We start from the raw sequence: 72,089 nt of genomic DNA on the forward strand, positions 1-72,089 counted from the left end.
ACCCTAATTTGAACCCTATTTCTAACCCTAACGGAAAAATAAAAATATTTTCTTTTTTTATTATTTGTCCCTACCTATGGGGGTGATTTACTATTTTTTTTATTCTGATCACAGTGAATGGAATCTGCAGCTGTACAGATTCGACAGGCGCACTGTGCATGCGCCCGCCATTTTGGAAGATGGCGGCGCCCATGCAGGAGGGAGGAGGGACACTAGAAATGACACAGGGACATAGGAGGTACTGGGGGTAAAGTGGGGATTGGAAGTCGGGGGGAGCGGAGGGAAGCAGGGGAGAGCAGATGATGACAGCAGCATCAGATCGCCGCCGTCAATCGGTGGCAGGGGGAGATCGCCCCATCAACCAGTGGGGGGTCTGATCACGGTCTCCAGCTATGTCTGATGCTACTGATGCTATTTCATTGATGAAATATTACTATCGCTCTGATTGGCTGTTTCACTATTAACAGCCAATCAGAGTGATCATAGCCACGGGGGGGGCGAAGCCTCCCCCCGGGGTGAAGTACAAAGCCCCCTGTACCTGCGAGTCTGGTGACCTTTCATTGACCCCGGTAGATTGTAGAGTTCTGGATGACATTTTCACAGTGTGAAACATTAATTAGGCATAAAAACTTTATTGGCCTAGAACACAGTCGGTGGACACTTAGTAATTCCCCCCCCATTTACTGGAATATGCAAGTCTTCATATCCGTTTGTAGAAATCCAGATATTAAAACTACCAAACATCTAAGATTATCTTTTAAGTAGAAATAGATTATTGAAGAAATTTAAACAAGATATTCAACATTTAGCCTCCCTTGACATAACAGTTGAACCATAATTGTGCTGTATCATAATACTAGAGCAAGGTGAAAATGGAAATTCTTGATGCAATAACGCAACTTCCCTACAACAAAGGTGAACTGTACTACAATGCTAGGAACAGGATTAATTGTTCAAGGTCTGATGCCAGACTCCTTCAAACATCAACTACCTGGTGGTGATCAGCGCTAAACAAAACCCAAGAAGCAAAATGAAGGATTTTTTTTTTTTTAAAGGAGTACTTGGGCCCTTATGTTAATTGGGAATCCCTCTTGTTACAGTCTCCAATTTGTGGTGGTCTCATCAGAGCTTAATCTTAATTGCAGTTGGTTGGATGACTGCTGATGACCCTGAGGATTTAAGGTACTGTCACACTTAGCGATGTACCATGATGGAAATCAGGGGTTACTGACTGGAGTATTTAAGTGAGCAGACTTCCTTCAGTGGCTGCTGGTGATTAGTTTCTTCCTGTGCATTCTAAGGTCTGCTGTCTCCTGCCTGATCCTGCATTTTTCAGTTAAAGTTGTTCATTTGCTAATCCTTTGCATCTGATCTGGTTTTGCCTTTTTCTGCTTTGCTGTGAGGGTTCAGCATGCTCCCTGCTGGGGCAGTGCTGGACCCCGCTCCATATTTTACAGCTTGAGTCAGTTGGATCAGTCCCCTGTTATACTAGTCTCTTTTGCTTTGCTGCCAGTTCATACCAGAATGCTGATATAGTGGGGGAGAGGTCGTGAGACCTCAGTGTTTTTTTGTACATCAGACGTGATGGATTTTTTAGGTTTTTTGCGTGATTGCAGACAGTGTCTTTCCTTTCCTATCCTATCTAGTCAGTTTGGGCCCCATCATTTGCTCAGTCTATTTTCTGCCTGCATTTGTGTCTCATCTTGTCTCGCCAACAATATATGTTTGGGGGCTATCTATTCTTTTGGGGTTCTACTCCGGGGCAGTATAGATTTCATCTTTCTTGCTTTAGGCTTAGTTAGCTATCCGGCTGTGCCGAGGCGTCTAGGGCATCGTAGGTACGCCCCACAGCTACTGCTAGTTGTGTTGTTAGGACTAGGGGTCTGCAATCCGCTAAGTTACCAACCTTTCTGGTTTCCTGGTGGCCTAGCCTATTCCTGCCATCCTCCTCGGTGACCAGTTCATAACACGTCCCTACTGAACTGTCCTCCTTTGTGACAATTGTCTGTTACGCATTTGTTAAAGCATTTGTGTGCAATAAAAGTGGCAAAGTCTCCTGCTGAGTAGACATGGGAGCTGTGTATGCATCATTCTGTACCACTTTAGTAAAATGAAAAAGTTTGCTCAAGAGAAAATGAATTTCAAGACATTTCCGGAATTTTTTGCACAGTTTGGGCAGCTGTGATCTTCATCTTCTTGGTGATGTGGAAAAGTTCAAAGTCGTCATCAATATCATCACCATCCATGTCTTGTAAAGAGGAAATCTGTGGTTTCCCAGGTTCGTGGTTAACTACGTTTATTCACATTCCTTTAACAGTGTTCGTTACACTGGAAGAAATAATTTTCAGCTGTGAAATTTTTATGGTCTTGGTAATATTTATAGGTGGCGATGAACAACCTAGTGCCATGGGTGAGTTGATAGTTACACAGGTGCACTCCTCTTTAAATTTTGTTTTTCACGAGCATCCATCAGTTTGGTTGGTTTTCTTCTGACACTGATCTGATGCTTTCTAGAATTGAGCATCTCACGAGCATCTTGCACTTTACTCTTTATACGGAAATGTGTGTCTTTGGCAAACAATTTCTCATGGGCATCTTTTATGCCTAGCTTCCGAAGCACATCTGTTACACCTATCTTCTGACTGGCATCAAATGCATTCTGGTCATTGGTAGTGGATAAATGACTAATCACTGTAGGCTGGATCCTGGATCTCATACCTCCCATAGCCCCCCTGTAATTAATCCTGTACATTACCATTCCCACCATCACCATGCACCTTTTCCTGATCACTTCATCCAACAACACGTCTTCCATATTTCTGCTAAAAAACTCCACCTTCCAAGCAGCAACTGTGTAGGAAACCACATCATTTTTTTCAAGGGTGTTTATGAAGCCTGTAAAAAAATTTTTTTTCACACAATGTATTGATGTGTACACCACCAGGGGAAGTGTTTGTCATCCCATACACTTACTGCATGAGCACTACAAGTATAGGAGACCCGCTCCTTTAAATTGGGAAAAGAGTTTTAGGAGGCCATCCTCCACGTCTCTTCCAAGGGATATTGCATCCAAATTTGGAGCAGTCCTTGCATTCACTTCATAGGCAAATTAATAAAAATGGCAACTTTGGTTTCATGTGGCCATCCAGTATGTTGGTTCAAAGAGTTATTGTGGTGCGTGTAACTTTGGCGCAGGGCAGGCCTTGCATTCCATGCATAGGCAAACAGTATGGCTGTACCAAATGAAAAATAATGGGAACTTTGGTTTCATGTAGCCATCTAGTGTGTTGGTTCAAAGGGTTATTGTGGTAAGTTTGTGGCAGGGCAGGCTTTCCATACAGTTTACCCAGGAAGGGAATGCGAGTAAAAAAAAAAAATAAGCATAATGGGAACCTTGGTTTCATGTGGCGATCCAGTACATTGGTTCAAAGAGTTATTGGGGTGCATGTAACTTTGGGGCAAGGCAGGCCTTGCATTCAATGCATAGGCAAACACTATGGGAGATCCACATTGTTATAATGGAAACCAGTAAGATGCAGTCCTACCAGTAGCACAGACACTAGTGAGTTCACAACATCAACAAACACACCAGACCAAGCTAGGTCATTAGCGATACCTGTACTGCGTAGATCCACCTGTAGTACCAGAGGTCAGGTCCCAGCCTGGTATAGGGACTAAAATGTAAGTGTGTTGATAATGTAAATAAGTTAATAATGTTTATAATTGCAACCATTAAGCATGAGAGCCTACAGAGACTTACTTATGAGCTTTTAAATATTCTTAATAACCTGTTGAAGGACAATTGGGTCACGAGACTATGTGTGGCCAGGACCTTACTTGTAAATAGTTACGCTGACTTGGCCTTGAAAATAAGCCACCAGCATGGCCAAAAACCAGGGTTGAAACACACAAAGTTGGCTAAGGCGATTCCCACCAACCAAACTCCAGGTACATGGCCAAAGAAAATTCCTGGACGGCAGTGCAAGGGATAGGCGCTGCAGTAACTGTTATTGCTTTTCTTTTTGGGTTTTGGCCATTTTTAAGGCTTTGTAGATTTTTATTTATTGTTGTTATTGACTGTTCTTGTTATGTTTTCTCAGTTCGGGAAGTACTGAAGTTAACTAGGGGGAAATGTGGCACACCAGAGTCCGGTTGCCACGGTGACATTGCCTCCCTCTGCAGGGTGATGTCATGCCTGTAAGCAGGAAGAGGTCCCCAGGCCAGGTAATACACAGCATGCAGCACAATTCCTGCTCCAGGCCAGATGGGGGAGCTCTGAACCCGACTTCAGGGGAGCTGCTCTCTCTGGTCAGGTGGAGGAGTTAAGTCAGTTAGTCTGAGGAGAGGGAAGAGAGAGGAGCGGAGACAAGGGCTTTGCGGAATTGCAGCTGCGTCAGAGCTGATCCCAGAGCAGAGCTCTGATAAAAAGGACGCCAGAGTCCTGGGCTGTGCGGGTGCTGTAGGCCCCAACAGCCGAATCTGGAGGGCAAGGGACCTTAAGCTCCCTGGCCACAATAAACACCTGGAAGCAATGCAGCAGATCAAGAGTCCAGGGCTGCCAGTGAACAGACAATGCCTGTCATAGGCTCACGTTGTTTGCCATACACGTAACAGCCAACACTCAGGAGAGGGTTGCAGCTTAGCTACAGGCAGAAAAGAACTCGAACAGAGCGCAGCAGGAAGGCCTCCATCCCCACCTGGCAGGGTGGACCACCCTGAATGCTTCCAGGCTTTCCAGACTCCTATCATCTGTGCTAGTACCTCATACTACATTTTCATCTACCAAGAATTAAAAGGTAAAGAAAACTGCACTTTCCTGTGTTCCTTGCTTATTCTTTGCACCTCAACGTTCACGATCACCTGCACAGACTGTTATATCTGCCCTGGGGGCCCCCCTCTTCCTGTGGGGAGCTGTACCATCTTTGCTGCGTCACCATCAGCCCCAGTGGATCTGAATCGCAGCTTCGGCCATCTTATTGCCAAACACCATGGGTGGCGTCACAAACTATTCCCTATAAACATTATTTCCCTTACATCACATTTTTTATTGGATGCTCAGGGTCACGGACTGGGTCACTGCTGCTGTGACAACCCCCCGAAGCTCCTTTGGCTCCGGCCCAGGTACTCCACGTCCTAGCGGGCGCTCCACACTACTTCTGTGTGCATGTTACACAGCCACTGCATTGTGATCAACATTGCCAAAACTATTTACATCATCTGCAATCAGCAATGGACTATTAATATTTACATGTTTGTCTTGTGACCACTGTTCAGCTTATGTCCAATTACTTCTGTAATACATTGTAAAAATGAAAATAAAATTGTATACAAAAGAGTCAGAATTTTCTGTATAGGCAAGGATCTGATTGTTCATTATTGGTCATTGTTTTTTATTCTGGAAAACAGGACACTAAGTAAAACACAAGTGTTTAATTTTTACTGGTTCTAAGTGTAAGCAATTTGTGACATGTTAACACCTCATACAACTTAAATTGGAACCACAGAAGAGCAACAGCTCCAGCAGGAACCAATATTGCCTTACAGGAAATGCAGCTGGCATATCGTGTGACTGCCCAGCAGTTTTTCCACACACTCTGTCTCTTCACAGGAAGGGCCAGCTCTGGGTGGGTCTGGTTGCTCTGTAAATAGGGGCAGTTTGGGAAACTGTAAGCTACCTCCAAGTATCATTGGGTCCCATACAGCCACTCAAATCACTTCTACTAAAATGCAATATTCAGTCGTGAGGGGACTGGCCCAACCTGCCTCAATTGTGATTCCCAGCAGGACAACTGTGCTATTCAGCCAGGACATGTTGAAGCACTGCCACCCCTTGCCCCCTCAGACAACTTTTCTAAGGTGGTGGTCTGACGTTTGCTCATCAAGCCTCATGGCAGAGGTAGGCCAGCTGATGTAAGCATACCAAGTTACATAAGCCATCACATTATAAATTAAAACCCAGCAAAATATCAACATTAACTTATTATGCCTCTACATCAATTCAAAGACAGGAGTAGTTTCCAAAATAGGGTCACTTGTGAAGGGGTTAGGATTCTTCTACACTGGCACATCTGCTGGGTCTGTCACATTCACTAATCCCCAAAGAATTCCAGCAAAAACTGCATTCTATGATGGAACTTCTTCTGTTATGAATGAGTCACTGGAGGAGGAAAAAACAAAAGCACAAGCTAAGTCCAGAAAACCAGAAAGGATGGTAGCTAGCGGATTGCAGACCCCTGATCCTATTCACCACAACTAACAGTAGCAGTGGGGGGTTTCTACGGTGCCCTAGACTCCTCGTCACAGCCGGAGAGCTAAATAAGCCTAAAGAAAGAAAGGGGAAATCTAAACTGCCCCAGAGCAGACCCCAAAGCAATAGACAGCCCCCAACATGTATTGTCGGTGAAAAACAGATGAAAACACAAACACAGACAGAAAGACAGGCTGAGCAAATGATGGGGCCCAACTAGCTAGATAGGAAAGGACAGAAAAGATGCTGGCTGCAATCACACAAAAAACCCTGCCAAAAATAATGTCCAACACGTCTGATAGAAAAGGCCCTGAAGTCACTAGACTTCAAAATCACTATATCAGCACTCAGGTATATTCTGAAGACAGAGCAAAGAGATCAACTGATCAGAGACAAAAATGGAGTTCAGCCCGTCCCAACCAGGGAAGGCTGAACACAAACACTAAGTAAACAGACAAAATCTCATGGAAAAATAGCAGAGCAAAAACTTAACTTTTAGTAGACAGGAACTAAGCTGGATGCAAGAGCTCAGAGCAGATAGGATCACCAGCAGCCCTGCAGGGCGTCGGCTGCCTTATATCCACTCAGAAATTCCGGATGTCCAATCACACTCCACCTGTTCAGATGACAGGTTCTTGCCATCCAGATCAATTTCACTACCTCCTTTCACCAGCAGAGGGAGTTCATCAGACATCAGAGGTGAAGGAGAAAATGAACTCATAACATTCTTCCCTTCTGAGCTTTGCAGTGAACCTAATCAGTTTCCAAACACAAATGGGTTATTTGCATAGTCAGAAAGGTTCCATTTTCTCCTACTACTCTTTGTAAAAATGAACAATTTAGGAAAAAAATATACAGCTCTGGCAAAAATTAAGAGACCACTGCAAAATGTTCAGTTTGTCTGATTTATCTCTTTGTAGGTATATTTGCGTAAAATGTAAATTGCTCTATTATTCTACAAACTTCTGACATCATGTCTCTGAATTTCCAAGCAATAAATTTAGTTTTTTTCTGAAAAGGAGAAATGGTCAAAATTAAAAAAAAAAAAAAAATTGCTTTCAGACCTCAAATAATGCAAACAAAACAAGTTCTTAATCATTTAGAAACAACAATGTGGTGCCCCAGAGGGTTCAGTCGCCACAGAGGTACTGCACCTCCTCCTGAGGTGTAGTATCCCACTCTCCAGGTAAGATGGTAACATTTGACCAGCCTCCAACACCTGCATCCCACACAAACACAGTAGTGTAGCAGAACACCCTTGGTGGCTCCCTGCTTGGAACACGAAGAGTGCTGGGAGGTGGGTGGAGCTTAGACTGCACAAGAGAGCAGGAGAATATTAGGAAAAGGTCAGTCTGTGAGAGAAGATCCCCTGAGAGGGATGGAATGAAGGAGGTGCTGCAGCAGACTTCCGTGACCTGGAGTTGCTGGCACAGGAAAGAGCCATAGAAAGCCTGATTCTTCAGAAGAAAGAAAGTTTAGTACGGAATGTAAGGAGAAGAGAACTAGGGATTAGGGTCAGAGCAGAGCCCTTCCTCAAGCTTGGAGCGCATGGCCGGGGTCCGGTCCCCGAGGCTGTTTGTGAAACTAATGTTCCAGCAGCAGACACAGGAGAAATAGGAGCTGTGACCACTCTATTCCCACAAAAGACTCGAAGACACAGTGGCAACCTATGTGTGAGCCGGGACATGACGGATGGAGTCCCCGAACAGGCTACAGTCACTTGTCATATGAGTAGAGTTCCAAGGAACATCTGAGAGGAGGAACTTGGGTTTAACACACAACTACAAGTACTTCAGTTTAAGCGCTAGTGAGGAGATGTTCAGAACAGGCACACGAAAGTGAGAGCTCGAAAGTTTAATTCCATCTGCCTGGGAGTTGGCTGAGCCCCTGATCTGGAGACCGCAGCATTGAAGCGGGCACCTGTCTGTGCCAAAACCGTAAGTAAAAGAACTGGAACTGTACTCAGCTGTCTCATTGCCTTTTTTCCTGCGCCAACCCACTCAGCACTGCTACATCTCTGTGCCTAACACTGCACCATCTACTTCTTCTCACCATCTCATTTGCCAACCTCATCTACTCTGCCCTGGGACTACAGCCCTACCTGTGGAGGGCTACATCATCATTGCTGCACCACAACATCTGTCCCAGAGAAGCAACCCTGCAGCGCTGGTCAAACTGACCAGAAAGCACAGGTTGCGTCACGAATCATCTCAATGACTTTATCCCCATTACCCTACCCCTTTTACATTGACCGCCTGAGGCCACCGACCAGGTCACTGCCACTGTGACATCTCCCATTGTAATCAATGGGCCAAGCACCGAGTACCCCACGGCCTCTGGGGGCGAGTCAACAATACTAATGTTTTAACACAGGAAGAGTTTAGAAATCAATATTATGTGGAATAACCATGATTTTTAAAAATACAGCTTTCATGCATGCTTGCCACCAGTCTTTCACACTGCTTTTGGCACAAAAATTTAAGCAGTTCTTTGTTTGATGGCTTGTGACTATCCATCATCCTCTTGATTACATGCAAGAGGTTTTCAACGGGGTTCCGGTCTGGAGAATGGGCTGCCCATGACAGGGTTTTGATGTGGTGGTCTCTTAATTTTTGCCAGAGCTGTATATATAAAAAAATATATTGTCACATCCAAAAATTATAAACTTTAGGGAAGCATCAGTGGATCCAAACTACGTACTACACTCTAGATTATTTAAACGGGTGTAGTTTTCAAAATGGGGTCACTTGTCTTAGAAGGAAAATGTTGTAGGGGGGTGTCAGACTGCTGCTTCTTTGGACTTGTCTTTGATGGATCTACATGAACAAAATTTTAATGAAAATTACTTAGAGAAAAAGGAAGTCAGTTAATTTAAAAGCAGAATACTTTACTTGGTTTAGAACAGAATACACTTTAATCTGTAGGTAGTAATGAATCAATAATATAAATGTTAATTTGCTATAGTACAATTGAGGCTAAATTGAGTTTGGAATCAATTTCAGAAAAATATAAAAAAGGAAAGCCTGATATTTCTCCTTTGTATGCAACCCCCCCCCCCCCATCAAAATCTCTGTGTGATTCTGGCCTTAAAAAGTCAGTTATCCCCTCATACAGGAATTCCTGGTCTCTAGTCTATATTAAACAAATATGAATGTGAGAACAGACCTCTTGAAGGCAGGGTGAATTAAAGGGAACCTGTTAACAGGTTTGGCTGATATAAGATACGGTCACTGCCTTTCAGGACTTATCTACAGTAGAGTTGAGCGAAACGGTTCAGTCTAATTCATAAGTCGCAGACTTTCGCTAAAGTCAGGTTTCATGAAACGAAACCCGACCATAGCGTCAGGTCGGCCATGAGGTCGGCGACCAGAGCGCCAAAGTCGCGTTTCAAATTATGCTTCCAGCGCCTTTTTTCAGCCAATGATGGAGGACGCACATTGTGGGCAATGCGATGACATGGGCGGTGGTCACCACCATCTTTGAGAAGGGCATGCAAGTGATTAACTTGCTTTGTGTGGTGTCACAGGGGCTATAGAAGGGCGTGCATGCCGACCGCCATCTTACTTCTGCCGATCTTAGCATAGGGAGAGGTTGCTGCTGCAGATTCTGAATAAGGGAGAGCGTTAGGCAGGGAAGAAGAACAAAAAAACCTTCTGCTGGTAGCGATTTTCACTGTACAACACAACAGTTTGTGTGCAGTGACAGGGGAAGCTATATTTTTGTGCATCAGCTCTGTTGGTTATTAGGCTGCCTTATAAGGCTCCCTGATAACTGCATTGCTGTTTGCACACTGCTGTGCAAACTGCTTTTTTTAAAAGCAAAAATACTTTTCTTCCTCTTTTCTGCACAGTTACCAAGCGTCCATTTTTCCACACTTTTGTATGCAGCAGTCCAGCTTATTAGGCTGCCAGCTGCCATACTTGCAAAACACAAGCCGCGGAGACACCATCACGTGTTTCTCAATGCAAGCAATGACTAGCCAGGTCTTTCCCCGGGAAGGAACAACCACGGGAAGGGCAGCCTCCAATGAAGGAAACCACCTATGCCAAAAACATGGTATCCATCCACAGACAGCTGTTTCGGGGTATTGACCCTCAGTGTGGAGTAGGAAACTGGCTAGTAGGTGCAATGCCTAGTAAAGGACTGTGAAAAATGAGGATGAATGAACTAACGGAGATCAACATCCAACACTGCGGAGACACCATCACATGTTTCTCAACGCAATGATTCTAGAGCAATGCCCCCATCCCTTATGGGAAATATGCAAAAACATGCAAAACACAAGCTGCGGAGACACCATCATGTGTTTGTCGACGCAAGCAATGACTAGCCAGGTCTTTCCCCGGGAAGGAACAACCACGGGAAGGGCAGCTTTCCGGGGAAAGACCTGGCTAGTCATTGCTTGCGTTGAGAAACACGTGATGGTGTCTCCGCGGCTTGTGTTTTGCATGTTTTATACATATTTCCCATAAGTGATGGGGCATTGCTCTAGAATCATTGCATTGAGAAACATGTGATAGTGTCTCCGCAGTGTTGGATGTTGGTCTCCATGAGTTCATTCATCCTCATTTTGCTGCCATACTTGGACTGAGAGCATCATTGTCAGCCTCCTAAAATCTCTAGGGAGATTCAAATTCTCCACAATACTATATATACACCTTGTTTTACAGTGCTATATTGCTGGTGGTATTTTGGGTACATTTTCCCAAAAATGAGGAAGTATGGTGGAAGAAGCCATGAACGTGGGCGGGGGGTTGCCAGCTGGTACTGATGGTGGTGGTGCATCTGCTAGTAGTGGCAAAAGCACAATAGCACCTAAGGCAGGAGGTGTTGAGCCTGCATCATTGTCTGGCTCCATAAGGCCTCAAAGACTCCCTTTTCTGGGAGTAGGTAAACCGCTTTTAAAGCCGGCGCTTCAGGAACAAGTTTTTGCTTGCATTGCTGAGACAGCCTCTAGCTCTATCGCCTCCTCTTCTGAAGTTTCAAAAAATAAAAGCACTGAGTCGTCAGTGGAGGCTCCTGCTCAGGAACAACCCCTTTTCTTGTGACCTTCATCCCCACCAAAAGTGAATGGTGCAGCAGGCCACACTTCACATTAGTCCATGTAGCTCTTTCTATCATACCATGCCTGGGTTATCAAGTCAAATCGTGAATTCCCCAGTTCAACATGAATCTGACACGGAGTGTGGGTCGCCAGCCAGGGCAGTGGGGTTAATCGGTATCGGGCCGGTGTCTCAGAGGGATGTGTCACGGTGGTGGTGGTGACCTGGTCCGTGGCCCTGGGCGTCCATGCAAAGGGGTGTATAACGTTTGTAGGTGAATGATAAGTGACGCCACCTGTGGTTTCTGATCAGATTGACCAGCGCTGCAGCTTCGCTTCCCTGGGACAGATGTTGTGGTGCAGCTAAGATCTAGAAGCCCTGCACAGGTAGGGCCGTAGTCGCAGGGCAGATGTAAGTGTTGGTAGATGGTGTGCAGTGCAGGATGTAGTAAAGCCGTGCGCCAGGCGCAGGAGAAAGATGACAGACACAGTTGTGCAGTTCCTTTACCTCTACTTGGTAAGTGCCGTCCAGGACCCAGAGTACAGATGGAGAAGGCGTTGGTCAGCCTGGAAGCAAATTAGAAATTCTCTCTCTGCAGATAGGTAGTGTGGCCTCTGTTCTAGCGCTTATCTGAGGTACTCACAGTACTGAGTTCACTGAAGTTCCCCCTGTTGACTCTCTTTTGGAACTTTCTAGTATGGCAGGCAGCCGTAGCTTTTTCCTTCTGGCTCACACACGTCGCTGCTGGGGCCTCCGAGCCTTAGTTGGGAACAGAGCATTTACAGCTGCTACTTCCTTTGGTTGTTGCTGCAGGACCGTCAGTGTCCCTACAAACTCAGAGACCGGAATCCAGACCATGCGCTCCAGCTAGGAGTGAGCCTTAACTCTGCTCATCCTCCAGCTCCCCTTCTAACGTCCACACACTTCCCCTTCACAGACTGCCCTAACTTCCCTCCTCCCGACCATAGAGAGCAGCTCCTCAGCAGTCAGGTTCAGAGCTCTCCCTGCTGGCCTGGAGTGGGAAATGTGTTGTGTGTTGGTTTAACTGCTAGAGAGATCCTTCATTTCTCCCAAGCATGACATCACACTCCCTAGGTGGAAGGTAATGCCACTGTGGCGACCGTACTCCGGGGGGTGCCACAAGTGCACTGATGCCCAGCACCTGCTAGATGATTCTGCTGGTACATTGACCCAGACCACTACATTCCCCTCGCACTCTACACAGCCAGAATCTGACCCTGATAAAACTCAGATTCCCCTTGCCGCATACTATATCACCTTACACGGTGACAAAGAGGAAGGTGCAGATGAAAGTGCAGGTTCCTTGAGCAGGTGGGGGGGCATACTCATGGGAAACAGCACTGGCACAGGGCCCCTCATAGTACGCAAAAGTGTCTCTGCTGGTGGGAGGGCCCACCTGCAGTCAGACACACCACCATACTTTGAGGGGCCCTGTGCCATCGCCAACGAGTGGTCCCTCCTGCTTGCTCAGGATTACAGCACTTGCAAAGTTGAAATACTTGCCTCTCCCTGCTCCACCGCCGTGATATCTTCCGTGTTTCCTGACAGTAACATTCTGGTCAGAGAGCGCGAAGACATCTCATCTGCATGCCCTCTGCCTACACAGTCCAAGGGCAGAGAGATGGAAGATGGGGACGACTAGGAGTCCAGAGTATAGGGATTCCCTAGCGAGGTGACTTTTAAGTTTTAAAGGTTGGGAGCAATTTTTGGGGAGCACTATACTCTGGAGAATGATATATGGGGCCCACCATACACTGGAGCATTGCAAAGGTGGACATCAGACACTGGAGCAGCATTTACAGGGCCCATTATTCACTGGAGCATTAGAAAATTTCAGCCCATTATATATGGAGCATTATTTGGGCCCATAAGACACTGGAGCTTCATCCATGGGGACCAACATATACTGTAGGTAGCATTATGTGGAGCTCATCATATACTGTATCGAACATTACATGGGACCAATGATTCTATATGGAGAAATATATGGGCCTCATTACTCTGTATGGTGCACTATGCGGTGGCCATAATACTGTATGGAGTAATATACTGTCCGTTTTTGGAGCTATTGGAGAATTTAAAATGGATATCAGTCATGTGATGTAAGAAGTGAAGTATTTTTCATTGTACTATACCGCCATTTCTCTGCTGTATCAGAGGATCATGAATTGTGGCATGTGTTAAAGGAGCCCATTGATACTCTTTGGCCCTGGGCCCACGAAAATCTGGAGCCAGCCCTACCCCCCCCACAACTTTAGCCAAATAACCCCCAGTTTTCAATTCCTAACTATTATAAAGTAAATTAAGGTTGACAAGCTTAAGTAATAAGAATTGATGTTTTTGGCATTAAAATGGGTACTGTAGGTGTGTTTCCTGTCCTCCACTCACTGCCGACTTTTCTTCCCCATTGACCTGCATTGGGTTTCATGTTTCAGTCGGCCTTCGACTTGTCACGATAATCGGCCAATTGCGTTCAACCCGACTTTTGCGAAAGTCGGGTTTCATGAAACACAACTCAACCCGAAAAAAGGCAAAGTCGCTCATCTCTAATCTACAGCATTCGAAAATGCTGTAGATAAGCGCCCGATCCGACCTGAAAGCTAAGAAAAAATAAGTTTTATTATACTCACCTACAGGGCGGTCCAGTCCGACGGGTGTTGCAGATCCGAGTCCGGTGCCTCCCATCTTCTTGCATCATGGCTCCCCAGCACCTCGCTCCTGTACAGGCATACTTATCTGCCCCGTTGAAGGCAAAGCAAAGTACTGCAGTGCACAGGCGATGGACTTCACTGACCTTTCCCAACACCTGCACCCTGCAGTGCTTTGCTCTTCCCTCAATGGTGCAAATAAGTTTGCCTGTACAGGAGCGCGGTGCTGGGGAGCCATGACACAAGCAGGAAGGAGGCGATCATAAGAAGATGGGAGGTGCCGGACCTGTGATACCCATTGGCCTGCATCACCCCCTGGGTGAGTATGATAATGAGAAAATTAACTTTCAGGTTGGATCGGGGGCAGCCGCATCTTATATCAGCCAAACCTGGTGACAAGTTCCCTTTAAGCTTGTCAATAAAAAAAAAAAAAAAAAAAAAAAAAAAAAAAAAAAAAAAAAAACACAATTTAAACTAATTTAAACTATTCACATTCTTTAAGTTGACAATCCTACTCCTCAATTGACATGAAAGTCACTGGGGAAAAAAAAAAAAAAAAATCTATACAAGCTGTCAAATATAAAGTTTCTTGACAGGTGAAAAAAATCCATTGTAAATTTAATTTTAAAAATACCAACACTTCTCAACTAATTGTAATACATACAAGGTATACTATACTGAAATTTTTAGTGTTCCACTATAAATGATGTCACTTCATTTAATTGTAGCTATACAGCAATGTATATGGTTCATTTATCTTCTAGAGACCCATTCTTCAGAAACACTTTAAATCAAAAACAGGATCATCTCAGGGGACAGAAAAGTGAAAACATTCTCCCCTCATTAAAAATATATATATATATATATATATATATATATATATATATATATATATATATATATATATATATTGCATCTTGGACCAAGACAGACAGGAATAAGGACCATAAAAAGGCATAAACACAGCAATAGTCCCTAAGATAAAATTTTAATAGAATACAAAGCAAAATTGATTTAAAAGATGGTATGAAATAAAATGCACATTAAAACTTCCCAGAAAGGCTTTTTGGCGATTGAGGGGGCTAGTGACAGCCACAAGCTTTAACCACCATGTTTCTATATTTCTTTAAGAGAACATTGGAGTTGTCATCAAAATACAAGACTGGTATTCCTTGAAGTTCTGTAGGGGTACAGCATGGTTTTGGAACAATTTCTGGATAAATAAAGTGAACTAGAGTTTGGACAATTGCGTGATTAGTGGCATTCATGTAAGAGTTCAGTGGAAAAGCACATTCGCCATCACAGTAAAAAGCAGCGTAACCTTCTGGAGCAATGATCCAATCTTGCCAACCAAGATCCCGGAAACTTACATATAGCTCACGCTTCTGGCACGGCTGTTTTAAGAAACGTTGTTCGTCAAAAGGATTATTCATGGAGCGCTCTGTAATATTGCCTAATGGGTAGTCTTTAATTCCCATGGCTTGGTCTTGATCCCAATGTCCACTAGTAGATCTTGCACTACGGAGGTGAATAGTTTTAGATTTAAAGAACGCCACTATAAATGGCTGCTTTTCTTGAGAACCACTTGGGTCCAATAAACCTACAAATCTTGGCTGTATGCTTTTGTTACCCATTGTCTCAACCATCAATTGTAGACCAAGATTGTAGTTTGGATTTACAATCCAAGCATTACTAGTTTCAGTAACATCAAATGTCAACCACCCAATGTCTGATCCACAGATGATCTGAGTATCAAGCTTAAGCAACTTATTTGTGTATCCTTGAATCACCTGATAGACACTTAACTGGTATGTTTCGTTATAGGGGATTTGATCTTTATAAATCCTTAGCTCAGCTGCCATCAGCTGTTCCCCAACAGGTATGTCTACAAGATCAAATCTCAGTTCTTTATGGTAGCATTGATGACAAACTTCAGTATCATTCTCAAACAAATTGGCAAAGCTCATAACTAGATCAGCATGAGCAAGAAGGTGTGTTTCCTGGTGACCAACAAGTGATGGTCCATCATCCATGTGAACATGTTTAAAGAAAGAAAAAGTTTGTTCTTCTTGGACATTCATTGAATTGTACAAATCAATCATAAACATTGGAGCAGATGTATCTCTCTCATGCAACTGGGGTTTTGGTCGATGTGACAGTCCCAAAACAGATAAAATTTCTTTTTGGATCTCTCGGCGTTCACGGCCTCTTAACTTTCTTTGCGCAAAACTGGAATGAATACCATGTTCCAGTATTGGGTCTGCCGTTACTAGCTTTAACAAAATTAGGACAAAAAATATATCCTTGGTAAAGATTCTTCTGTTAGATGCGGTGAATATCATTTCCACAGAATCTTACTGCAAAACACGGAAAAATGTTTTAATAAAGTTACATATACTACAACATTTGAGACCATGAATGAAAAGACAAAATTTAAATTGAATAGATGCTAACAAAAGAAAGTTAATACAATTGTTATATCCACTTTGTGAGAATATTAGACTACTTAGAGCTATCTTTAAAGGTGTCCCTTTAGTTCCAATTTATTAGAATATGATCTGTGCCCCATCACCACCAAGAGTTTAACTTTGCAAATGTACCACCAAACACATTGACATTTCACATACTTGGAAGATTGCAATCTTCAAATGGATTTTTTTTTATTTAGGAATATCAGGATAACCTGAAACATTATATACACAGTATATAATATATATACACAAGTATATCAGAGGGCAATACAGAGATCTCTCCAATGAACTGTTTGTACCAAGGACTGTGACTAGAACAAGGGGGCATTCTCTTCGTTTGGAGGAAAGAATTTTTGCACCAGCATAGAAGAGGGTTCTTCACGGTAAGAGCAGTGAGGCTCTGGAATTCTCTTCCTGAGGAAGTGGTGATGGCCAACTCACTGAATGAATTTAAGAAAGGAATGGATGCTTTTCATGTGAGTAACAGTATAGAAGGTTACGAATAACATAATATTATAGGTAAATGGTTGACCCAGCTTAGGGGAAGGAATTTTTTTCCCTATGGAGAAAATTGGCTTCTACTCTGTGGGTTTTTTGCCTTCCCCAGGATCAACAATGCAGAACAGCTGCACTAAAAATAGGGTGAACTAGATGGACATATGGTCTTCCTTCAGCCTTCAAAACTATGTTACTATGTTACGTATGCAATTATGCTGCAATGGCTGGCGCCTGCCTTCAGAAGGTTTATTTTTTCCAATATTTATATAATAATTTAAACTAGAAGACCGGTCAGTGAGGGATCAGTGACCTGTCAGCAGTCTGCATTATGAATACCTAATCAGAGCACCATATTAAGCCTCCACAGGCCTCCCCGGAGCACAAGCCTATCATTAATTCAAAACTGAAAATAAAAAGGAGATTAAAAAAACAACCACAAAACAGATTTCATCAACCAAGGTATCATTGTAATCAGTATAACTGCACCAACCTTACACTGTCTGTAGGATACTGTGCATAATCCTACTGACAGGTTCCCTTTAAGCTGAAGGAGATTATTTTTGTCATTGTATAACATTGAGTGGTCTAAGAAAAATGGAATAATATTTTTGTTCATACAATGCGAGTAAAGAACAAAATGCGCTGGTGGAAGAGTTTCCCAACAACTTCTTTGTAGTGGAAATGATTACCCCCTCTGTGCAGCATATGTTTGCATGAAATATTCTAAGAATTCTTCAGCTTTCAATTGCTAATTCTGCAAGTAGTTTCTCAACATTGACACTAGCTGTTCCTCCTGCTGATGCATTGCTCACAATGCTTTGTCAGGAAACGTTAGATTGCTGCGGAAAAAAATGCATTGTTGAAATAAAATTCTGCAAAGCAAACCAGAGCGTGAGCCCCAGGAACATTATCCGGGCTTCAGCACTTTTTGTGCCTCTGCATTTTTACATAAGCATCTGTTGTCTTGAACTGAAAATGTGAGTTCGTAGCCACAATACTGCCTTTATGACAAAGTTGAAAACACAAACATCTGTTCACACAATATTAGGGGGAAAGCCTTATCAAACTGCTAATCTGCGAGCCTGGAATTGTCCCGTATTCAGCACAAGTATTTAAACATTGCATCTCATTAAAATAAACTTCTCTTCAGTTTGGGTGGGATGGATCACGGTGGTGATTTTTTTCTGCCTCAGTTTCTATTAATCTGAACTCTTAAAATAAGTCTTTACTTAATTTTATGCTTTACCAATCTCCTTGATCTACAGTACAAGAATCTGAAACATTTTATAAAATTTAGTCAAATCTATAATATGTCTATTCATTGCTCCATAGTATTTAAGATCAACTTCATGAAACATGGTCCCTTCAAATCTGTATGTCAGAATGATATACTATTGGAGATGGAAGAATCAGTTTGCAAAACTCAACATTCACAGTCAGATGAGAGGAAAATATGTTTTCAAGAGTTTGCTGTTCTCTAGATACTACTGCTAGATTTGATAATTATACTGGATTCACAATTTCTTGCAATTTTTGTTGCATTTGGTGGCACCTAAGCCAAGCTTGGATAATAACTAATAGTTAAAAGGCCTTCTTCAACCAAAATGAGATGTTAATTTACATCAGATTTTTCCACTGTAGTTTTGGAAACTTCAAACATTTTTTTTTTTTTTTTTTTAATTTTGTGGCATTTGGAATGAAGCACATTTTATATTTTCCCTTACAGACTTAAAACGTCCATCTGGCAACTGTACTTTTGGGTATGAAAAAAAAAAAAAAAAATACCCTACTTTAAATTTTATTTTTTAAAATGCAAGAGGCACATTTGCACAAACTTTAGATAGTTTCTAGCCATACTATTTTTCTCACAGAAGCATTTCCTCAGACAACGGCCTCATACATGAGACGGTGGGCCCAACTGTCGAAATAGGCTACTGTGGTTTAATATGTTTTTTGGGGGGCCTTAAGGGCACATGAGGATTTTTCCACACGAGTAGCAGTAAGGTGAATGAGATTAAGAAATTCTATTCACATGCTGAGGGGGGGGAAATGATGAACCATGGGGGATTTGAAATCCACATTTGCAATGCAAAAGGTAAAAAGTGAAACCAATCAGAACCATTTGCACAACCTAATACAACTAACGATTTCACTGCAGTATAGCACTAGGGATATACAATCACTACTTGAAGGATGGCAATTCCAGAGACCTGACACCAACTATTTGCCATGCCATCACAAAATAATGACAAATTTCCAATAAAGCAGTTGAATAGTCATATATTACTTTATCAAAACAATAATCCATCATTACAAGCCAAAATAGTAAAGTCCATTTGCTAGAAAGTTTGAATTTATCATGTTATATATCCAAGTCCTTTCATGGTCTTTTTCTGATACAGGAGCCATTCAAGAGAGGACATCAAATTAAATAGTATTTTTTCCCTGTCATTAGAGTGAGTTTTTATAATATGCTTCATATTTATAATTAGTTATTTAGTAGTTGTATAAATCCCCATTTATGATTCTCTGTACTTGGTAACCTTTGGCAGTCAGTATATAAATACCAGGAAACAGATCTCCAGCAGAATCAGTGTTATGGATTTGAGTAGGTGTCCCCCAGAATCAACTTTGAACTCCTGTCAGGACAAAGGCTAGTTTCACACTTTCATTGGGCAGAGCTGCTGACGGCTGCATACATCCTCCGTTAAGCCCCACCCACACTGCCGCACCTCTTCCATTCAGCTCTGCCTACGTTGGCATGCGCCTTGCATACCCATCTTTAACATCGTGCAGGTAGGCCATGCAAATGTATGCGGATGCCTCTGCACGTGTCATTTTGATGCTGCGCCGACCGCAACAATATGCAACATGTTGTGTTTGACACAGTTCGGCGCAGCATCAAAACTACCGGTGATGTCACTGAGGCTGCGCAGAGTCCCCGGCTGACCTGAGGTGAACTCAAGAGCATGGGAAAAAGTTCAGAAACTTTCCCACACTAATCAGTTCATCTCCGGTCAGCCAGGTCCGCCTGCGTAGACGTGATTTCATTCATTCTTCAGTGGTTTACAGTAGGGCCGGTAGCATTAGCACCGCTCCCTGGTGTAAACTAGTTAACCCCTTGTGATGGATTGCAGAGGGGGACCTGACTGAATGGCAGAGAGATGTGTCACACCTCCTTGTGGGATGCAGGCCTAGTATCTCGGAGGGTGGTTCAGTCACGGTGACTCCATTGGCTCTAACAATCCCTATACTAGGTGGCAATTATAAAAGGGGGAGCTTATGGATATATGAGACTGATGGTTACGTTGATACCTGCAAGGTATGAGGCCGCGGAGGAAAGAAGCATACACCGGAGGATCTGTGCAAACTTGAAAGATGAATTTTACTGAAGGCTTGAAACAATTCTTATGTTTTTCCATAAAACAGTCATGGATAACAGATACAATTTTCCTTAAGCATGGTGTTAGTCAAAGCTTTTTCTCGGTCCCTGCCTTGGGAAGATGGCAGCAACTTTTCATATAACTAACTGTGCTGCGTGAAGGGGGAGGATTAGCTGACCTTAATCAGATCGGAGTACCTGGATAATCTGCTGTGCAGCTCATTCGCTTGTCTCAGCACTTTGTTGCTGTAAACGCGGGGCACTCAAAAAAAAAAAAAAAAAAAAAAAGATGTTTTGTATTACCCGCTAGATGAGGAGCCTCAATTTCCTACCTCCTCTCACCACCAAGACCGCAGGTAACAACATGTTTTCAGTCTCCCACACCACCTCCAACTGCCACTTATTTTCCAATCAGAAAAACAAGTTGTAATGCCAAACTAAGGCAGAAGAGGGCAGCATAGTACTACAAGTTGTAATGCCAAACTAAGGCAGAAAAGGGCAGCATAAGTAATTTACATCCTCCCAAGGCAAAACAGAAAACCGTTGACACCAATGCGATCATATATTAATAATGGTTTTTCTGGTCACTACATATGTATATTGTTGTTTTTTTATTTTATTTTTTTTTTACAGGAGAACAAGGGATTCAGTTGGATTGGCAGCATAATACATTTGGTCAAAAACTAATTTCAATAATTAATGTGTTTTTTAACCCTTTACTACTATAGGATTAATAATGGAGAGGAGTCTTATTGACACCTCTCCATTATTAATCCAGCTTAATGTCATCTTTCAATAGCAAGGCGACATTAACCCCTTATTAACCCATGAGCCACTGCTAAAGGCAATGGGAATAGAGAGGCTAAGTGCCGGAAGAGGCACATCTTACAGATGAGCCTTTTCTTGGGTGGCTACAGGCAGATTTTTTTTTTTTTAGCCGGGGGGGGGGGGGGGTTGGCAATAACAATAATGATGGTCCCTCTCTAGGCTATTAATATCTGCCCTCACTCACTGGCTTTCCCTCTAGCAGAGAAAATTGCACGGGAGCCCACGCAAATTTTTTTCTGGGATTATAGCCTTAAATTTAACCCCTAGAGTTCCAATTTTTTCCTAACAGAAACTAATAAATTTAGTAAACACTGACATATATAAAACATTTTGATATGACATGGTTTACTATTTGTAAGCCATGTGTCATATCATGTCGGGTTCTGTAATGATTTTACCGAAGCCGGCAATTGATTTAGCGGCTACTATGCTATGTAGAACACTATGAAATATATTAGTGAGATATATATATATATATATTTATTCTAGGCTAGGTGTATATATCTATTCTATTTTAACTTGTCAGTGTGATTTTACTGTATCACGTACTGAATTGCCGGCTTTTGTTAAAGGACACTGGTGCGTATTTCTCGCAAGTCACACGTCTGGTCCATGTATAATCTGTATTTTTCTCGCCCCCATAGACTAGCATTGGCTTTTTATTGGCGTAATATGGTGCAAATCTCAGCATGCTGCGATATTCTCAGCAAGTATAATAGGGCAGAGACAAAAATAAATAAAATCGGCTGATAGGAGCTGCCCCATAGATTAACATTAGGACGAGTTCAAAGCGTTTTTTTTGCTCATAGCACTCGTCCATATTTCTCACTAGTGTGACTCTGGCCTAATAGGAAGTAGAGTGGAATTTACTGATTGGATTAAATCCACTAAAAAGAATTCAACCATTTCAGTTTGACCAAGCCTTCAGTTTTTGGCAGGACATAATGACCATCTGATGGATATGGGGAACCACCCAACTCTCTTCTGACAAATTAAGTTGGTGGGAAAATGGATCAGGCAGTTAAAAACAAAGTTCAATTTTAGTTTTTTTATCAGACCACATTACATGTCTCCAAAAATTAAGGTCTTTGGTCCTATGTGCATTTGCAAACAAACTAGTGTTTTTTTTTTGGTTCTTTTGGAGTAATGGCTTCTTCCTGGCAGATTGGCTTTTTATCCCATTTTGATTCAGCACTCATTTCACTGTGGATATTGACACAATGTTACCAACAAGCTTTCGCCATCATCTTTACAATGTCTTTTGTCCTTAGGTTGACACTTATGTGTCGGACCAAAGCGCTTTCATCTCTGGGACACAGAACCAGTCTCCTTCCTGAGCGGTATGATATCTGGACTCTCCCATTTTGTTTGTACATTAGTATAATTGTTTGTACAGATGAACAAGGCACCTTCTGGTATCTTGAAATTGTACCCAAGGATGAGCCAAACTTGTAGACTTGAGCAAGTCCACAATTCTCTCCCTGATATCTTGGCTGATTTCTTGAGATTCTCCCATGATGCTACTCAAAGACGCAGTTTGTTTCAGGTGTGCATTAAACTACATCCATGTGTGTCTCTAATTTACACAGATCATGTTAAAAAAAAAAAAGAAAAAAGACACATGAATTGCTAATAGGCATAGTAATCTTAATTTATGTAAACTTTTGACTTAGCAGTAAATAATAAAAATGCCTTAAAAAAACCTCTCATTATTCTGGCATTTGTCAAATAATTATGGCAATCCTAAATGATGTAAAACGGGAAAGGTTTATGTCAGATATTGAGAAAAATATGCACATGCATGGGCGACTTCAACATCCCCATTGACACTTCCACCCCAGCTGCCTCTAATCTTCTATCGCTCACAGCTTCCCTTGACCTCACTCAATGGTCCTCTGCGGCCACTCACAAAGATGGTCACACGCTGGACCTTATCTTCACCCTTCTCTATTCCCTCACTAATCTCAATAACTCACCCCTCCCCCTGTCTGACCACAACCTACTGACATTCTCTTCCCTCTCCTCTCCTACTGCGCAACCCCCGCTCCATAAACTCGCTCACCCTCGCAGGAATCTCAAACACCTCAATTTACAATCACTCTGAGTCCCTTCTCCCTCTTACAGACAAAGCTTCCCTTCACGACACAGATGCTGTGGCCACTTTTTATAACACCACAATAACAGCAACACTTGATTCGGCTACCCCCCTCACGCAGAGCAAAACTCGTACAATCAACAGGCAGCCCTGGCTGACCAAAGAACTGAGACTGGTTTCCAGGGCCGCTGAGCGGAGATGGAAAAGAACCCATTCTGAGCACTTCAGCGCATACAAGCAGTCCCTTGCCAGCTTTAAGTCGACGCTCTCTGCTGCTAAGCAAACTTACTTCGCATCTCTCAATCCTCCCTGTCTCACAACCCTAAACAACTCAACACTTTCAATTCTCTACTCCGTCCCACAGCACCTCCTCCCCCTCCTCTCATTTCTGCTGAAGACTTTGCCTTCATTTTTAAGCAGAAGATCGACAAGATCAGACAAAACTTTGGCCCGCAGCCCCCAATGCTCCTCTTAGCTGCTCAGCCCTGTTCTGCAAAAGTCAGCTTCTCCACCATGACAGAAGATCAGCTCTCCACCCTTCTGTCAAGATCACACCTCACCACTTGTGCCCTTTATCCACTCCCGTCTCACCTCATCCCTAACACACCTCTTCAACCTTTCACTTACAAATGGTGTCTTTCCCTTATCCTTCAAACATGCCTCAATCACACCCATCCTCAAAAAGCCCTCCCTTGATCCATCCTCTGTGTCTAACTATCGCCCGATATTTCTTCTCCCTTACGCCTCAAAACTACAGGAACAGCATGTATATCTTGAACTGTCCTCCCACCTCTCCTCCTGTTCCCTCTTTGATCTGTTACAATCTGGCTTCCGACCGCATCACTCAGCTGAAACTGCCCTAACTAAAGTCACTAGCGACTTACTAGCTGCTAAGAGCAAGTGACACTACTCTGTCCTCCTTCTCCTGGACCTGTCCTCTGCCTTCAACACCATAGACCATTCCCTCCTGTTACAGACTCTCATCTCTTGGTATCACAGACTTGGCCCTATCCTGGATCTCATCATGTCTAACAGACCGAACATTTAGTGTCTCCCTCTCACACACCACCTCCTCACCTCGCCCCCTGTCTGTTAGTGTTCCTCAAGGCTCTGTCTGTTGTGAGTTCACTTCCCCTTCACCGTCGATGTCTGATGAACTCCCTCTTCTGGTGAAGGAAGGTAGTAAGGCTGATTACCAAACACCTGATCTTGTAGATGATGACTGGGTAACAGGAACTTCTGACTGGATATAAGGCAGCCGACACCCTTCTGAGTCGCTGGTGATTTCTCTGCTGGATTCTTTGAGACCAGTCTGATTCCTGCTTCCCAAAGATAAGTTTTTGCTCTGCTTTAGTACTTATTAGTTTTGTTTACCTCGTTTTTTTGCAGTTCAGCTATCCCCGGTCGTGGGTGTGCCGAGTTCCATTTTTGTCTCTTTGCTCTGTCTTCAGAATTTACCCGAGTGCTGATAGTCATTTTGAAGTCCTAGCGACTTCAGGGCCTGTTTTTCCTATCAGACGGTTGGGACATTTTTTGGTAGGGTTTTTTGCGGATTGCAGACAGCAGCTTTTCTATCCTGTCCTTTTTAGTTAGCTAGGGTCCCATCGTTTGCTCAACCTATCTTTTTGTCTGTGTTAGTGTTTTCATCTTGTTTCACCGTCATATGTTGGGGGCTGCCTATTGCTTTGGGGTCTGCTCTGGGGCAGTTTAGAGTTCGCCTTTCTTTCTTTAGGCCTATTTAGTTCTCCGGCTGTGATCGAGGGGTCTAGGGCATCGTAGGAACCCCCCACAGCTACTGTTAGTTGTTGTGGATAGGATCAGGGGTCTGCAATCCGATAGCTACCAACCTCTCTGGTTTTCTGGACTTAGCTTGTATTTTTGTTTTTTTCCTCCTTCGGTGACTCATTCATAACATCTGTCCTAGGACCCCTATTATTCTCCATCTACACCTTTGGCTTGGGACAACTCATAGAATCCTACGGTTTGCAGTATCACCTCTATGCCAATGACACACAGATCTACCTATCTGGACCCAACATCGCCTCCTTACTGACTGAAATCCCACAATGTCAGTCTGCTATCTCAGCCTTCTTCTCTGCTCACTTTCTCAAACTGAACATGGACAAAACAGAATTCATCATCTTTCCCCCCCATCTAACTCTACCCCTCCACCAGACCTATCCATCAATGTCAATGGCTGCTTTCTTTCCCCAGTCCCGCACGCTCGGTGCCTTAGGGTGATCCTCGACTCTGCGCTCTTTCAAACCACATATCCAAGCCCTCGCCTCCGCCTGCCGCCTCAACCTCAAAAATATTTCCCGGATCCGCTCATTCCTCAACCACGAAGCCACAAAAACACTAGTGCATGCTCTTATCTCCCACCTCGACTACTGCAACCTCCTACTCTCTGGCCTCCCTTCTAGCACTCTAGCTCCTCTCCAGTCCATCCTACACTCTGCTGCCTGACTAATCCACCTGTCTCCCCCCTATGCGAGGCCCTTCTGTTGTGAGTTCATTCTCTGGTTCACCAGTTGGGAGTTCCCCTTCCAGACTCCCTCTGGTGGTGACAGGAGGTGGTGAGCCTGGTTTGATCGATGGAGGTCTGCCACCAGAGAATGAGGATGACGATTGGACCTCAGGATTCTCAGATTGGATTTAAGACAGCCGACGCCCTACTCAGTTGCTGGTGATTCCTTCTGGCTTGTCAGCTCTTGGTTTTCAGCTCTGTTCCAGTCATCTAAAGCCAAGTTTTTCTGCTAATGTTCACACTGGATTTTGTTGGTCTGTTCAGTTTTTTGTGTCATCAGCCAGCCCCGGCTGGAGGCTGTGCTGAATTTCCACTCTTATTTATGAGTATTTTGCCCCTTACTAGTTCGGTCTCATTTTGCTCTGTCTCAGAATATTTCAGAGTGCTGATATAGTGGGAGAAGTCTAGTGACTTCAGGGTTAATTTTGTCAAGTGTTGGACATGATTTTTGTAGGGTTTTTTGCAGGTTGCATTCAGTGTCATTCCTTTCCTGTCTAGTTAGTTTGGGCCCCATCGTTTGCTCAGCCTATTTTCCTGCCTGTGTTTGTGCCTTCATCTTGTTTCACCGTCAATACATGTGTGGGGGCTATCTATTCCTTTGGGGTCTGCTCTGGGGCAGTTAGTGTTCCTTTTTCTTGCTTTAGGTTTATTTAGTCCTCTGGCCGTGACGAGGCGTCTAGGAACATCGTAGGCACGCTCCACGGCTACTGCTAGTTGTGTGGTAAGATCAGGGATCTGCAATTTGCATAGTTACCAACCTCTCTGGCTTTCTGTGACTTAGCTTGTTTTGCTTTTTTCTCCTCGGTGACCCATTCATAACACCCTTCACTGGCTTCCTATTGCCCAGAGGATCCAATTCAAAACCCTAGCCATGACATACAAAGCCATCCACAACCTGTCTCCTCCATACATCTGTGACATGGCCTCTAGGTACTTACCCGAATGCAACCTTCGATCATCTCAAGATCTCCTTCTCTACTCCCCCTTATCTCTCCTTCCCACAACCGTATACAAGACTTCTCCCGTGCTTCCCCCATACTCTGGAACTCTCTGCTGCAACACATCAGACTCTCACCATCAACGGAAACCTTCAAGAAGAACCTGAAGACCCACCTGTTCAGACAAGCCTGCAGTGATCCTTGGTCTACTGAACCACCGTACGACCTGCTCTACCCTCTCCTACTGTATCCTCACCCATCCGTGTAGACTGTGAGCCCTCGCGGACAGGGTCCCCTCTCCTTATGTACTTGTGTGTCCCTTGTCTTACACATGTTTATTATATATTTGTCTATATTTCCCCTTTTCACATGTAAAGCGCCATGGAATAAATGGCGCTATATAAGTATAATAATATGTGTATTATATAGTAAAACAAAAAAAGTGGTTTGGTACCGTGTTAGCCAGTAGAAAAAAAATATATATAAAAAGTGGTCTCAGTAAGAGAAACAAAATAGGAATCTTGTGGGTATGATACCTTTTACAGTTGTGGCCAAAAGTATTGACCTCTGCAATTCTGTCAGATAATACTCAGTTTCTTCCTGAAAATGATTGCAAACACATTTGGTATTATCTTCATTTAATTTGTCTTAAATGAAAGAACACAAAAGAGAATGAAGCAAAACATTGATCATTTCACACAAAACTCCAAAAATGGGCCAGACAAAAGTATTGGCACCCTCAGCCTAATACTTGGTTGCACAACCTTTAGCCAAAATAACTGCAACCAACCGCTTCCGGTAACCATCAATGAGTTTCTCACAATGCTCTGCTGGAATTTTAGACCATTCTTCTTTGGCAAACTGCTCCAGGTCCCTGATATTTGAAGCGTGCCTTCTCCAAACTGCCATTTTTAGATCTCTCCACAGGTGTTCTATGGGATTCAGGCCTGGACTTATTGCTGGCCACCTTAGAAGTCTCCAGTGCTTTTTGAAGTGTGTTTTGGGTCATTGTCCTGCTGGAAGACCCATGACCTCTGAGGGAGACCCAGCTTTCTCACACTGGGCCCTACATTATGCTGCAAAATTTGTTGGTAGTCTTCAGACTTCATTATGCCATGCACACGGTCAAGCAAAGCAACCTCAAAACATTAGGGAACCTCCGCCATGTTTGACTGTAGGGACCATGTTCTTTTCTTTGAATGCCTCTTTTTTCCCTGTAAACTCTATGTTGAGACCTTTGCCCAAAAAGCTCTACTTTTGTCTCATCTGACCAGAGAACATTCTTCCAAAACATTTTTAGGCTTTTTCAGTAAGTTTTGGCAAACTCCAGCCTGGCTTTTTTATGTCTCGGGGTAAGAAGTGGGGTCTTCCTGGGTCTCCTACCATACAGTCCCTTTTCATTCAGACGCAGATGGAAAGTACGGGTTGACACTGTTGTACCCTCGGACTGCAGGGCAGCTTGAACTTGCTTGGATGTTAGTCGAGGTTCTTTATCCAACATCCGCACAATCTTGCGTTGAAATCTCTTGTCAATTTTTCTTTTCCGTCCACATCTAGGGAGGCTAGCCACAGTGCCATGGGCTTTAAACTTCTTGATGACACTGTGCACGGTAGACACAGGAACATTCAGGTCTTTGGAGATGGACTTGTAGCCTTGAGATTGCTCATGCTTCCTCACAATTTGGTTTCTCAAGTCCTCAGGTCTTCTTTCTTTTCTCCATGCTCAATGTGGTACACACAAGGACACAGGACAGAGGTTGAGTGAACTTTAATCCATGTCAACTGGCTGCAAGTGTGATTTAGTTATTGCCAACTCCTGTGAGGTGCCACAGGTAAGTTACAGGTGCTGTTAAATACACAAATTAGAGAAGCATCACATGATTTTTCGAACAGTGACAATACTTTTGTCCACCCTCTTTTTTATGTTTGGTGTGGAATTATATCCAATTTGGCTTTAGGACAATTCTTTTTGTGTTTTTTCATTTAAGACAAATTAAATGAAGATAATAATACCAAAGAATGTGTGTTTGCAATCATTTTCAGGAAGAAACTGAGTATTATCTGACAGACTTGCAGGGGTGTCAATACTTTTGGCCACAACTGTAATGGCTAACAAATAGTAGTAAATGATGTTACAAGGCAAGCTTTCGGGACTGCTTACGTCCCTTCATCAGGCTTATAAGCAGCCATATATCTTAGTATCTGAAACACCACAGCATTTCAGAGACAAACATATGGCTGTGACCATACAGCTAGAGGCTAGTAAATGCTTTTTATATGCACAGTTTGGCCAACATGTATCACCTGTCAGGTTCATTTTAGGTCAGTCTAGTTTTACAGTGCCTGACTACCAAACAGTATTAAAAACATGCCTAAAATTTATTTTTTTGTTTTTAAGACTGACATTTTGTATACCAGCCTAGGACCTCTGCAGTAAGGGGAGCCCAATTCATTAGGAGGTGAATGCCACTTAATGAATTAGGCACACCTTACAACTGTACCTGACCAGAAGTGTTACTCCAGTCATGAACTGGAGTTTGTTTCTGGCAAGCATTTAAATCACTGAAGTGGTGTAAATTTTGATGGATTAGATGGCCTATTTTCGTGAAACTGGCTTGGACAGGCACTCCGTCCATTTTGATTTAGCTGACCAATATTGTACTACTTATTGAAGTGTTTTATGCCAGAATGCCGGCATAAGGAGTATGTTGAAGACCTCCATGCTTATTACGGAACTCGCCTGAAGCCTTGCCTGTGGTGAGGCTTCAATGGAGACCATGATTTTCACTATATGCATCAATCCTAAAGGAATTTCTGTATACAGCAGAAGCCAGATGATCACAGGTTTTACCCCCCCCATTAAAAAACAAAAAAATACATATGTGGTATTACCATGTGCATGAACATCCAGTCAAAATATAAAAATTAATCCAGTAGGCTAACATCCTAAATGGAAAAAAAAAAAAAAATGTGAGAATGCCAAAATTGTTTTTTTTGGTTGCTGCAATAATACAAAAAAATACTGTGACAAGCAATCAAGACCTCATATCTATCCCAAAATAGCATCACTAATGTAAAAAGGTCTCACCCTGCAAAAAAAAAAAAAAAAAAAAAAAAAAAAAAAAAAAAAAAAAGGCCCGCAACCCCCTCTATTTTGCCATTTTGTTTTTTGTTCTTTTCAAAACTTGATCTTTCCCTTGCGAAAATAAAAAACAAAATATAAAGACATGTTTGGAATCACCGTAGTTTTTTTTTTCCTCCTCTTCACAATTTCAAGGCACTTTTTTTCTCCCAATGTGGTAAAATGAATGGTGCCATTCAAAAGCACACCAAATACTGCAATCATACAGAGATCAGAATACAGTGCATGGACCGGCCGTAGCTGTCGCAGAATAATAATAATAATAAATCTTTATATAGCGTCAACATATTCCGCAGCGCTTTACAGTTTAACGGTTTCAAAGCACAAGTCATAAGCATGAAAGCCTCATTTCTACGCAGCAGTTATTCTCGGGATGGGAGATGCACCAGCCAGTCTGATCTCTAATATTTATGAAACCATCTGACTGCGCCCTTAGGCTAAGTTCCCATAATGAGCTTTTGATGTTGTACATTTTCTGCACTTAAGTTGCATTAGGCTACTTTCACACTAGCGTTTTTTTTTCGCTGCGTGCGCAGTCCAAACGCATACTAAAAACACATCAAGCGTTTTGCATGCGTTTGCTTATTTTATGCGCATGCGTTTTAACCAGTTTGTTGCCATGTGAACTCTTAAAACGCATGCGTTTTTAAACGCTGACGTGCGCATGTCCATGCGCACGCCAGCATTCCCATAGACTGATGATTTTTTTTTTGCACATTATTTGCGCATGTGTTTTTTTGACACAGGTTGGGCATACAAAAAATGCAACAGGGTGCGTCCAGTGCGCCTAGGTGCACACTGGAAAAGACGCATGCGCACAAAAACGCTTACAAACGCTAGACCATACGTAACCCACGTTAAACATAGGGGTGCATTGCGCATGTACATGCACAATGCGCTAAAAACGCTACTTTGAAACCAGCCTTACTTCTGTTTTTTTCATTGCATTTTCAGTGTGTTTATTGGTGTTTTGACTCATTAGTAAGTCATATTTTAATCCCTTAAAAGGGAATCTGTCACCCCTTTTTTGAGATATCATATATTGATATTCAATTGTGTGTTACCCAAGTATTGTAGTCATATTTTTCCCCCCTGTCCCCGCACCTTTGATGCATAAATACCTTTGTTATCGCTCTTCAAATTTATGGAAATCGCCACGGTCCGGTCCGATGCTTATTCTCCCCCCCGCCCCTGTCTTGCTCTGCATATTTTGTTATAGTAAGACTTGCATTCATGTACGTAGCATGTCAGCGGCTGCGCATTGAAAAGACCATTCGTGCTTGCGCAGTATGCTTTGCCCAACTGTGGGCAAAGCACATGATCGCTACTGTGCATGAATTTTTCCCAGCATCAAGCAAGCCAAGGTGGGGGGAGAATAAGCCACGCCCATTGGACCAGACCGTGGCAATTTCCATTAGTCTGAAGAGTGATCAAGATATTTAAGCATCAAAGGTGAGAGGACAGGGGGAAAAAAAATATGACTACAATACTTAGGTAACACACAATTGAATGATATCATTATAGGATCTCTCAAAAATGATACATATTAAAATGGCGGTTGTTAAGGGTACTTAATCTCTCATTGCTGTTTTAAAACGGTCATGGGGAATAAGGGAATAGAGTCACCGAGCGGTGGCAATTCCCGCGATGTCAGCTGAACATGACAGCTAACACCCTGCAACCCCTTAAAAACACCGCCGTCAATAGTGGGATTTAAGTTATTGCAAGGCGGTCACAAGACCCCCTTAGTAACTATTGGACCCCGACGATGATAATCGCAGGTCCTGATGGTTACCATGGTACTTTAAGATCATGTGATCACCCCATGGTATGGTAATCTGAGAGATCCAGCAATAGGCCGGGGTCACTTGTGAGTGCAATGCGAGAAACTCGCGCATCAATACTCGTGACTGGAGTGTGCGTCTGCATATATTTCTATGCAGCTGAACGGTCCAGTCCCAAGTGCCGGTGGCAGTAACAGGTATCGATGCTCGAGTTTCTCGCATTGCACTCGCAAGTGTGACCCTTGCCTTACGCAGAGTCTCACAAGCAGTGTCCGTGAGACACTTATTGCTCTTGTGCACTGTTGTACACAAGTTCAGCAGTGTATGAGACAACTGATCAATATAAATTTATACATATCCCACAGTGGAACTAAGTAAAAATAAATAAATAAAAAAAGCAAATTTGCACACAAATTACTTTGGTATCACCGTGTCATGAACGGCCCACTCTATAAGACTGGCACATTTATTAAGTTTGTTAAACATCGTAAAAAAAAAAAAAAAAAAAGTATAAATGAAAATGCCAAATTGTCCCGAAACACCCCCCCCCCCCCACCCCCACACACACACACACACACACACTAATATAGCCCATTTGGCAAGAAAAAAAAAAATGTTTTTAGTCTGCAAGAAGATTATATATATACACACACACATAAATTTTATTTCTATAGCGCCGACATATTCCGCAGCACTTTACATTTCAGAGGGGACTTGTACAGACAATAGACATTACAGCATAACAATAATCACATGGATTATAACAAATACCAAGAGGAATGAGGGCCCTGCTCGCAAGCTTACAGTCTATGAGGAAAGAGGGAGACACGAAAGGTGGGTGGTAACAGTTGCCCTGATTGTATGGACCAGCCATAATGTTAAGTGTGTAACAGTACAGACACAGAGGGCTAATGGATGCATAAAGCATGTGGGAACATGATGCGGGGAACCTGGTTATGATAAAACTTATTGCTGTGCCACACAGGGATAGATTAGGTTAATGTGTTGAGGCGATAGGCCAGTCTGAATAAATGCGTTTTCAGGGCACGCTTAAAATTTTGGGGATTGGGGACTAATCGTATTGACCTGGGAAGTGCATTCCAAAGAATTGGCACAGCACATGTAAAGTCTTGGACACGGGAGTGGGAGGTTCTGATTATTGAGGATGCTAACCTCAGGTCATCAGCAGAGCGGATATATAGTATCACAGTAATTGTACCGAACCGATAAACGAAGAAAAGAGTAAAAATAAAAACAAATAACAATTGCTGGGTTTTGCTCAGTGTCTGAAAAACCTGAATGAAAAATAAAAATATGTATGTGGTGTTGATGGATTTCAATGGACTTTATTGGCAAGTCTTTGGGGATAGCATAGGACAGATATTGCGCCTTATAGATTGGAAACAAAAAGCTATCTTTAAAATGAACGTGTGTATAGGTCAATTAAACTATGGGACCATGTGCTGGCCATGAAAAGAAAAAAGCAAAAGAAAAAACCCACACACACAACACATGGATGCGTATAATAATTTGGAAGAGTTGTGCTAAACTCCCCTTGGACTCAGTGAATTCAAAACATTAAACAGGTCTGACCAAATGTGAGTGAATTACACCATGCAATATATATATTGTAATGTACTGTATATATGGAATATGCACAGAGTATTCAGAAAGATGGATGAAATATACAAGGGAGATATACTTACAGGTTTATCCAAGCTGCTTTAGTGCCGAGTGTTGCAAAGTCCCAGGAAAAGCCAAGCCTTCAGAAAATAAGTATTGTGACTGCTAACAGTCTGAAGGAACAAGCCAGTTTGCTGCAACTCCTTCAAAAGCAAATCCTTTGAATTAAAACACAATTGGCATAAACTCTTTTAGAAGGTGGCTCTCTCCTGAGTCTTCACACCTGAATATTCTAATGACTTATTAGCATGAGAATGTTAGAAAAGTGATTGGATGGAAGGATAGGATGAAATGATATAATGCTCCACTATAACATAGACTATAAAGAACCCAAACATGGGTTGGTTTATTCTACATCTAAGAAATGATCAGTGGAAAAATCCAGACTAATACATCATCTTCAGAATGGGTTTGTGGCATGTGATCAGGTAGAATGGAGAGGTTGGAGGAGGTGCAGCATGGACACACCTATGTATCATTAACATGTGAAAGAAACCACAGTGTGGCCCATGGATTTAAGGAAGTTACACAAAACAGTAATCTTTGAAATTCAAATGATTTGGGGAAATTCTCATTAAATATCACTATGGGGGGCATTTTCCATAGTATGACCAGGGTAACTTCTTGTGCTGCTATTTGTTTTCAACTTATGTTGTTAGTTTTTCTATAAGTACATTTTTTGCACATTAGGCAACATAAATTTAAGATGGCACTCACATCTACGTTATTCAAGTCGTCAGTGTTAATCTGCAAGTTTTTTGTCAAACTGGAATCAGGTTGAGGAAAATAACGCAGCATGGTGCGTATTGCTCCTTATAACGGGCAAGACTCACCAATCCAAGTCTTTTCTAATGGTTCCCCTGCGAATTTACTGTACTTGGCTGAAAGGTCGGGTTTCCTTTGAGATGGGTGAGAAAAATTGGATGGTACATGCATGGTCTGTGTGCTGTGCATTTTTTTTTCTCACCCTCCTTGACTTGCATTGCTGAGTCTCGGCCATTTTACACTACCATACGCAACATGCTGCGAGTTTTTTCCACAACACAAATCCAGGTGAGGAAAAACTTGCAGGCAAACACTGCCTAATTGAATAACATTGGTGCGAGTGCACTGCGACTTTTTTTTCCCCCTCACATTGCACTTGCCGATTTTATATGCAGATGTGAGCGCAGCCTAAAGGTACTGTCACACTTAGCGATGTACCAGCGATCCCGACCAGCGATATGACGCGGTCAGGATCGCTGGTGCATCGCTAAGTGGTCGCTAGTGAGCTGCCACACAGGCAGATCTCACCAGCGACATCGCTGGGGACGGGGGTCGCTACTTACCTGTCACACCAGGCGATCCTGCGTCCTCCCGCCCGGCTCCACGCTCGTCGCTCGTCTCTCCACAGGAAGCGCCGCAGGAAGCTGACGACGAGAAACGGTCCTGAACGTTCTCGCACGATCAGCGATTACCAGCGGGGGAGCCGGTCGTAGGTAAGTATCAGACACAGAGATATCGCTAGCAATATCGCTATAACGTCACAAGTTATAGCAATATTGCTAGCGATATCACTTAGTGTGACAGGCCCTTAAGGCGTAAGCTGCTCAGCGATTTTGACCATTGCTCAGGTCACACAGCCAAAGATTGATATGTGGAACTGCAGACACTGCTACATGACATCGCATTGTGGACCAAAAGGGCCTCTAGGGTGCCGTTACTGCTTCCATCAAGTCATGAAAAACATGGCTGGGTCTGACTTTTTTGCGACTTGCTTGTCACTTTTTTGGTACAGGAGCGGGCATTATAACGCCATTTGCCTGTATTATGCTACCATTGTCTTGTGTAGTTCCAGTCTAATACCTCGCTCCCACTTGCGTAACAAAAAAATTGCATTGCACTTGCACTAATGTTATTTAATGAGGCAGTGCAGATCTGCAAGTTTTTTGTCCTCCGGAATCAGGCTGAGGAAAAAAATCGCAGCATGCTGCGATTACACTCTAAAATCGGACGGGTGTCAGAAAAAAAAAAGCCTGCCATACGGAGCATTATTATGGCATATGGTTTTCACGGAAACATTACAATTCTGTAGTACAGGAAACTAGAAATGGTTCTGTAATAGCTGCTGAGTACAAAAATGGATTGAATATGGACAGCACAAAGAGGACAAATGAGAAAAAAATCATCCCACTCTACTGGATGAAAATGGGTCCGATATTTTATACACAAGTGTGAGTGTGCACTTATTGTTAAACTAGTTAAGGAAACATATGGATTATATTCCCGATAAGGATATGTTTACACTGAGATTTTTGAGTTATTCAAAAATTACAAGTTTTTCGAGCTGAAACTGGTTCAGGAAGCATTCATTTTTGGGGGTAGTTTTTGGAGGAATTTATTTTTTTTCCCTGAAGAATGCTTTTTTTCATAAGTATTTTTTTTCAGTTTTTTGATGTGACAGTGCCTAATTACAGAAACTTATATGTATAAGCATACAGTATATAGTAGAAACAAAAGAAAAGTTTAGATAGCATATAAGGTACGTAATACCTCAAGCACATGGCCCCTATTAATACACCTCTTAGGCTGGTTTCACATTTGCGTTTTTTAGCGCTGGAAAAAAACGCACACCTGCGCATGCGTTTTTTCCCCTATATTTAACATGGGTGCGCATACCTGCGCGCTGGTAAGCGCATGTATGCGATTTTCATGCGCTGCGTTTTTTTGGGGTGTGCGTTGGGATTTTCCAGACGCAGCATGTTGCATTTTTTGGCCCTGCAAAAAAGCGCATGCGCACATATGCGCACGTTTTGCGCTAAAAATGGCCATTATAGCCTATGGATGCGCATATGTGCGCACTGGCATGCTCATGTATGCGTTTTTTTGCATATGCGTTTTTTTTTTTAAACCATGGAATTTAGGGGTTTGGGTTAGAGTTAGGGTTAGTTAAGGGGGTTTAGGGTTAGGGTTATGGTCAGGGTCAGGGTTAGGGTCAGGATTAGGGTTAAGTATGGTTTTGTTAAGGATTAGGGTCAGGGTTAGGGTCAGGATTAGGGTTAAGTATGGTTTTGTTAAGGGTTAGGGTCAGGGTTAGGGTTAGGGTTAGGGTTAGGGTCAGGGTTAGGGTTAGGGTTAGGGTCAGGGTTAGGGTTAGGGTCAGGGTTAGGGTTAAGTATGGTTTTGTTAAGGATTAGGGTCAGGGTTAGGGTCAGGATTAGGGTTAAGTATGGTTTTGTTAAGGGTTAGGGTCAGGGTTAGGGTTAGGGTTAGGGTTAGGGTCAGGGTTAGGGTTAGGGTTAGGGTCAGGGTTAGGGTTAGGGTCAGGGTTAGGGTTAAGTATGGTTTTGTTAAGGATTAGGGTCAGGGTTAGGGTCAGGATTAGGGTTAAGTATGGTTTTGTTAAGGGTTAGGGTCAGGGTTAGGGTTAGGGTTAGGGTCAGGGTTAGGGTCAGGATTAGGGTTAAGTATGGTTTGGTTAAGGGTTAGGGTCAGGGTTAGGGTTAGGGTTAGGGTTAGGGTCAGGGTTAGGGTTAAGTATGGTTTTGTTAAGGGTTAGGGTCAGGGTTAGGGTTAGGGATAGGGTCAGGGTTAGGGTTAGGGTTAGGGTCAGGGTTAGGGTTAGGGTTAGGGTCAGGGTTAGGGTTAGGGTTAGGGTTAGTTAGGGTTTAGGGTTTGGGTTAGGGTTAAGTATGATTTGGTTAAGGGTTAGGGTCAGGGTTAGGGTTAGGGTTAGGGTCAGGGTTAGGGTTAGGGTCAGGGTTAGGGTTAGTAAAGTCATGGTTTGGGTAGTGTGAGGGGCCACCTAAAAATGTTGGAAAAAAACGCAAACGCGGTAAAAACGCGCTAAAAACACATACAAACGCATAAAAACGCTGCGTTTTTTTTCATGCATGCTCATAAAAATGCTTGAAAAAAACGCAGCAGTTGTATGCTTATGTATGCGTTTTTTCAATGCGTTTTTTTGCGGGAAAAACGCGCTGCAAAAAAAAGCAAGTGTGAAACTAGCCTTAGGACTCACTCACACTGGCGCATAACATGGCCGGGGTGCTATGCGATGTTTTATGGGAGAGCAGTCAGCGTAATGTTCTACTATGGGGCAGTTCAGATGTGTAATTTTTTTTCTTATGCCAATTCAGCACGAGAAAGCAATCACAGCATGCTGCAGTTGCATCTGATGATCAAATCATACTCATCCATACAAGTCTATGGGTGCATGTGAAACAGACTGCACTTGGATGTTATCAAAGTGCAGTCCGACCTCCACGGACACAGAGTATGGATAAGATGGAGAAATTAAGTTCTCCATCTTTTGCGTACCTGTTCTGTGATTCTCTCACGCAAGAAAGTCAGATTACAGTATTATGACTCACACACAAAACTGACAAAGTGTGCTCTGAGTGTCATTAGCATAAATGGTCCTATTCTCTCACATGAGAGAATTGACGGTCATGTGACCTCAACCTAAGTCTACGTTTCCACAATGAGTTTTTGGTGAGTTTTTGATGTTGCAGATTTTCTGCACCTTTCCTGCACCTATTAAGTAAAATAGGTAACTTTTTCAAAAATATGCAGCACAAAAAAACTCACCAAAAACTCATCATGGGAATATAATCTAAGGCTACATTCCCACAATGAGCTCTTGATGCGCTGCTGACGTTTCATATTTTGTTTCATCAAAAACACAGCATGTTACAGTTCCAGCAAAGTGGATGGGATTTATAGAAAGTTCACACACACTGTGTTTTTTTTTATTGGGCATAAACTGACCTGTGGTGTGTGTTTCAAATCCGCAGCATGTCAAGCTCTCTTGCAAGTGTAGGAGGGAGAATCCCCACTGTGCAACTGGACCGGAACCAAGGAGACTGTCACCAAGGTTCCTAGGGAAACTGTTTCCGGGGGACATAATTATAGGACGGACCGGGGACAGCTCTAGAAGGAGTGGGGGCGGAGCAGGTATAAAAGGAACTGAGAACGCCAGTAGGGGGCACTCGACAGAACGGGAGAGAAGGAGCAGGAAGCCTAGGTGGCGCCAGAGAGCCAGAAGGAGTGAGCAACGACCAGAGAGTTTGGAGGGGGACTCACCACAGTAAGGGAGGAGACAGCACCGAGCAGCCTAGCCGAGGGATGCTGATTGAACGACTGTGCTCCTGTCACTCCAGCCCACAGTTGCTGCCTACCTGCTGCCGCCCACGGCTGCCACTGCCTGACTCCAGCCGGCGGTTGCGGCCTGCCCGCTGCCGCCTGCAGCCACCACCGTCTGACTTCAGCCCACGGCTGCGGCCTGCCTGCTGCCACCAGAGGCCGCTGCTGCCTGACTCCAGCCTGCGGCTGCAGCTTACACGTCTAAGGCCCCGGCCACCACCATCCCGCCTCCACCGGGAGGCACAATGCAGAGGAACTCTTCAGGGGCCTGTTGTACCCTCGCTCCACCTGGGCGTAGGAATGCCAGAAGCTTACATCAACTCCTCGTCAGCTGGACCCAGCGGCTGAGATGCCAAATAGACACTGACCAGCACTCTGCTGGACATCAGAGGATAAGTGACACCTTGTAGTTGATCAATCGTAGTCCTTGGACCCGTCATAGTTAGGCTGAGTTCACACGTGGCGTTTTTTTCGTGTTTCCAAGGCGGTTTTAACCGCGCAATTTTGCCGCGAAAATGCGAAAAATAAGCATCCCATGTATTCCTATGGGATCCCGCAATGCTGTGCTAATGCTGCGGTTTTTACCGCAGCGGAATCGCTTCGTGGTAAAAACCGCAGCATGCTCATTAATTTTGCGGAATCGCGGCGATCCCGCACCCATAGGAATGCATTGTTCCATTTACTTCCCGCATGTGGCTGTGCCCACCTTGCGAAAAGTAAGCAGAACATTTGCGGATGGTACCCACGGTCCGGAGGAGAGGAGACGGTCCTCCAGGCTTTGGGTACCATATCCCTGTAAAAAATAGAATTTAAAATAAAAAATATTGTTATTCTCACCTTCCGGCGTCCCGCGCAGCCTTCCCGCCTCTCTCCACGCTCTCGTTCCCAGTAATCCTTTGCAAAAATGCCCGCAATGGCGTACGTTCTCGCGGGATCGCGAAGTCTCGCGGTCATTTGCGCGATGTCATCGCGAATTACTGCGAGACATCGCGATCCCGCGAGAACTGACGTCATCGCGGGCATTTTCGCAAAGGATTACTGGGAACGGCTGCGCGGGACGTCGGAAGGTAGGAATAACACCATTTTTTATTTTTTTTTACATTTTATCTTTTACTACTGATGCTGCATAGGCGGCCTCAGTAGTAAAAAGTTGGTCACACTTGTCAAACACTATGTTTGATGAGTGTGACCAACCTGTCAATCAGTTCTCCAAGCGATGCTACAGATCGCTTGGAAAACGCTAGCATTTTGCAAGCTAAATCCACTTGCAAAATGCTAGTTTTTCCGCGGGAAAATCGCGGGAATTTAAAATGCGATTTTTCCCGCGGAATGGAATTCCGGAATTCTCGCGGTAATTTCCGCGAGAGTTCCGGTACGTGTGCACTTAGCCTTACCTGTTCCGACTGGGTAGTTATTATCGTGTTACCTGTGTATTATTGTTTTGATACCTGCGAGGATAACTGTTGTTAGCTTGCTAGTTACTCGAGATAGCCCCTATATATAAAGGTTGCATTCTAAGCTCACTCCGGCTACTATCTTGTCACTGCATCCGTATACCTGTGATAACTACATTGGTAAGCTGAATATCCTGTGCAGATTTTCTCCATAGACCATATATACTCGTGTATAAGCTGAGATTTTCAGCACATTTTTTTTGTGCTGAAAATGCCTCCCTCGGCTTATACACTAGTCATTGTCCAGAAAGCCGTCGGGGTAGCGGCGGAGCCTGCCGCATGAGCCGGCGACTGCAGTTGTTACTGTGCCACTGCTAAAGAGAAAGGAATATTAATTTCTCTTATAACAGTGACAGCTGTAGCCACCGGCTTCCCGAAGACTGATACTCACCCTCGTCGCGCCATCGCTGTCGCTGCATCTCCGTTTTTCCCGGCGCCGGCAGCTCTTCCTGTGCTGAGCGATCACATGGCACAGCTCATTAAGGTAATGAATATGCACTGCTCTCCACTCCCATAGGCATGGAGCGCATATTCATTACCTTAAAGACCAGTGCCACGTGATCGCTCAGCACAGGAAGCGCTGCTGGAAGCCAGAACGAGGTGCTGTGCCTGCGATGGGATGCTGAAGGAGGATTAATAGGATGTTTTGTTTTTTTTTGAAGCTTGCATACCAGGAAAGGAGGGAGTGAGCTATGCATACAACGACAGGACCAGGGGGGGGGCCATGCATGCAACACCTCTCCGAGGGAGACATGCATGCAACACAGAATCGGGGGAAGCCATGCATACAACGATGAACCAGGGGAGCTATGCATACAACTACGGGACTGGGGGAGCCAAACACACAATGATGGGACATGGGGAGCCACGTATAGCAGGACAGCAACACGGGGAAGCCATGCATACCAGGACAGGGATGAGGGGACAATGAATACCCGGCTTATACTCGAATCAATAAGCTTACCCAATTTTCCGTGGCAAAATTAGGTGCCTCAGCTTATACTCGGGTCAGCTTATACTCAAGTAGATACGGTGCAGAAAATGTGGGGATAAAAAACACTCGCACATTTTTAGTGCATTGCCGCAGCGGAAATGCATCACAATGCATGTAATCCGCACATAAGTATAGGATGGGCCATTTATTTGGATACACCTGGGTGGGCCTTTTATAGGGATACACATAAATTAAATGGGAATGGTTGGTGATATCAACTTCTTGTTTGTGGCACATTAGTATATAGGAGGGGGAAAACTTTTCAAGATGGGTGGTGACCATAGAGGCCATTTTGAAGGTGGCCCACCCAGGTGTATCCACATAAATGGCCCACCCAGGTGTATCCATATAAATGGCCTACCCTGTATATCAATAACGTTTTGTCAAAGCCAAATACCAGGAAGTATCAAAAACAAAGCAGCTTTATTTAAAGAATGACACACTAAAAAGAGACAAAAAAATGCAGTGTCAAAAATGCAATAAAATCACATGATAAAATTTGTGCACTAAATCGCAATAAAAAACTGCAAGAAAACTAATTTAGACAATAGCCACAGAAATGGTGGCAAATTTTGCAACTCACCAAAAATTCAGCAAGGCCTCTTTCACACATCAGTGTCTCTGGTACGTGTGGTGACAGTTTTTACACGTACATGAGACAAGTACACATGTAGACCATTCAAATGAATGGGTCTGTGCACATGTCAGTGTGTTTCCACAGACCGTGAGTCCGTGAGTCCGTGGACAAAACACGCTGACATGTCTATTTTTTACTGTCAGCACTGACTGCAAAACGTCCCACCCACGTGCACATGGAGAACATGCATTGATGTTCTCTATGTGACACGCATCGGGGAAGAAGTGCTACAATAAGTGCTGTTCCCCGGCGGCAGGTGCTGAAGACAGCTTTCATCATTCTCCCTTGCTCTGCCAGCGATTGGCACAAGCAGAGGAGAATGATGAGAGTTGTATTAAAGTTAGAATGATGACAGTAGGTGGGGACTTTTGGGACAATTTCTCTCATCATCCTACATTTGCTGCTGCTAATAACAGTGACAGCAGGAGCGGATGATTGGGGTTTTACTCAGCAGCCGCCTGCGATCTAATGAAATAATTGAATGAAAAACCTGATGTGGGTTCCCCCCTATTTTCTTGAACTAACCAGGCAAAACTCACAGCTGGGGGCTGCAACCCTGAGCTGTCAACTTCAGCAATGTTGGTTATCAAGAATAGAGGGGTCCCCATGCTGTTTTTGACAACCAGCCTAGCTAAAGCTCACAGCCGGGGGCTGTTATTCTCAGGATGGTAAGGGGTCGTTGACAGAGGCCCCCCAATCTAAAAACAGCAGCCCATAGTTGCCCAGAAAGGGCGCATCTATTAGATGCACCTTCTCTGGTGCTTTGCCCGGCTCTTTCCACTTGCGCTGTAGTGGTTGCAAGTGGGGTTAATATATATATATATATATATATATATATATATATATATATTGTATATATAGTTTTCAACCTGGACGATGCCAGGATGCGACCGTCCCAGCTGAAAACCACTAGTGAATAAGCTTCTTCCCTGGCGGCCGTCCATGTGGTACTGATGTGGCAGATGGTTGCCTCACGTGTACCGATACTGAAAATAAACGGACGTGTGAAACCGGCCCAAAAGCTCGTTGTGGGAATGTAACCTAAAAGCCAACGAGTATTTAAAGCAGACAGCAGTCTACAGTGATTTTATTGCTGACAAATCCACTGTGTGTGCAGTTACCCTAAGGGCTCATGCAGTGATTTTTTTAGCACACAAAAATGGTTCCGTTTTCATCAATGCTTCTTATTTGGGCATTATGTCAGTATTTGGACAAAGTTTCATTAATTTTTCAAGCTTCTCATGCTAAACAGATTGTGAAAAACGAACAGCAAATGGATGGGATTTGATTGGTGTCTGATTTTTCCAAGGAATCCTAGACTTGCATTGGCGACTTTATTTCAAAACTCGAATTAAAAGTGAATACGACACCTTCATTTTGTGCCGACCACTCGGTTTGCAAAAATACACGGACATGAAAACAGATTCATAGACTATAAACAATCTGTGAATTTTTCCTTCTTTGAGAAACAATTTGTTACTCAGGGGTTATCTTTGTCGCATCCGCATTTTCTTTATCATCCAATTTTTTTTCCTGAAGAACATAAAAAGGCCCCTGGAGGGAGCGATTCAAATTTATCAATAAGCAACAGATCTGTGAGACGCGAATGCGTAATGGAACAAAATCCTGATTTGCATCTCTGTTTCAAGGGTCGCCAAAGATTTCATAGGCCATTCTGATTAGCAAACACAGATCAGAATAGGACATGCTTTGATTCTCACAGATATTGCACATGCAACTGTGTTTTAACAGATGTATGTGTAGGTCAGCTTACATGGTGGCTCAGTGGTTAGCATTGAAGGTTTTCCATGCTAGAATCCTGGGTTTAAATCCCACCAAGGACAATATCTGCATGGGGTTTCTCTGTTCTCCCTATTTTTATGTGAATTTTCTCCCACACTCCAAAGACAAAAAGATAGGGAATTTATATTGTGAGCCCTAATGGGGACAGTGATGATGATGTCTGTGAAATGCTCCGGAATTAATGGTGCTATATAACTGAGTAAAATATATAGATCCATGAAACGATATGAGTGAAATTTTGAGATTCAGTTAACGATTCACATACAAAATAAAATCTTTGCAGCATCATTTTCCACACTGCTGCAGTATCAGAGAGTGAGCTAATCTAATTTTGCTTGCTTGGCTGCACAGGATTTCCCATAATGTCCTACATCTATGGGATCTTACAGATTATCATACCTAGTACAGTGATGTCCAGTATCTGGGCCATCACACATCGACGGTTATAAGCAGAGAACAGATTTTATGGCACAGTCATTTTCCATCTTCAGAATCACTTGGTAAGTGTTACCACGGCTGGTTAGGTGAGGAAAATCTCCAGGAGTGGACACTCTGTATCGTGGAACCGAGGGGACCCAGGTGAGTTGGCAGGTGGAGCCGACCCCTATACAGGGATAGTTAGGAGCAGGCCCAGGGGTTTGGGTACCACGATAGCCGGTACCGAGAGGGGTGGCTCAGAACGGACTGGAGTAGGGGCACGAGACTGCAGAAGGTAGGACCAGAGTAGGATTGCAGGGCCGGACCACGGATAGCAGGATCTCTGGAGACAGGACCGGAGTAGAACTGCGGGACTGGAGCATAGACAATAGGACGGAACAGGAACACGTGAGGCAGGACTGGAGTGGGACTGCAGGACTGGAGCATAGATAGCAGGGCAGAGCAGAATCACTGGAGACAGGACCGGAGTAGGACTGCGGGACTGGAGCATAGACAGCAAGACGGAGGCAGGAACACGGGAGGCAAGACAGGAGTAGGACTGCGGGACTGGAGCATAGACAGCAGAACGGAGCAGGAACCACGGAATACAGGACTGCGGGAGACAAGTGAGTACACGAGGAAGCAGGAGCCCAGATTGCTAGCAAACATGACGATCAGGTGCATCCCTCAAAGGAGGACAGCCTGATATGCCCCTGTCTGGTCTGCCATTGGTCCGGCGGTGCTTCCGGGTCGGGACATCGCCGGAGCACAAGTGACAGGAGGGAGGCGTGTCCGCGGCCTACGGCGCATTGCATGCAGAGACGCCGTCAGCCGCGGACCTGTCAGAAGGGACCGCCATTGCTGTTGGGCGGCGGGGGGGGCTGCGGCGCGGGAGCGGAGGCAGTGTGAGTATACAGTGGCAGCATGACAGTAAGTCTCTCTCTTCTGAAGAGTGTAAGCTACTGTGGTCAGCAGGGTCATCTCTATATCGTGTAGAACATAAACTGTTACAGTCAGCAAAGTCCTCTCATTCTCTCTCCTGTAAAGTGTAAACTCTTATGATCAGCAGAGTTTCTTTCTTTCTTTCTTTCTTTCTTTCTTTCTCTTTCTTTCTTTCTTTCTTTCTTTCTTTCTTCTCTTAAGTTCAGCAGAGTCCCCATCTTATGTTCAGCAAGGTTCTCTCTCCTCTTCCTTTGGGTGTATTTTCCCAGCAATTACAATGGTGGCAAACCATGATGGTAAACCTTGTAGCAAATGTTCAGTATCTCTGCATTACACAGCTCCCTTTGAAAGTATTGTGCACAGATCTCATTGATCTCAATTCAAAGAAAGGGCATGCTGTGATTTTCAAAGCATAATAAAATCTTATTAAAATATTTTATTGAGCCATAGCCACAAATTCCCAATGGTTTTGATGTTTAGTTATTGGCTGGGCAGTATTTACATGTAATAATGTAAGAAAAAAAACTATTTCACCTGTAAAAATTGCTCATCCAATATCTGCATTAAAAAACACCACAATTTGCAGTAGAACAATGTACAGTTCTAAACCTCACTGCAATTTGTGAATGCAACCTAACAATAGTTGAGTGTAACATTTTCAATATATAATTTTCCTCAATGAGATTTTCAGACTTTAAAATCTAAAATATTATGCTCAGATTGTGTGTTTTTATTCTCAGGTACAACATGATCAATTTAATTTAGTGGTAACATTTTCTATGTGATGGCTGTTGAGTACAATATTTTGGACCTTCTTGCCAGTTATTTTTTGTCTGGGATGAGACTGAATGCAATTTGTTTCTCATATACTCTACAACACTTTTTGTAGGAAATGATAATCCAAATCCAGTTTTAAACACTTAGGAAATAATATACAGTGGGTATGGAAAGTATTCAGACCCCTTTAAATTTTTCACTCTTTGTTTCATTACAGCCATTTGGTAAATTCAAAAAAGTTAATTTTTTTCCCATTAATATACACTTTGCACCCTATCTTGACTGAAAAAAAAAAACAAATGTAGAAATTTTTGCAAATTTATTAAAAAAGAAAAACTGAAATATCACATTATCATAAGTATTCAGGCCCTTTGCTCAGTATTGAGTATAAGCACCCTGTTGTGCTATTAGATCTATGAGTCCTCTTGGGAATGATGCAACAAGTTTTTCACACCTGGATTTGAGGATCCTCTGCCATTCTTCCTTGAAGATCCTCTCCAGTTCAGTCAGGTTGGATTGTGAACGTTGGTGGACAGCCATTTTCAGGTCTCTCCAGAGATGCTCAATTGGGTTTAGGTCACAGCTCTGGCTGGACCAGTCAAGAATGGTCACAGAGTTGTTCTGAAGCCACTCCTTTGTTATTTTAGCTGTGGACTTAGGGTCATTGTCTTGTTGGAAGGTGGATCTTGGGCCAAGTCTGAGATCCAGAGCACTCTGGAAAAGGTTTTCATCCAGGAGATCTCTGTACTTGGCCTCATTCATGTTTCCTTCAATTGCAACCAGTGATCCTGTCCCTGGAGCTGAAAAACACCCCCATGGCATGATGCTGCCACCACCATGTTTCTCTATTGGGATTGTATTGGGCAGGTGATGAGCAGTGCCTGGTTTTCTCCACACATACCACTTAGAAGTATCACCAAAAAGTTCTGTCTTTGTCTCATGAGACCAGAGAATCTTATTTATCATAGTCTGGGAGTCCTTTACTTGTTTTTTTTTTTTAGCAAACTCTATGAGGGCTTTCATATGTCTGGCACTGAGGAGAGGTTTCCGTCGGGCCACTCTGCCACAAAGGCCTGACTGGTGGAGGGCTGCAGTGATAGTTGACTTTGTGAAACTTTCTCCCATCTCCCTACTGCATGTGTGGAGCTCAGCCACTGTGATCTTGGGGTTCTTCTTTACCTTTCTCACCAAGGCTCTTCTCCCACGATTGCTCAGTTTGGCTGGGCAGCCAGGTCTGGGAATACTTCTGGTGGTCCCAAACTTCTTCCCTTTAAAGATTATGAAGGCCACTGTGCTCTTAGGAACCCTGAGTACTGCAGAAATTCTTTTGTAACCTTGGTCAGATCTGTGCCTTGCCACAATTCTGTCTCTGAACTCCTTGGCCAGTTCCTTTGACCTCATGATTCTCATTTGGTCTGACATGCACTGTTAGCTATGAGGTCTTATATAGACAAGTGTGTGCCTTTAGAAATCAAGTCCTTTCAGTTTAATTAAACACAGCTAGACTCCAATGAAGGAATAGAACCATCTCAAAGAGGATCACAAGGAAATGGACAGCATGTGACTTAAATGTGTCTGAGCAAATGGACTACTCTAAATACTTAATAATAACAATCTTTATTTTTATATAGCACTAACAGTTTTGCACACATTATCATTGCTGTCCCCGATGGGGTTCACAATCTAAATTCCCTTTATGTATTTGGAGTGTGGGAGGAAGCTGGAATGCCCGGAGGAAACCCATGCAAACACGGGGAGAACATACAGACTCCTTGCAGATGTTGTCCTTGGTGGGATTTGAACCCAGGACCCCATCGCTGCAAGGCTGAAGTGCTATCCACTGAGCCACCATGCTGCCCATTGACCTATGACCATGTGATATTTCAGTTTTTCTTTTTAAATAAATTTGCAAAAATTTCTACATTTCTGTTTTTTTTTCAGTCAAGATGGAGTGCAGAGTGTACATTAATGAGAAAAAAGAACCTTTGTGAATTTATCAAGTGACTGCAATGAAACAAAGAGTGAACAATTTAAAGGGGTCTGAATACTTTCCATACCAACTGTATTTTGTGCTATCATAGATGCTCATTATTGAAGGAAATAAGTGGAGATGAGAGTATAATTGGAAATTCAAATTCACTTGCTTCGCCAAATTTCCCACAAAATTTGCATCACTGCAAGAACACTACTTGCCTGGAAAATACATGTATAAGGCTGGTTTCACATTTGCGTTTTTTAGCGCTGGAAAAAAACGCTAACCTGCGCATGCGTTTTTTCCCCTATCTTTAACATGGGTGCGCATACTTGCGCGCTTGTAAGCGCATGTATGCGATTTTCATGCGCTGCGTTTTTTTGGGGTGTGCGATTGGATTTTCCAGACGCATCATGTTGCATTTTTTGGCCCTGCAAAAAAGCGCATGCGCACATATGCGCACGTTTTGCGCTAAAAAGGGCCATTATAGCCTATGGATGCGCATATGTGCGCACTGGCATGCTCATGTAAGCGTTTTTTTGCATATGCGTTTTTTTTTTTAACCATGGAATTTAGGGGTTTGAGTTAGAGTTAGGGTTAGTTAAGGGGGTTTAGGGTTAGGGTTAGGGTCAGGGTCAGGGTTAGGGTTGGGTTTTGGGTCAGGGTTAGGGTTTAGTATGGTTTGGTTAAGGGTTAGGGTCAGGGTTAGGGTCAGGATTAGGGTTAAGTATGGTTTTGTTAAGGGTTAGGGTCAGGGTTAGGGTTAGGGTTAGGGTTAGGGTCAGGGTTAGGGTTAGGGTCAGGGTTAGGGTTAAGTATGGTTTTGTTAAGGATTAGGGTCAGGGTTAGGGTCAGGATTAGGGTTAAGTATGGTTTTGTTAAGGATTAGGGTCAGGGTTAGGGTTAGGGTTAGGGTTAGGGTTAGGGTCAGGGTTAGGGTTAGGGTTAGGGTTAGGGTTAGGGTCAGGGTCAGGGTTAGGGTTAAGTATGGTTTTGTTAAGGGTTAGGGTCAGGGTTAGGGTTAGGGTTAGGGTCAGGGTTAGGGTTAGGGTTAGGGTTAGGGTCAGGGTTAGGGTTAGGGTCAGGGTTAGGGTTAGGGTTAGGGTTAGTTAGGGTTTAGGGTTTGGGTTAGGGTTAAGTATGATTTGGTTAAGGGTTAGGGTCAGGGTTAGGGTTAGGGTTAGGGTCAGGGTTAGGGTTAGGGTTAGGGTCAGGGTTAGGGTTAGTAAAGTCATGGTTTGGGTAGTGTGAGGGGCCACCTAAAAATGTTGGAAAAAAACGCAAACGCGGTAAAAACGCGCTAAAAACGCATACAAACGCATAAAAACGCTGCGTTTTTTTCATGCATGCTCATAAAAATGCTTGAAAAAAACGCAGCAGTTGTATGCTTATGTATGCGTTTTTTCAATGCGTTTTTTTGCGGGAAAAACGCGCTGCAAAAAAAAGCAAGTGTGAAACTAGCCTAACTCTCTGAGGTCTCCTAGGACTGTAGTGAACCTATTTTGAGCTCTCTAATAGAGATGAGCGAACCTTTCAAGGTTTGTTTAGGATTGGTGAACATCCTGTTGTTCGCTGAACAGTTCGTCGAACATATCTGAATTCTATTGAACTCAATGGGAGGCAAAACCAAATGCATAGTAAACACCTTCAAGGGGCTACAAATCTGCCAAAACAGCTCAAATTAGGGGCAGACACCAGGAAAAGTGGCATCCATTGACCTAGAGTACAAATAGTATAATTGCGCAGCATGGATGCATGGAGCAGGGCCCGGGACAGTGCTTGGACCAGCTTAAACATTGTTTAGTACTAGAGTTGAGCGACTTTGGTCGGATCGGGTTTCATGAAACAAAGTTAATTTCAGATGAAACTGGTCTGACTAGGGCTAAAAAAGTCGGAGTTTCGTCCGAAACCCGACCCCCAATGCAAGTCAATGGGAAATAAAAGTCGGCATTGAGCGGATGACATTCATCCACATTCAATGGGACAGAAATATCGGAATTAAAAAAAAACCTTTCGGGAGAGGGGAAGAGTGTGGGTGGTGCATGGGCGGACACTGTGCATGTCTGTGTGTGCGGGCGGGGTCTGTGCGGGCTGTCGGTGGTCTGTACGGGCCTCTTGGGGGCCTGTGCCGGCTGTCGGTGGTCTGTGCCAGCTGCCGGGGGCCTGTGCCGGCTGCCGGTGGTCTGTGCGGGTCTGCCGGGGGGTGTTGTGTGTGTGCAGGCATTGTCCGATGGGACTACAAGTCCCATCGGGCGATGCTTGCTACGCTGAAATTGATTGACACATTTGCCAATGATGGGACAGTAGTAGTCCCATCATCTGGCTAATGTGTTGAATGCAAAAAAAAATATATATATACATACTCCATACATACTACATATATACAACATACTACATACATACTACATATATACCACATTCATACAACATACATACATACTACATACATACTCATATATACTGCATTCATACAACATACATATATACTACATACTACATACATGCTACATATATACTGCATTCATACAACATGCATATATACTACATACATGCTACATATATACTACATTCATACAACATACATATATACTACATACATGCTACATATATACTACATTCATACAACATACATATATACTACATACATGCTACATATATACTACATTCATACAAGATACATACTACATACATACTACATATATACTACATTCATACAACATACATACTACATACATGCTACATATATACTACATTCATACAACATACATATATACTACATACATGCTACATATATACTACATTCATACAGCATACATATATACTACATATATACTACATTCATACAACATACATATATACTACATACAGTCATATGTTAAAGTTTGGGCACCCCTATTAATGTTAACCTTTTTTCTTTATAACAATTTTGGTTTTTGCAACAGCTATTTCAGTTTCATATATCTAATAACTGATGGACTCAGTTATATTTCTGGATTCAAAGGAGGTTTATTGTACTAACAGAAAATGTGCAATCTGCATTTAAACAAATTTTGACCGGTGCAAAAGTATGGGCACCTCAACATAAAAGTGACATTAATATTTCGTAGATCCTCGTTTTGCAAAAATAACAGCCTCTAGTCGCTTCCTGTTGCTATTAATGAGTTCCTGGATGAAGGTATTTGTGACCATTCCTGTTTACAAAACATTTCCAGTTCAGTTAAGTTTGATGGTCGCCGAGCATGGACAGCCCGCTTCAAATCATCCCACAGATGTTCAATGATATTCAGGTCTGGGGACTGGGATGGCCATTCCAGAACATTGTAATTGTTCCTCTGCATGAATGCCTGAGTAGATTTGGAGTGGTGTTTTGGATCATTGTCTTGCTGAAATATCCATCCCCTGCATAACTTCAACTTCGTCACTGATTCTTGCACATTATTGTCAAGAATCTGCTGATACTGAGATGAATCCATGCGACCCTCAACTTTAACAAGATTCCCGGTGCCAGCATTGGCCACACAGCCCCAAAGCATGATGGAACCTCCACCAAATATTACTGTGGGTAGCAAGTGTTTTTCTTGGAATGCTGTGTTTTTTAGCCTCCATGCATAACGCCTTTTTGTATGACCAAACAACTCAATCCTTGTTTCATCAGTCCACAGGACCTTCTTCCAAAATGTAACTGGCTTGTCCAAATGTGCTTTTGCATACCTCAGGCGACTCTGTTTGTGGCGTGCTTGCAGAAACGGCTTCTTTCGCATCACTCTCCCATACAGCTTCTCCTTGTGCAAAGTGCGCTGTATTGTTGACCGATGCACAGTGACACCATCTGCAGCAAGATGATGCTGCAGGTCTTTGGAGGTGGTCTGTGGATTGTCCTTGACTGTTCTCACCATTCTTCTTCTCTGCCTTTCTGATATTTTTCTTGGCCTGCCACTTCTGGGCTTAACAAGAACTGTACCTGTGTTCTTCCATTTCCTTGCTATGTTCCTCACAGTGGAAACTGACAGGTTAAATCTCTGAGACAACTTTTTGTATCCTTCCCCTGAAAAGCTATGTTGAATAATCTTTGTTTTCAGATCATTTGAGAGTTGTTTTGAGGAGCCCATGATGCTACTCTTCATAGGAGAATCAAATAGGAGAACTAATGGCAAGTGGCCACCTTAAATACCTTTTCTCATGATATGATACACCTGACTATGAAGTTCAAAGCTCAATGAGGTTACAAAACCAATTTACTGCTTCAGGAAGTCAGTAAAAAGTAGTTAAGAGTGTTCAAATCAAGAAAATGATAAGGGTGCCCATACTTTTGCACCGGTCAAATTTTGTTTAAATGCAGATTGCACATTTTCTGTTAGTACAATAAACCTCCTTTGAATCCAGAAATATAACTGAGTCCATCAGTTATTAGATATATGAAACTGAAATAGCTGTTGCAAAAACCAAAATTGTTCTAAAGAAAAAAGGTTAACATTAATAGGGGTGCCCAAACTTTAACATATGACTGTATATACTACATACATACTGCATACAATACATTCATACATTCATACAATACATACATATAGACATACAGTACATATAACATAGAGTACATACTCACCATCACTTGTCACTTTGATCCCCGAAGCCAGTGTCATCTATGAAAGAAATTAGAAAATAACAAGCAAGCGATATACTTCCTGATCCGCAGAAATCCACGAGTGTCCCACGCCGATTTCCTGTGGAGAACAGCAGCATCAGCTGATGCGATACCCGATATTTGCAGTATCGGAATGCTCAACACTAATTAGGACTGATTTTTATCTTATGTTCGAACTTACATGGTGTATACTATTAATTTCCTTTTCATGAATATGCATATCTTATAACCCATATTTACGGTTTATTGATGTCACTGTGGGAACTTGCCACTTAATTTTTTCTCACTTTTTTCCCCACACTAAGGTGAGACACCAACCGATTTGGAGTCCTCCAGGAGAACGCTCAAGTTCCTAATTTTTTTTCTGTATTTCACTGTTTTGCTTGTTTCCATTTTTCTGTTTTGATATTGCACTCTAACGATGAAAATCTTATCATACAATGTTAGGGGGCTCAACAGTCCAAATAAGAGGTATGCGGTATGGAAGATCAACCAAACCCCTGCCGAATTGGTATGCCTCCAGGCGGTTAAATTGGCCTCCGATCAACACCCGATCTTCCAGCACAATAACATTCCACACATGTACAAGTCACTGTACACAAAGAAAAAGGCTGGGGTCATTACACTGGTAGGTGGCACCATTCCTTTTCAGCTCATCAAAGAGTTACCAGACAAGTTACCACAAGGTTCCAGCTTTGAAAAACTGGTTAATTCAAAATGAGCTTTATGATGCTTTTCGTTGCTTGAACACATCGTCTCGTGAGTATTCTCACTTTTCAGATGTACATAAGACAGCATCTAGAATCAATCTACTACTTACTAATATATTTACTGTAACCAAAATTAAGGATATACGGTTCATGCAAAAGACCATCTCAGATCATACCCCAGTTCTCGCTGAGTTCCTCGTGGGTCCTCCCTCTGACAAGCCATTCTGCTGGAGACTTAACCCAGCCTTGTTATATATACCAGAGTACAAGTAAGAGATAGAAAACGTTCTCTTAAACTACTTCAAGGAAAATGTATCTGGTGAAGTAGATCTGTTCACGGTCTGGAATGCCCATAAGGCGGTCCTGAGGGGATGCGTTATGCAGATCCTCTCTAAACATAAGAAGAGAAATATGGAAAAAAATTACAAACCTACAAGCCCAAATTAATGATCTAGAAAAAAAACAAATCAATTTGAAAGTTCCTTCCCAAACCATCCAGGCTGAGACTTTGAGACTCAGACAGAGTCTGAGATCTGAAATCTACCAGGAATACGATGCGGCCATCAAAGCATCTAGGTATAAATCGTATACATCTCTCAACAAGTCTACGAAGTTTATGATGAGGAAATTAAAAAGAGAAAGAATCAAAAAAGGATAATTAAGATTGTATCTCCCTCGGGTGATCCCAAAATACACCCTAGGGACATTGTCAACTCATTTGCAGATTTCTTTAAAAATCTTTATAACCTGAAAGATGACCCCCAAACACCGGTGGTTAATTAGAATTTTGTGGATTCTTTTCTACAGAGTATCGATTTACCAAGATTTGATGAGCTGGACTTGAATTATGTCAATAGCCCTTTTACAGAGAGTGAAATAGTTGACGTTATCAAGAAACTGTAGTCCCAAAAATCACCAGGGCCAGATGGCTTCTCTGGGGAATACTATAAATCATTTTCAAAAATTCTGGCTCCACAGTTGGCTTCCATCTTTTGTCTGGCATCCTCTCGGGGTTCCTTCCCAAAGGAGATGTTAGAGGCAACAATTGTCATGAATCCAAAGGAGGGGGAGACCCCGAGAGATACAGGACTATAGGCCAATCTCGCTCATAAACAGCGATATTAAAATCTACTCAAAGATCATCGCAAACCGACTAAAAAACATCCTTCCACGTCTGTTGGTGGATGATCAAATAGGGTTCACAGAGGGCTGCCAGGCCTAAGATGGGACTAGAAGGGTGTTGAACCTGATAAATTTAGCTAACAATTCAAGAACTGAAACTGCTTTTCTGGCACTGGACGCCGAGAAGGCGTTTCGATAGACTAAACTGGCTATATTTAAAAACAACTGTCGCTAGATTTGGCTTTGACGAGAAGTTTCTATCAACAGTCTTCGCCCTATACTCTGGTGCTAGTGACAGGATCTATGCAAACAACTTCCTTTCTGACTCGTTCGACATTACTTATGGCACAAGACAGGGGTGCCCCCTGTCTCCCCTTCTATTTGTGCTTGCCATAGAGCCACTAGCCAAAAAAATTAGATTAAACAATGATATTAAAGGCTTTGAACTGCCATCACGAACTTTTAAAATCGGGTTATTTGCAGATGATCTCTTCCTCACACTTCTTGATCCCGCAAATTCCATTAAAGCACTTTCAGATGAACTAGAAAAATTCTCTAGAGCATCCTATTTTAAGATAAACCCACACAAATCCAAATTTATAACTCTAAACATGAAATAATCCGAAATTAACGAAATAAAGATTCAAACTCAGTTCATTTGGGAGGAAAAAGAGATTGTCTATCTAGGGACTAGAATAGCAGGATCAATCCAAGCCACAGTTAGGGCCAATTTAGACAGCATTATAAAGACTATTACAGGCAATCTATGCTTTTTGGCTCAGTTAGAGACTTCCATTTTTGGGAAGATACTGGCAGTCAAAGCCTTTATCCTTCCCAAAATTTTATACATATTTAGGACTTTGCCAGTTAGCTTTCCACGCCAATCCATTGATAAAATTCAAGCACTCATCCAACTATTTATTTGGAAAGGTAAGAAAGCAAGAATATCTGCAGACTTACTTTATAAAAATAAAAAACATGGGGGCGCAGGACTGCCCAACATATACGCTTATCAGGCCTCACTTATTAAACAGGGCTGGCACTGGTTTATGGAAAACCTGATACATCCGGCTTGGAGAGAGATGCTAGTGATAGAGGTTCCACGCAAAAGCTTTTCTTTTACTTCCTTCTGTAAAAGCACAGTACAAACTCATCGCATCCTATATTTCGGTCGATAATCTCAGCCTGGAGGGAATTCATTAAGCCGACTAAAAATATCAAAAAAGCAGAGCAAATCTTAAAACTACCCCTATCTTCATTTGCACTGATCGATGATCTCCCGATGCCGGAGGTATGGGAGAAATCTGGAATCAAAAAGGTGGGGATGTTTTTAGTGGAGTGTAGTTCTTGAAATTCAGTGAGATCAAGGCTAAATATAATCTACCATCTTCTGAGCTGGTCTTTTACATCATGTTGAAAGACAGAATTTTAAAAATCATAAAAGGGAAGACTTTAAATTATGAAATGCTAACTTCACTGTTGTGCAACCTTAAAAATAAAAACCTCTGGAGTCTGCGTAATTTGTATAGATCTGTCGTCAAGGACCTAACGAGCCACAAAAACATATACATGAAGAGATGGGAGACCGATTTAGGTGCTGATATACGTCTCGAGAATTGGAACGATGCCATCAAATTCACTTACAATTCCAACATATCAATGGGTCTTCACGAGGGTTATTTTAAACTGTTAAATAGGTGGTACCATACCGCAACAAGGTTATCACATTTTAACACAGAATTAGCTTCCTCGTGCTGGAGAGGCTGTGGACATCAAGGGAACCTCTACCACATATTTTGGGGTTGTTCAAAGATCAAAAACCTCTGGATCCAGGTCACACAGCATATTAACCTCATTGCTAAGGACTTCACAATTACGCCTGAAAGAGCACTTCTTTCATTAGACATGGAACAGTTTGATGATTCGGTAAGATACATTATCATACACATTCTCTTAGTGACTAAGACCATGTTAGCACAATGGTGGAAGAAAGTTGAGGTTCCTAAGTTTTCGGACATACTTGATAAAATAGGCCAACATAGTGATTTAGAACTCAGATTTGCGATTAACAGTCACATCCACAAATATACAAAAAAATGGAAGACTTGGAACAACAAATTCAATATCAAATAGACCTATTAAGAGGTATTATATTTTGAAGCCTAAACATGGCAGATGTAGTACCGGGATGATGTATCTCCTTCCAAGAATGTTACCCCATAATAAGGATTGACGATTTTCTTTTCCATTTTTGTTGTTATTTGCTATATGCTATTTAATGCCTATTTGTGGGTTCTCTAGTTTTAAATTTTTTCCGTACCTGTACAAGGTTCTTCACTTCCCATTCCCTTTCCTCCCTTCCTACCTTCCTTCCCTTACCCTGTTTAATTACTGAAAAACAATAAAATTTGAAAAGAAAATAGGGTCTCATCAGAGAGATATGACAGGCGGTAAAATAAGATTGCACTTACCATCTAGACATATTCAAAAAGCATGTCAAATGGAATTTCAGCTGCAGCAGATCCACAGGTCAGCAATTGACCATAAGACATCAAAGGATGGAAGGAAAGGTTTGTGGATGGTTTCTGCACTTGTCGAACAGACCAGTATACTTGTGGTCTTTTGTGATGAAGAAGTCATATGCATATGTACAGTCATGGCCAAAAGTTTTGAGAATGACACAAATATTATATTTTCACATGATCTGCTGCCCTCTGGTTTTTATGTGTGTTTGTCAGATGTTTTTATCACATACAGAAATATAATTGCAATCATATTATGAGTAACAAAAGGTTATATTGACAGTTATAATGAGTTAATGCAGCAAGTCAATATTTGCAGTGTTGACCCTTCTTCTTCAGGACCTCAGCAATTCTCCCTGGCATGCTCTCAATCAACTTCTGGATCAAATCCTGACTGATAGCAGTCCATTCTTGCAAAATCAATGCTTTTATTTTGTCTGAATTTGAAGGTTTTTGTTTGTCCACCCGTCTCTTGATGATTGACCACAAGTTCTCAATGGGATTAAGATCTGGGGAGTTTCCAGGCCATGGTCCCAAAATCTCTATGTTTTGTTCCCTGAGCCATTTAGGTATCACCTTTGCTTTATGGCAAGGTGCTCCATCATGTTGAAAAAGGCATTGTTGATCGCAAAACTACTCTTGGACGGTTGGGAGAAGTTGCTCTCGGAGGACATTCTGGTACCATTCTTTATTCATGGCTATGTTTTTAGGCAAGACTGAGAGAGAGCCCATTCCCTTGGCTGAGAAGCAACCCCACACATGAATGGTTTCAGGATGCTTGACAGTTGGCATGAGACAAGACTGGTGGTAGCACTCACCTGGTCTTCTCCGAATAAGCCGTTTTCCAGATGTTCCAAACAATCGAAAAGGGGATTCATCAGAGAAAATGACTGTACCCCAGTCCTCAGCAGTCCACTCCCTGTACCTCTTGCAGAATATCAGTCTGTCCATGATGTTTTTTCTGGAGACAAGTGGCTTCTTTGCTGCCCTCCTTGAGACCAGGCCTTGCTCCAAGAGTCTCTGCCTCACAGTGCGTGCAGATGCACTCACACCTGCCTGCTGCCATTCCTGAGCAAGCTCTGCACTGCTGGTAGCCCGATCCCACAGCTGAAACACTTTTAAGAGACGGTCCTGGTGCTTGCTGGTCTTTCTTGGGCGCCCTGGAGCCTTTTTGGCAACAAGGGAACCTCTCTCCTTGAAGTTCTTGATGATGCGATAGATTGTTGACTGAGGTGCAATCTTTCTAGCTGCGATACTCTTCCCTGTTAGGCCATTTTTGTGCAGTGCAATGATGACTGCATGTGTTTCTTTAGAGATAACCATGGTTAACAGAAGAGAAACAATGATGCCAAGCACCAGCCTCCTTTTAAAGTGTCCAGTGGTGTCATTCTTACGTAATCATGACAGATTGATCTCCAGGCCTGTCCTCATCAACATCCACAACTGTGTTAATGGAGCAATCACTGAAACGATGTTAGCTGGTCCTTTTAAGGCAGGGCTGCAATGATGTTGAAATGTGTTTTGGGGGATAAAGTTCATTTTCTAGGCAAATATTGACTTTGCAAGTAATTGCTGTTAAGCTGATCACTCTTTATAACATTCTGGAGTATATGCAAATTGCCATTAGAAAAAATGAAGCAGTAGACTTTGTAAAAATTAATATTTGTGTCTTTCTCAAAAGTTTTGGCCATGACTGTACTTTGAAAAGCGTAGAATAAACTACCATTTCATTTTGTATCCTGGGATATACAGTGCCTACAAGTAGTATTCAACCCCCTGCAGATTTAGCAGGTTTACACATTCGGAATTAACTTGGCATTGTGACATTTGGACTGTAGATCAGCCTGGAAGTGTGAAATGCACTGCAGCAAAAAAGAATGTTATTTCTTTGTTTAATTTTTTTTTAAATTGTGAAAAGTTTATTCAGAGGGTCATTTATTATTCAACCCCTCAAACCACCAGAATTCTGTTTGGTTCCCCTAAAGTATTAAGAAGTATTTCAGGCACAAAGAACAATGAGCTTCACATGTTTGGATTAATTATCTCTTTTTCCAGCCTTTTCTGACTATTTAAGACCCTCCCCAAACTTGTGAACAGCACTCATACATGGTCAACATGGGAAAGACAAAGGAGCATTCCAAGGCCATCAGAGACAAGATCGTGGAGGGTCACAAGGCTGGCAAGGGGTACAAAACCCTTTCCAAGGAGTTGGGCCTACCTGTCTCCACTGTTGGGAGCATCATCCGGAAGTGGAAGGCTTATGGAACTACTGTTAGCCTTCCACGGCCTGGACCGCCTTTGAAAGTTTCCTCCCGTGCCGAGGCCAGGCTTGTCCGAAGAGTCAAGGCTAACCCAAGGACAACAAGGAAGGAGCTCCGGGAAGATCTCATGGCAGTGGGGACATTGGTTTCAGTCAATACCATAAGTAACGTACTCCACCGCAATGGTCTCCGTTCCAGACGAGCCCGTAAGGTACCTTTACTTTCAAAGCGTCATGTCAAGGCTCGTCTACAGTTTGCTCATGATCACTTGGAGGACTCTGAGACAGACTGGTTCAAGGTTCTCTGGTCTGATGAGACCAAGATCGAGATCTTTGGTGCCAACCACACACGTGACGTTTGGAGACTGGATGGCACTGCATACGACCCCAAGAATACCATCCCTACAGTCAAGCATGGTGGTGGCAGCATCATGCTGTGGGGCTGTTTCTCAGCCAAGGGGCCTGGCCATCTGGTCCGCATCCATGGGAAGATGGATAGCACGGCCTACCTGGAGATTTTGGCCAATAACCTCCGCTCCTCCATCAAGGATCTTAAGATGGGTCGTCATTTCATCTTCCAACAAGACAACGACCCAAAGCACACAGCCAAGAAAACCAAGGCCTGGTTCAAGAGGCAAAAAATCAAGGTGTTGGAGTGGCCTAGTCAGTCTCCTGACCTTAACCCAATTGAAAACTTGTGGAAGGAGCTCAAGATTAAAGTCCACATGAGACACCCAAAGAACCTAGATAACTTGGAGAAGATCTGCATGGAGGAGTGGGCCAAGATAACTCCAGAGACCTGTGCCGGCCTGATCAGGTCTTATAAAAGACGATTATTAGCTGTAATTGCAAACAAGGGTTATTCCACAAAATATTAAACCTAGGGGTTGAATAATAATTTACCCACACTTTTATGTTTAAAATTTATTAAAATTTAACTGAGCAACATAATTTTTTGGTTTGTAAGATTTATGCATCTGTTAATAAATCCTGCTGTTGTGTGAAGTTTGAAGGCTCTAACTTATTTGCATCTTATCAAACCTGCTAAATCTGCAGGGGGTTGAATACTACTTGTAGGCACTGTACGTCTCATTAACTCTCGGCAAGCACAGGAACCATCCACAAACCTTTCATTCCATTCTTTGATAAACAATTATAAGATCTTTTTTTACCAAAGCCATGCAAAAATCATCCCCTTTTTTAGGAATCAGGAACAGGCTAGCTGTTTTCAAAGTGATGAAGCAAGGATTGAAAAAGTTAGCCCTAGTTTTGAAGCAGTTTCTTATGTATGTACCCTCAAGAGAATGTTACCTAGCAGCAATACATTATAGTTATAAAACAGTGGACAGCTAGGAAAGGTGTGGCAGTGTAATGGCAGTGAAAGTAGACAAAGCCTCTGTGTCAGAGTCACTGGTGAAGTGATGGAGGGGAGATATGTGTCACTGCGCATGATGGCATCAATGATGTAAAATCAGAGTAGTTTCCTCCAGCACACTGCATATTGAGAGTTATGTTATGTCCTGACAGAACCTGTGTGCTGTCAATATCATGTGATCAGTCACATGATGGAGAGTCACATGGTTTGATAGCTGAACTCTAGGGTTAGTCTGGGCTCTTGAGGGCCTCGAGAAGAAGACTCCAGGAGTGTGTTTATGCACATAGTCCTTGTGCAAGCACATTGTTAACACTGAGTGGACTGACCCCTACTAAAGCAAGGACTGCACAAAATCCTACATTTTGTTTTTGCTGTTTTTACTCAGAAAGGCCATATTTATTTTTGTGCTTAAAACCTTGGTTTATGCTGTACTAAAAAAACCAAGTCCACCCTTAAAGGCACAGTGTTGCATTTACTGCCTCCGTGCGCAGCCTAGTGAGCCGATCTGCCATACCTCATAATAGAGAATGAATGTGACAAGAATGGAGATGTCTCGCAATAGTGCAAACAATGGTAGCCCTTCCAGCAGCAGTAATACAATATAGATGATAGGTATAATAAACTAGGAGTAAATATCTGACTGAGCATTGGTCATCAACACTGGTGGCAGCAGAACTGCGAAGAGAAATAAATAAAAATCAGGCAGGCAACTGCTTTGGGCTCATTCATCATTGGCATCAGTGCTCGTATTACAGTATACCTGCCTGTCTATCAGCATTGCCTGTCTGCCTGTCAATCAGTCATGCCAATTAATCAGTACATCAGCCAGTCCAGTATGAATCCGCTCTTACAGTGCCTGCCTGCATCTACTGATCCTTCCTTCGGCCATCCCAGCTACCCAACTCTATGGGGTCAGCTATCGTCTTCCCAAGCTCAGTCTTGGAGTAGCTCCTGGTTGCACCTCATTAGTCTTTCCTCAGATCTTGATATCGTCATCTGCCATGTATCCGAGGTTAGATTTAGTGAGGCATCTAATTACGCTCCTCCAGGCTCTCCTTGGTCCACAGCACAGTGGTTCCACGACCCAGCCCGTTACCCACTTGAGAGTGACAAAGCCACTGCCCAAGTTGAATCTCCATTCTGTCAGTACACTGGAGGCAGGATATGACAGTACTTTTGTAGAAAACTTTAATTTTATAGAAAACTTTAATTTTGCTTAAAATATGTGGGGCATAATAAACAATGGGGACACTGAAATAGTGGGGAGCCCGCTTACATTATAGGGACTACTGTGGGAGCCTTTATAAAGTATGTAGTCCATTATACAGTTTTGGGGCTTCAGTGGAGGCCCATTATATAGTAAGAGGTTTCACACCTTAATTAGCATGTTACGGTTCACTATCATCATTAGAAAAGGCCAGGTGATGCAAATTTCCCAGCTTTATAAAAACCCAGCCTCCTCTAATCTTGTGCCAACAAACAGCAGCCATGGGTGCTTCTAAGCAGATGCCTAGCACTCTGAAAATGAAAATGATGGAGGTCCACAGAGCAGGAGAAGGCTGCAAGAAGATAGCAAAGCGTTTTCAAGTTGCACTTTCCTTAATTCAAAATGTAATTAAGAACTGTAAGTTAACAGGAACAGTGTAGGTCAAGATAAGGTCTGGAAGACTAAGCAAAATATCAGTGAAAGCTTCTCATAGGATTACTAGAGAGGCAAATCAGAACAGCCACTTGACTGCAAAAGACCTTCAGAAAGATTTAGTACACTCTGGAGTTGTGGTAAATTGTTCATGTCATGGTCACGTGTGTCGGGACGCAGGTGTTACCGCAAGGCGGACCCATAACACACGTGACCCTGGATACACCGCCTCCAGTGGGGCGAATTTAAATAATAACACGTGCAGGTGGATACGCCGCCTCCACCTGGTGAATTTAGGTATTACACGTTATACATACAATAATCAAATAATAAAGGGGGAACCTGGGAAACTTTAACAATGGTGGGCCCTGCGATAGGGAATGGGGACATGGAGACCTCCTAAGCTCCCCTGAGCCAGTGTCCCTGCACTCCTTACATTCCCTATGCCGGTTTCGCACCGGGTGCCGCACGCGTACCTTAACGCCCTTGCTCACCCTGACCCTAAACCCTCAAATGGGTCGGTGCGGAGACTAATCCCACCACTGCACTAATAACACACATGAGGAAAGAGACAATACAGGGGAAACACCACTTAACTTTGCTCTGTTGCGTGCGCTCCTAGCAACAGAGCCCACCACCTGCGCGCGTCTTCTCCTCCACCCGGATCCATCACCATAACAGGATCCTTCACCTTAGTGCAGCCTTGGAGCAGAGTCCAACACCAGTTGCAGCTGCTTAGTACCAGAGTCCCAAGGAAGTGTTCAGCTTCTGCCACGAAGTCAAGCATGCTTGAGTCCAGCTCAGCGGCCAGGTCCCACATGGTGAGTGCCACTCTCCATAGTAGCCACTCCACCAGCCCATGCAGACACTTCCCGCTGACTCCATCACTGCGACCCCACCACGCCATGCGAGCCCTTCATCCAGACACCATAGCTGCAACACGTCCCCCCTGGCTAAGCTGCGCAGGACTCCTCACCAGCTCCATCCTTCCTCCAGGCTCTCCCACACAAAGTGAAAGCAATCTCACAATATCACAGGCAGTGATTGCACACCTCTAGCACACCTTTATAGGGTGTCACACCTGATACCTAATTAAGTGCACAAAAACCCAAAGTGCAATACCACAACCACCACCGGGGACAGTCAAAACACCTTTGATTTTAACCAAAGTAAAAAAAGTTCACTTTGTGCTTTTAATACCGCCAGATCCAACACTGGATCATGACAGTACCCCCTCCTTAATGAGGGGCCTCTGGACCCTCAAGACCACCCCTCATTAGGGAAACACCTACAGCGGGGACGCCCAGACCCTGAGTTCACCCCACCATTACCTGACACTTCAGGTTTATGACAAACGCCGCTGATATTGGCAATATATGTTCCTTTTGGAGGCACCACTCATCTCCACAGCGCCGACCTGGGGAACGAGTTAATGTATGTGTATGTTTGCTCAGAGCTGATCAGACTCCACAACACAATTCCACAAGATGTTTTTTGGTGGCACACATACACGCTAGTTCACACACAGGTCCGGACCTGAACGTTTATTGCACACATATATTTGTCATTTTTTGGTGAATTCACTCTGAACTAGACAGCAGAGGCGTCCCCCTGTGTCACCACACTCACACCCCCGCTATTCACCAAGGGACACCAACCTCCAACCCTTTCACCATGAGGACTGCGCCTCCTAGGGTTGGTTAATGGCGAGGGTAGAGATTTGTCCCTACTCCCCCGCAGCACACCTGCTGCACACACCAGGAGGAGAAGGGGACGGGAAATGGAGGAAATATACACTCGCTGGTCACCTCCACATGACCAGGAGGGCGGCTTCTTCAATGGTATGAAGATTTGGCGTAAAAACCCCGCGGACTCTCACACCAGTCAGTTCACCACAGGGGCGTACCCCTTCACCTCGGGGAATACCAGGCAGCTCTGTGGGGCACCATTCCTCCCACCTGCCTGGGTGCGCCCACCTGCATGAACCAGTCCTGCTCCCCAGCAGCGACTCTAGGGGGTTTTAGTACCATAGCCGCAGGAATATGGAGGAAAATATATATACTCACTGGTCGCCTCCACACGACCAGGAGGGGCGGCATCGAAGATTTGGCATGAGCCCCGCGGACTATTCACCAATCCACTCACTACAGGGACGTACCCCTTCACCTTGGGGAATACCAGGCAGCTCCGTGGGGCACCATTCCTCCCACCTGCCTTGGTACCTCCCCGTGCGAGAGCAAGTCCCGCTCCCCAGCAGCGACTCTAGGGGCTTTTGCCAGACCGCAGCCGCCATTTTTATTTTTTCCTGGTTACCTGAGCAGAGGCCCCAGACCGTGATAACTGCTGCTGCAGCGGCTCTAAACACCTTGCCGCTCCCCACTCACATCAGTGAGGCCCGGCAGCAATTACTCAGCGGTCTCCACATGGCCAAGGCTCACCAGAAAAAAAAAACTGTATGGCCTGTGATAATGTCATGGTCACGTGTGTCGGGACGCAGGTGTTACCGCAAGGCGGACCCATAACACACGTGACCCTGGATACACCGCCTCCAGTGGGGCGAATTTAAATAATAACACGTGCAGGTGGATACGCCGCCTCCACCTGGCGAATTTAGGTATTACACGTTATACATACAATAATCAAATAATAAAGGGGGAACCTGGGAAACTTTAACAATGGTGGGCCCTGCGATAGGGAATGGGGACATGGAGACCTCCTAAGCTCCCCTGAGCCAGTGTCCCTGCACTCCTTACATTCCCTATGCCGGTTTCGCACCGGGTGCCGCACGCGTACCTTAACACCCTTGCTCACCCTGACCCTAAACCCTCAAATGGGTCGGTGCGGAGACTAATCCCACCACTGCACTAATAACACACATGAGGAAAGAGACAATACAGGGGAAACACCACTTAGCTTTGCTCTGTTGCGTGCGCTCCTAGCAACAGAGCCCACCACCTGCGCGCGTCTTCTCCTCCACCCGGATCCATCATCATAACAGGATCCTTCACCTTAGTGCAGCCTTGGAGCAGAGTCCAACACCAGTTGCAGCTGCTTAGTACCAAAGTCCCAAGGAAGTGTTCAGCTTCTGCCACGAAGTCAAGCATGCTTGAGTCCAGCTCAGCGGCCAAGTCCCACATGGTGAGTGCCACTCTCCATAGTAGCCACTCCACCAGCCCATGCAGACACTTCCCGCTGACTCCATCACTGCGACCCCACCACGCCATGCGAGCCCTTCGTCCAGACACCATAGCTGCAACACGTCCCCCCTGGCTAAGCTGCGCAGGACTCCTCACCAGCTCCATCCTTCCTCCAGGCTCTCCCACACAAAGTGAAAGCAATCTCACAATATCACAGGCAGTGATTGCACACCTCTAGCACACCTTTATAGGGTGTCACACCTGATACCTAATTAAGTGCACAAAAATCCAAAGTGCAATACCACAACCACCACCGGGGACAGTCAAAACACCTTTGAACTTAACCAAAGTAAAAAAAGTTCACTTTGTGCTTTTTAATACCGCCAGATCCAACACTGGATCATGACAGTTCTACTGTTCAGAGACACCTGCACAAATATGAGCTTCATGGAAGAGCCATCAGAAGAAAACCTCTCCAACATCCTCACCATAAAATTCAGCATCATAAGGATGCAAATAACATCCAAACAAGCCTAATACATTTTGTAAACTGATGAGGTTAACCTAGAATTCTTTGTCCACAATGATCAAAGGTATATGTGGAGAAAAAAGGGCACAGAATTTGAGGAAAAGATCATCTCTCCAAACATTAAGAATGGGGGTCGATCAATCATGCTTTGGGGTTGTGTATTGCAGCCAATGGCACAAGGAACATTTCTCAGGTAGAGGGAAGAATAGATTCAATGAAATTTCAGCAAATTCTTGATGCAAACATAACACCATCTGTAAAAATGCTGAAGCAGAAAAGACAATAGTTCTACAAATGGATAATGATCCTAAACACTACCTCAAAAGGCACAAGCTGAAGGTTTTACAATTGCCCTGATCTGAACAACATTGAAAATCTGTGGCTAGACCTCATGATAGCAGTGCATGCAAGAATATCATAGAACTGGAAGAACTTTCCAAGGATGAATGGATGAAAATCCCTCAACTAAGATTTGAAAGACTCTTGTCTGGCTACAAAAAGTGTTTACAAGCTGTGATACTTTCATACTGCGTGTTTATAAGTACTACCCATGCAGGGTACCCAAACATTTGCATCTGCCTATTTTCGTTTTTGTAATTTTTAAAATGTAAAAGATGAAAAAATATTTTTTTTTTGCTTAAGATACAAAGAAAATTTGTAGTCTTTGATGTAGGACTTATAGAGATCATTTAATCTTCAGCATGCTTAAATGTTCATAATAACAGTAATTTTGACCAGAAATGGCAAAACTTTTACATGCCACTGTACATCTGCAGGATTCTGATTCTGTTCTGCAGGACTGGTAACTACCGCTATACAGTGGGGAAAAAAAATGGAGAGTAGAGTTGAGTGAAACGGGTCAGCCAAATTCAGAATCCGCCGACTTTTGCTAAAGTCTGGTTTCGCCGATCGAAACCCGACCATAGCGTGAGGTCGGCCATGAGGTCGCCGACTTGAGCGCCAAAGTCGAGTTTAACACAATCCTTCCAGCGCCTATTTTCAGCCAATCATGAAGGACGCACACTGTGGGCAACGCGATTATGTCGGCAGTGGCCCCCACCACGTTAGAGAAGGGCATGCAAGTGATTGGCTGGCTTTGTGTGGCATCACAGTGCCTATAAAAGGCCATGACCGCCGACCTCCATCTTACTTCTGCCGATCTTAGCATAGGGAGAGGTTGCTGCTGATCATTCTTAATAGGGAGAGTGTTTAGGCAGGGAAAAAGTAAAAACAATTGCTTGTGCTGATAGTGAATGTCACTGTAAAACACAACTGTATAGTGTGCAGTGACAAGGGAGGATATATTTGTGTGCAGCAGCTCTGTTGGTTATTAGGCTGCCTTATAAGGCTCCCTGATAGTTGCATTGCTGTTTGCACACTGCTGTACAGAGTGCATTTTTAAAAGCAAAAATATGTTTATTCCTTTTTTCTGCACAGTTACCAATACTTCTTTTTTTCACACTTTTTTGTGCAGCAGTTCTGTTGGTTATTAGGCTGCCCTATAAGGCTCCCTGATAGCTGCATTGCTGTTTGCACACTGCTGTGCAGACTGCTTTTTTAAAAGCAAAAATCCTTTTATTCCTTTTTTTCTGCACAGTAGATACTGAGCGTACATTTTTTCACACACCGTATAGAGGTGTACCCTCCTCACACACTACCATGTACCGGCTGGTATCACGGACAAATACATGCTATATGTGTGTGACTCCATAAAAAAATATACGGAGATTAACATTTTTCCATACATACACCATATAGAGGTGTCCGATTAGCAAACAGTATCGGATATCTAGTGTTCTTATTACTGTCACATCTACACAGAGTCAGCGTGTGTGTGTGACACTCCATAAATACATATACCGACATTTCCATTTCTTTATACACTGTATTGAGCAGTCCGATTGTCAAACAGTATTGGATATCTGGTGTTCTTATTACTGTCACATCTACACAAAGTCAGCGTGTGTGTGTGACACTCCATAAATACATATACGGACATTTCCATTTCTTTATACACCGCATTGAGCAGTCCGATTGTCAAACAGTATTGAACATCTGGTGTTCGTAATACTGTCACATCTACACAGAGTCAGCGTGTGTGTGTGACACTCCATAAATACATATACGGACATTTCCATTTCTTTATACACCGTATTGAGCAGGCCAATTGTCAAACAGTATCGGATATCTGGTGTTCTTATTACTGTCACATCTACACAGAGTCAGCATGTGTGTATGAAATTCCGTAAATACATATACGGAGATTGACAGTTTCACCAACAATGTATACAGCTGTACACCTTTGATACAGTACCGTATATCTGCTTGTAGGATTACGGTGAAATACATACAGGGTGAGCATCTGTGACTCACAAAAAATATACAGAGATTTCACTTCTTACATACACCTTACACAGCTGTACGCTACTCATACAGTACCATTTCTCTGCTGGTATTTTTGGTACATTTTCCCAAACATGAGGAAGTCTGGTGGAAGAGGCCACAGATGTGGGCAGGGGGGCGCAGCTGGTACTGATGGTGGTGGTGGTGCATTGGCTGGTTCTGGCAAAAGCACAATAGCAGCTAAGACAGGAGATGTTGAGCCTGTGTCATCGTCTGGCACAAGAAGGCCTTTAAGGTTCCCTTTTCTGGGAGTAGGTAAACCGCTTTTAAAGCCGGAGCATCAGGAACAGGTTTTGGCTTACATTGCCAAAACAGCCTCCAGCTCTATTGCCTCCTCTTCTGAAGTTACAAAAACTGCAAGCACAGAGTCATCAGTGCAGGCCTCTGGTCAGGAACACCACCTTTCCTTGTGTCCTTCACCCACACCAAAAGTGAAGGATGCTGCAGCACACACTTCAGATTACTCCATGGAGCTCTTTTCACATACCATTTCTGGGTTATCAAGTCAAATCCTGAATTCTCCAGTCCAAGATGAATCTGACATGGAGCACACTGATGCACAGCCACTGCTAGATGAATCTGCTGGTACATTCACCCACAGCACTACATTGCCCTCGCAGTCTACTGAGCCCGAATCAGACCCTGATGAAACTCAGGTGCCCCTTCCCGCATACTATACCACCTTACATGGTGATACTGAGGAAGGTACAGAGGAAGGTGCAGATGAGATTGAAGACGAGGTCATGGATGACCCAGTTGTTGACCCAGATTGGCATCCATTGGGGGAAGAGGGTGCTGGTGACAATAGGTCAGAACAGGAGAAGGATCCGCAGCAGGCATCATCATCGCAGCAGCGGTTATCCGGCAGGCCCATAGCTGTCAAAAAACTTGGCAAGAAAACTAAAAGAGTTGCAGGACAGCTTGGCCAGACGGTAAAATTAGCACAGTGTGCAAGCCCTGAGAATTTGTACCACAGTAGGAAGATTGCAGTGTGGCAGTTTTTTTTAACAAAATCCTACTGATGTTGCAAAGGTTATCTATAAGAAGTGCCGAAGGACCTTTAGCAGAGGGAAAAATCTAAGAAATTTGAATACCAGTTGCATGCTTAGACATTTAAACAACATGCACTTGCAATCGTGGATGGACTACAAAAGCTCAGGTAGCACATGTGCACCTGCTCCGACTCAAGTTAGCCGGCAATGCTTCATCGCTTCCCCCACTGTAAGGCCACTGCTAAGCACACCACTATCAAGAAATGTTGAGGTGTCGTCGCTAGGCCAAACCAGTCACGCAAGCACAATATTTTCACGAGGAAACACTGAATCTAGGCAACCAACACCCTCACCATCACCAACCCCTTCTCAGTCCGTCATGTCCAATGCTAGTTCCCCCATATGCAGCTCTCAAGTCCAGCTCACCCTACCAGACACTCTGAGTAGTACAAGAAAGTACTCAGCCTCTCATCTATGTTTGAACGCCTACATTGCCAAACTGATCTCATTAGAAATGATGCCCTTCCATTTGGTAGAAAGCGGAGCTTTCCGAGAGCTCATGGCCTATGCTGTCCCACGCTATGACCTACCCAGTCGGCACTTCTTTTCTCGAAAAGCCATCCCTGCCCTCCACCGGCATGTGAAAGACCGCATTGTCCATGCACTAAAACAATCAGTGAGTGGAAAGTTGCACCTCATAACAGATACAAGGACCAGTAGGCATGGCCAGGGCCGTTATGTGTCCATCACTGTGCACTGGGTTAATGTGGTGGATGCAGGCTCCACAGGGGACAGCGGCGGTGGAACAGTGCTGCCTAGCCCACGGTATAGGAAACAGTTGGGTGTAGAGGCATTCGACCCTCCTCTTCCAGAAGCAAACGCTCATTCCCAGAGCGCAGTCGCACGAGCACTCCATCCACATCTGTCAGTGTTGCACGTGAGGTGTCCCACTATCGAACAGCTAGTGGTAAGCGGCAGCAGGCTGTTTTAGAAATTATGTGTTTGGGCGACAGTAGACACACCGCGGAGGTACTGGCCGAGTACTTGCATCGACAAACTGAGTCATGGCTGGTAGTCGGTGATAATGGGTATAATTTTGTGGCAACCATAGCCCTTTCAAAACTCACACACATACCTTGCCTGGCTCACACCTTGAACCTGGTGGTGCAGTGCTTCCTAAATAATTATCCGGAGTTAACAGCCCTGCTCCATAAGGTGCGAAGACTGTGCTTGCAGATCCGTCGCTCAAACGTCCACTCCAGTTGTATGCAGAAGTTGCAGCTATCACTCAACCTCCCCAAGCACCTCCTAATCATAGACGTTTCAACAAGATGGAACTCCACCATGCACATGGTTGAGAGGCTGTGCGAACAGAGGCAGGCTGTAATGCATTTGTGGGAGGATACACAGGCAGGCAGTTTGAGGGCAGACATGGAATTGTTGGGTGTGCAGTTGTCAAAGCTGAAAGACCTCTGTAAAGTCCTTCAGTGTTTTGAGGAATGCACACGGCTGATAAGCGCAGATGACACCATCATAAGCATGAGCATACCACTTATGCGTCTGCTCATGCAAACTTTGACGCACATCAAGGATCAGGTGCCTGCAGCCGAGGAGCAACAGGAGGAGGAGGAGGAGGGAGACCTTGATGACAGTCAGCCATTGTCTGTTCAGGGAGCTGTCGTGGACAAGGTGGAGGAAGAAGAGGCAGATGAGGAGGATGATGAGGGGGATGATTATTTTGGGGAGGAGGATGCTTCTCAGGGGGCAAGAGAACATGTGGGCGTGCCAAGGTCAGGTACATGGTTTGTGCGTGATTGGAGGGATGTGGATTTGCCAGAAAGTGCTCCTCCACTCACCACTGACAGTGCAGCATTGACACCTGGAACATTGGCCCACATGTGTGACTATGCCTTGCGGATCCTAAAAAGGGACCCCGCATTGCCAAAATGATGAGGGATGACGACTACTGTTTGTGCAGCATCCTCGATCAACACTATAAAGGCAAATTACACAACATCATGCCACAGGAGAACCTAGAGCTAATATTGGCTAACAAGCAAGCAACTCTGGTAAACAGGTTGTTTGAGGCATTCCCAGCACACAGCAGCGGAGCTGGTTCTCCCACGAGCCGTAGAGGGCAAAATGGAAGAGGTGTTCGTGGTGCACACAGCCGAACTGGCATTGGAGACAGGGGTTTCCTGACCATGTGGTGGTCTGATTTCTCAAGTCCCGTGCACACGACAGCTAATACAGAATCGATTGCAAGTGATAGGAGACAGCAGTTGTCAACTATGGTTACAAACTACTTCTCCTCCCATATTGAGGTTCTCCCTCACAGGTCATTCCCCTTTGATTATTGGGCCTCAAAACTGGACACATGGCCTAAATTGTCACAATATGCCTTACAGGAGCTCGCTTGCCCTGCTGGTAGTGTGCTATCTGAAAGTGTCTTCAGTGCTGCTGGATCAATCCTGACAGAAAAAAGGACCCATCTGTCAACCCAAAATGTTGATTATCTAACCTTCATTAAAATGAACCATGTATGAGTTTCAAAAGATTTTGTCCCAACCTCCCCTGATAACACATAGGTTGCCAGAAAAAAGGCTCGCTTTTGTCCTCCTCTTCCTCTGACTTCACCAATTCCTCCATTTGCAGCAGCTGAAAGTCCAGCCTACACATCAACATATGCCATTTTTTAAACCACCCGAAATGGGCTGCCTCCCCACCCCAGGCCCAGGTCAACACCTGCCGCACCCGGGCAAGTGTTGTTGCCCTGAACAGGAGTGTGGCCCAACCCTTGGGCGACGGCACTGGCGCAAGGCCTCTCATAGAATAATAAAGTGGCTCTGATAGTGGGGGGGCCCACTCGCCGTCAGACACACTGGCGTACTATGAGGGGCCCTATGCCAGTACCGGCACCCACGAGTAGGTCCCCCCTGCTTGCTCAGGGACACAGCACTTGCAATACTTGCCTCTCCCTGCTCCACCGCTGTGTAGTCAGGCCAGTTAAATCCGTCACAGGGACGGCCACTACAAATTTGGGGTACTGATCGATGATGGTTAAGATGTAGCTATGTCCTTTCCTGCTGGCCTCTACCTTCAGATTACCAATGGCTACCATTTGTAATGGACATCAACTCACAATCAGATGCAGTGGTGCTTTATGATCACCTTTCACATTTTTCATAGTCTCAGACGTGAGACATTCCTGCCACCATTTTTCAATGTGTCCTGTCACGGCAATCCAAAAGAATCCCCTACGGCCTGTGGCTTGTGTGTTTTGCACTCCAAAGTGACCAGACAGATCATGATAGGCAGTGAGGACCATGTCT

The 72,089-nt window shown here is 43.7% G+C and overlaps 1 protein-coding gene across 1 annotated transcript; it reads right to left on the reverse strand.

The window, feature by feature from the left end:
- Window positions 1-14,927: 14,927 nt before the first annotated feature.
- Window positions 14,928-33,755, reverse strand: LOC141098934 (bone morphogenetic protein 7-like). Its single transcript, XM_073586950.1, has 2 exons — window positions 33,330-33,755; window positions 14,928-16,315 (listed from the first exon to the last, which is right to left on the reverse strand). Exon 2 carries the CDS (start codon window positions 16,298-16,300, stop codon window positions 15,041-15,043), a length of 1,260 nt encoding a protein of 419 aa, XP_073443051.1. The 5' UTR covers window positions 16,301-16,315; window positions 33,330-33,755; the 3' UTR covers window positions 14,928-15,040.
- Between the last annotated feature and the right edge of the window lie 38,334 nt (window positions 33,756-72,089).

Source organism: Dendrobates tinctorius, unplaced genomic scaffold, assembly GCF_039654945.1.
Source record: "Dendrobates tinctorius isolate UK_male_01 unplaced genomic scaffold, ASM3965494v1 ptg000097l, whole genome shotgun sequence".
Taxonomy (NCBI): domain Eukaryota; kingdom Metazoa; phylum Chordata; class Amphibia; order Anura; family Dendrobatidae; genus Dendrobates; species Dendrobates tinctorius.

What these genes read in the sequence shown, in the direction of transcription:
- LOC141098934 (XM_073586950.1), bottom strand. Translation starts at nt 16,300, where the DNA reads ATGATATTCACCGCATCTAACAGAAGAATCTTTACCAAGGATATATTT.